Source organism: Triticum urartu, chromosome 5A (assembly GCF_056163025.1).
Source record: "Triticum urartu cultivar PI428250 chromosome 5A, HENAU_Tu73, whole genome shotgun sequence".
NCBI classification, from domain to species: Eukaryota; Viridiplantae; Streptophyta; class Magnoliopsida; order Poales; family Poaceae; genus Triticum; species Triticum urartu.
This window is the reverse complement of record NC_141877.1, coordinates 615,155,378-615,227,466: the sequence shown is the minus strand read 5'-3', so window position 1 is coordinate 615,227,466 and position 72,089 is coordinate 615,155,378. Positions and strand designations below refer to the sequence as shown.

The 72,089-nt window shown below is 44.3% G+C and overlaps 2 protein-coding genes and 4 pseudogenes across 2 annotated transcripts; 5 read left to right on the top strand and 1 right to left on the bottom strand.

Moving 5' to 3' along the window:
• Positions 1 to 31,363: 31,363 nt before the first annotated feature.
• Positions 31,364 to 32,053, bottom strand: LOC147973379 (uncharacterized; annotated as a pseudogene).
• Positions 32,054 to 37,641: 5,588 nt separating this feature from the next.
• On the top strand, positions 37,642 to 37,904 carry LOC125507503 (ankyrin repeat-containing protein At2g01680-like; annotated as a pseudogene).
• A 194-nt stretch (positions 37,905 to 38,098) lies between these two features.
• LOC125507501 (DNA sliding clamp PCNA-like) lies at positions 38,099 to 40,051 on the top strand (annotated as a pseudogene).
• Positions 40,052 to 43,292: 3,241 nt separating this feature from the next.
• LOC125511070 (chaperonin-like RbcX protein 2, chloroplastic) lies at positions 43,293 to 45,019 on the top strand. Its single transcript, XM_048676350.2, has 5 exons — positions 43,293 to 43,696; positions 43,985 to 44,076; positions 44,176 to 44,233; positions 44,342 to 44,407; positions 44,569 to 45,019. The coding sequence occupies exons 1-5, from the start codon at positions 43,412 to 43,414 to the stop codon at positions 44,689 to 44,691; spliced, it is 624 nt and encodes a 207-aa protein (XP_048532307.1). The 5' UTR covers positions 43,293 to 43,411; the 3' UTR covers positions 44,692 to 45,019.
• A 4,387-nt stretch (positions 45,020 to 49,406) lies between these two features.
• On the top strand, positions 49,407 to 50,883 carry LOC125506212 (polygalacturonase pseudogene; annotated as a pseudogene).
• A 6,844-nt stretch (positions 50,884 to 57,727) lies between these two features.
• Positions 57,728 to 59,186, top strand: LOC125506211 (polygalacturonase ADPG2-like). Its single transcript, XM_048671073.2, has one exon. It carries the CDS (start codon positions 57,852 to 57,854, stop codon positions 59,079 to 59,081), a length of 1,230 nt encoding a protein of 409 aa, XP_048527030.2. The 5' UTR covers positions 57,728 to 57,851; the 3' UTR covers positions 59,082 to 59,186.
• The last annotated feature ends 12,903 nt before the right edge of the window (positions 59,187 to 72,089 follow it).

Genomic DNA, 72,089 nt, shown 5'->3' with positions numbered 1-72,089 from the left:
ATTATATATATAATTGCAATCACGATGAACAAGATGCATAGGATAAAACTTCTGATGAAATTCCAATTTCAATCGTTTGTAATTCCAAGGCCCCATATCATCACATAGCCTATACCATGTCGATGCATCTCCCTTCAAAGATAAAGGGAAGACCTTCTTCTTAACAACATCTCCGGGTACACCTGCAAGCTTAAATAATCCACAAACTTCATCCACATATATCAGATGCTCATCAGGATGCTTTGTTCCGTCTCCTAAAAAAGGATTAGCTAGCAGTTTTTCTATCATACCCGAAAGAATTTCAAAGCATACATTTTCATTTTCAGTAGGTTTAGTAGGTTGAGGAGCAACTCTTTGCTCTATTGGTCGGGGTGAAGATACCCCAAACAAGCCCCTCAGAGGATTACTTTCCATAGTAACAAGTGACAGTAAATTTCAGCACACTATATAAATTTTTCCTTATCAAATTCCACCTACCAAAGGCGCTTCACTCCCCGCCAACGGCGCCAGAAAAGAGTCTTGATGACCCACAAGTATGGGGGATCTATCGTAGTCCTTTCGATAAGTAAGATGTCAAACCCAACGAGGAGCAGAAGGAAATGATAAGCGGTTTCCAGCAAGGTATTCTCTGCAAGTACTGAAATAAGTGGTAACAGATAGTTCTATGATAGGATAATTTGTAACGAGCAAGAAGTAACAAAAGTAAATAAAGTGCAGCAAGGTGGCCCAATCCTTTTTGTAGCAAAGGACAAGCCTAGACAAACTCTTATATAGAGAAAAGCGCTCCCGAGGACACATGAGAATATCATCAAGCTAGTTTTCATCACGCTCATATGATTCGCGTTCGGTACTTTGATAATTTGGTATGTGGGTGGACCGGTGCTTGGGTACTGTCCTTACTTGGACAAGCATCCCACTTATGATTAACCTATATTGCAAGCATCCACAACTACAACAAAAGTATTACGGTAAACCTAACCATAGCATGAAACATATGGATCCAAATCAGCCCCTTACGAAGCAATGCATAAACTAGGGTTTAAGCTTCTGTCACTCTAGCAACCCATCATCTACTTATTACTTCCCAATGCCTTCCTCTAGGCCCAAATAATGGTGAAGTGTCATGTAGTCGACGTTCACATAACACCACTAGAGGTGAGACAACATACATCTCATCAAAATATCGAACGACTACCAAATTCCATGACTACTAATAGCAAGACTTCTCCCATGTCCTCGGGAACAAACGTAACTACTCACAAAGCATAAACATGTTCATAATCAGAGGGGTATTAATATGCATATAGGATCTGAACATATGATCTTCCACCAAATAAACCAACTAGCATCAACTACAAGGAGTAATTAACACTACTAGCAACCTACTAGCACCAATCCCGGACTTGGAGACAAAAATTGGATACAAGAGATGAACTAGGGTTTGAGAGGAGATGGTGCTGATGAAGATGTTGATGGAGATTGCCCTCTCCCGATGAGAGGAGGGTTGGTGATGACGATGGCGATGATTTCCCCCTCCAGGAGGGAAGTTTCCCCGGCAGAACAGCTCTGCTAGAGCCCTAGATTGGTTCCGCCAAGGTTCTGCCTCATGGCGGCGGAGTTTCGTCCGAGAAGATGGCTTCCTATTTTTTTCATCGAAAGACTTCATATAGCAGAAGATGGCCACCAGAGGGCCACCAGGGGGGCCCACAAGGTAGGGGGGCGCACCCCCCACCCTCGTGGGCAGGGTGTGGCCCCCCTAGTGAATCTCTTTCGCTGAGTATTTTTTATATATTCTGATAATGTCTTCTGTGAAGTTTCAGGACTTTTGGAGCTGTGCAGAATAGGTCTCTAATATTTGCTCCTTTTCCAGCCCAGAATCCCAGCTGCCGGCATTCTCCCTCTTTATATAAATCTTGTAAAATAAGAGAGAATAGGCATAAGTATTGTGACCCAATGTGTAATAACAGCCCATAATGCAATAAATATCGATATAAAAGCATGATACAAAATGGACGTATCAGGGAGGCATACTAATGGCGCACTGTGTGACTTACTAATGGCGCACTGCCTGGTGCGCCACTATAGTCTGGTATACTAATGGGGTGCGCCATTAGTATATGTTACTAGTGGCGTGATGATAGTGGCGCACCTGTAGTGCGCCATTAATGGCCAAAACAGGTGCGCCACTAATAAGCCTTTTCCTAGTAGTGTAATGGCATTTCTGAGCAAACATCTAACTTAACGATGGCATTTTTTAGATATCTAATTGCATTTTTGAGCAGGCATCTCATGGATCGATGGCATTTTTCAAGTAGCTATAACTTCTAGTGGCAAAACTGAGTAGTGATACACAACTAGTGGCATAAATAATAAGAACCCAAGAATTAAATAGGTATGCTAATTTCTTTATTTCTTTATACCTTTGTGTGCGAAATAATATACACTGCCTCCCCCAGATTTTCTTTACAGAGGCAGCATAGAACTATATGAGTGCCCTGTTAAATTTTGGAATTATTCCAGGTTCGTTTGGCCTTTTTTATACATTAATTGAGTTTATGGTCATTTAATGTGCATAATTCAAATTTGAACTACAAGAACAGGCTCCCACGCACCAAAGTTGATTAAAAAATCACATGTGTGTCCTCGGGAGAATTTCTAGGTCCCATGCAAGAAACGGGAATGAAATTCAAACATCTGGGCATTGTGGTTCGGCCGAGAACATTGAGAAGCTTGGTTTTAAAATTCTTGTAAATCCAAAACACGCCTGAAAATCATGAAACTTGGCATGGTGTCATGTCAAGGTACTACCATGCTGTGGTAAAAAAATGCAGAATAGGAACAAGTTTTGGTATAAGTTTCTTGCAAACCAGAGCTTCTCTCAAGAAGGCTCGTGGTTCTGAGAGGGAACGTGTCACCTTTGTGTGCATAATTCAAATTTTAAATACAAGCACGTGCTCCAGTGCACCAAAGCTGGTTGAAAAATCACATGTGTGTCCTTAGGTAAATTTCGAGGTCCCATGCCAGAAATGGGAATGAAATTCAAACATCTGGGCGTCATGGCTCGGCTGGAAACATTGAGAAACTTGGTTTTTTTAATTCCTATAAATCCGAAGCATGCATGAAAATCATGAAACTTGGCTTGGTGTCATGACATGGCACCAACATGCTGTGGTAATTTTGCTGTCCGATTTGCGAAGGCGCACACATTAACAATCAACAAAGTCATTTTGGAACAAGTGGTGTCACGTTATAATCGGAAACACAAGTATTATTGAAACCATGGGCGTTCTATTTACCATTTACGTGCCGCCACGCATCCCTTTTTTTATTAGCTAGGAGGCGCCATGCAGGGTAGCTATTTGTGTACGGGAGGCATGCGAGCCCTTTGATCTCCATCTGCCGTCCACCTCTCTCCCAAGGTCTCCATTAATGGCGCCCGAGCCTCTGTTTAATGGCGTGGCAATGTCTCACTCGACTGAGATTTAAGAGATAAAAAAGAAAATCTGAAAAGAAAATTTTGCACGGATCTTGATGTAAGATCCGAAGGACCTATATAGCATCTACTGCGACTTATAGCAAGACTGATGAATATATATAAGGGCGACGAGAGTGGATAATAATTGTCTTACATAATTAGGAAGATAATTTAAAAAGCCACATGCGGCTACACCCGAAATACACAAGGGCAAAAGAAGAAGGAAGACGCATACAACAATCTGGCTCGCTGATCTCTACTTTCTTTATGCGCTGCAGGTCGCGAAGACTAGTTCTCGCGGTGGGCAATGATCTCTTTCATCAGTTTCATGTCCTTAATACGCTGCTTGGCAGCATCCATGGATTCCTCCACCAACCTGTTGCGCTCGATGCGGAGCATGGCATTCTCGTCCATAAGTTTGTTGATGATGCCGCCCGTCCTCTGCAATAAGGCAGCGGTCTCCTCCTCCTGCTTTGCCCTTCCGGCGATCTTCGCCCTCAGCAGGTCGCACTCGCCCCGGAGCTTCGCATTGCCCTCCCCTAGTTGCGGGATGATGCCGGTAGCCTCATCCTGCAACCTCGCCCAGCCGGAGATCTGATCCATCTGGCTATGGACCATCGCATGCATGTGCCTGTAATAGTCCTCGCCTGCCTGCGAGAAATTTTTCCAGGCCGCCACTGCGCGGCGGGACCTCCGTGCTGCTTCAAAGGCGCGGCGGGACATCTCTGCTGCTTCCGCGGCATGGCCGGGCCAGTCTGCAGCATCGACGGCATGGCGGGACCACCGTGCTGCTTCGGCAGTGCGGGGGGGCCCTGTGCTGCTACTGCTGCGCGGCTGGACATGTCGGCTGGTTTCGCGGCGAGGCGGGACATCTCTCGTGCTTCCTCTTCCATGCTCACCTCTCCCTGGTGGAAATCTCTCGACCTAGAACTCACGCTGGCTATGGCTTGATTGACTTGATTGTTTTTTATGCATGAGGAGTTGAGGAGGAATGTGCAGTCATCTTAGCATAGTAGTATTTATAACCAAGTACTACTAATACGCTCCTAAGTGGGAAACTGTTTAGGTTGTGATCAGTGTGAATAGGTTTGCAATTAAATATAGTGTGGTAGTAGTTCTCCCTCCGTCTAGGTGTGTAGTGCACAGCGACCAAGACGGAGAGGAAAACGAGAAAACTTAATGTCTTTTTGCTAATTAATAGCATTGCATGCAATGAGCTAACCACTGCATGTCATGTTTGGTAGTCTCAAGTCATTGAAAGCATGCCCGGTCCACATCTTTTATTGGTTGATATGTCACAAAACAAGAAACGAGGGAGTTAATGTACCGTGCCTAAGTGTTTTGGGAATATTTGGTTTTTGTAAAGTGACTTACACACCTAAACGGAGGGAGTAGTAATTTGGAATGTGACGAGACGCGCTCAAAATTTATTGACGGTTCTAGTTTCGAAGTCCAGAACTATTCCCGGATGGCGTAACGTCGGCATGTTTTCTCGGCCGTGGTGTAGCATATGCCATGGTACTAGTTCTTTTTCTACTATTGTGTACGTGCAAAAACTAGCACCGTCGGATACATATCTTACACTTGGCGTTCGACAGGAATAGCCTCGTGGCGAGCTATAGACTAGTCTTTTTCAGACACATTACACCTATCTCTCGGGAGTTCTCGCACGCACCATCACTGCTCCCTAAGTTGATGCCACCCACATACACTTGTACTCTGAGAAGAGGTGCACGCACGCACTCGTCCTCTCTCACACACGCATCTGTAGTTACGAATTGTAGTGTTCTCAAACATCCAATTGGCTCTATGATAGGTTTCACGTTGCTCCTTGGCCTTGAGATTGAGAAGTTTAAAACGCGGAGGCTAAGATGGAGGCGCGATGTTTTGGTTAATGTGCGGGCCGCACACGGCACCAACACGACATGAGCTTCGTCTTCCTGGTGCGCATGCAGTCGGGTGAGTTGTCCAAGTATAGACACAACAAGGCCCTCGTTGGTATCCGCACCTCGACTTTGGCTGGTCATAGTGGAGAGTAACATGGACTAGTTACTAGTCTATGTTACTAGTACCTTCATAGTGGGTAGTGTCATATAGTATATGCATAATTTGGCAACGATCGCTCTCTATATGTACCACCTTTTTCTTTAATTTCATCTTGTTAGTTTTTCTCCATGGCGCAATCCATCGATACTACTACTGTACAAATGTATACATTTTTAAAGGCTAGAGGGCGGGGCAGTCTAGCTTGGTCCTTTTCACGAGAGGCAAGGGCTTTTATGATTTGATGGCTCATTACTGCTGGAAGGCGGGGCCTTGTGATTTGAGTGCTTGTATAAATGTGTTGATGACCTGAGGAGGAACAAAGAACCGTGCGATATACTCAAGTTTTCCACTGGAGTAGTACTAGTACGATGGAGGAGCACAAAACACGGCAGCCCAGTGCCATATGGCGATAAAAATGATCTAATTTTCTAGTCATCTCATTGTTAGCATTGTTCTATTCATGCCTCGCAGAGAACATGACATGTGCGGTGAAACACCCGAAGCAAAAGAAGAAACACAGGAGCAAAAGAAGAAGGAAGATTATCACCCCAAATGTTCTAATTCGTCGCGGAGTCGTAACTGCTTCTTCATCGCCTCCACTACCTCCATCTCCTCGCGCCTCTCCTCCGCCATCTTCTTCATTCTGTCCATGACGCGGGATTTCTCGACGCGAGCCTTCATCATATGTTCCGCGGCCGCATTACGTACCTTGACAGCAGTCGGGTGCTTGATGCGAAGCTTCGCCCACTCCTCCTTCTGTTCCATGATGAGGGCCTGTAGCATCTTCATCGAGGAACTACTACTCTCATGCAGCTTCTTCCAGCCGGCGTTCTTCTCCTTCAGCAGGTCGAGCTCGAGGCAGAGCTTTGCCTTGTCCTCCTGAAGTTGCGGGATTTCACCGGTCGCCTTCTTCTCTAAGGCAATGCTCTTCTTCAGCAGCATCCAAGCCGGCGGTCAACTCCCCTGCTTATTGAGCTCAGCGGGCATGTCGTCGAGGCTCTCCTTCAGCAGCTCCACCAAGCCGTGGATGAACTCCTTTTTCTTATTGAGGTCCTTATTGAGCTGATCGGGCATGCTGTCGAGGGATAACGACAACAGCGCCGCCAGCTCGGCATGTTCGCCTCCGCGGCTAGGGCGCTCGTGGGAGCCATCGCCAGCCCGTGAGAGATCTTTCGAGGTCTCTGCGTGGCGGTGATCCCTCTCTTTTTTTCTGCGGCCTTGGTTTCCGCTACCTTGTTACGAGTAGTTCTCGACCTAGAGCTCTGCGCACCGGACATGGCAAGGACGGACGAAGAAGAAGCACTTATGAGGATGAAAGGTAGAGTAATTTTCGGTTAGGTAGTTCCCCTTTTTATAACCTAAGTACTAGCACTAGTACTAATACCTGCATAGTGGGAACACGTTCGGGTTTGGTACGTACTAGTAGGTGTGAGCAGGCTTGCACTTAATTTTAGCACTAGTACTTTCGAATGTGATGGAAACAAGGTAAAGATAAATTGGTGGGTTTTGGTCTCGAAGCCCGAAATGGCTCCCGATGAGTTTACTGGAACATAAATTTCAAGTAGACTACACTGCTCAGATGCGTAAATATTTTGTTATTGTCAAAATTTGGCACAAAATACAAAGGAGACCAATGGAATTACTACTAGCAACCCATGATTTAACTACTCGCAAGCGCGCAGTGGACTAGTAATGTCTTTCTTCCGCCCTCACGTCCACTAAATTTGCATGCGTTGTATTAATTGACCATCAATGAAGTGAAGGACTTTACACGCGTCAAATTATTACATGGGGTGGATCTTGGTACAAAATTGCGTCCGCCCATGTACCCGCATGTGCGTGCGAGGGAATGAGTGTGTGCGTGGCATGCATGCACATCTTCGCTTCGTGCATGTACCGCCAGTGTGGCTCAGGGAGGACGAGTACATTCTTCTGGAACCAGCAGCACGTCACTGTGATCAATCCACACAAGGATGTCGTGACAACGCCTCCACATGTGCCACGTGGCTTCATGAACTGTAAGAGAGACATTGTGTAGCGTGCCATTGTGTTTTGCACATACTCGAAGTACTAGTAAGGTACACGTGCATGCCACGCGTCAGATTTTGCAACCAAATTATGAATAAATACCACACTATATAGCATGTAAGCTCTGAGTCATATATGCCTGATGTAGACCTTCATTTAATTCTTATAGTTCATCTCATTCAAAATCAATTAGTTTTTATAAAAAAACCTAGGGCCTCTTTCATTCGTAGGATTTCCAAAACGCGGGAATAGGAAGAACATGGGATTAGAGTGGAATGTCGTCTTGAATCCTACAACATTGTACGAGTGTTTGATTATGCATAGAAAAAATGCAGAATTCTTTCAAAGAGGTTTGAGTTGATGGGATGTTTCCTATGAAATCTGGTGCAAATGAATCATATGGAAAAATTCCTATGGTTTACAATCCTACAAATCAAACAAACAAGATAGGAAAAAATCCTAAGGATTAGAATCCTCCAAAATTCCTTTGAGAATCCTTTGAATCAAAGAAGCCCTTAATCTATTTTATGATTCATCGAATTGTGCGTTGTAAAGCATAAAGTAAGAACAAATAATGGCAATTCAACTAGAAAAAATGTTTGGGCAGTTATGGTATGGAAGATTCTAGAATAAAGGACAACCACTATTGTTTTGAGATGTGTGCATTATGCTTAAGTTCAACCATGGAGTCTGCTAGATTGTACATGTGGAAAAATCCGGTGGGGGCTAGAAGATGGTGCGAGGGGCCGAGTGGAGGTAGACTATGAAGGAGTGCACAACTGCGAGATCGATATTTAGAGAGAGTGGGTGAGAACGTGCGCTGTTGCACAGTGGCGGAGCCATGAAAAATGTCCCATGAGCTAGGGGGCCAAACATTGCTAATCCTTTATGAGGAGGGCCAATTCATCAACTTAAACCATTTTTACCAGCAATTGTCTAATGATCACATTCATATTAGCCTCAATATATAGTGATGTTAGGGGGGGCTTGCTGCCCCCTGTCTTTGCCATTGTGCGTGTGTCTGAGAGATGAAGCGGAAGGCATGGATGATGAGAGGGGGACGTTGGATATATAATTGATGTGGGTGTATGAGCTATATATGTAATCCTATATATAGAGGTATAGATTGATCAATGTGGACGTGGGAAAGAGGGTGAGACCTCACTAGATATATAGATTGATCGGTTTATGTGGAAAACTATGAAAGACCTAGCTATATACACAAACACATAGAGGAACATTGATCGTTGCGCATGCATGTGAGAGGTAAAGAATGCCCGATATGATGGAGAGGGGGATGTGTGTGTGTGCCTTCATGGGAGACCGACCTGAATAAAAAGATTGCATGTGTGCGATGGATAATATCGACTGGTAGTGTGTGTGCATGCATGCACGAGAGAAAGTTAGTAGTACAATTATAAAGAGAAGACCAATGTGTGGGTGTAAAAGACTAGGTGAGGTCATAATCAATGTAAAGTTGAATTAAAATATTTGAATAAGAGATCATGATGTTTGAAACCCATGCACGCATGAATATAACAGAGATCTATGTAGTGTGGTTTGGAAACGAGCATGCTGTAATGTATACACATTGAACAAGGTCAGACGGGTTTGAATTTGAGATACCGATGGCAGACATTGTTTGGCCACATTGCATCCGTACATGGACACACTATTCTAATTGGAGATGATGGGTGGCTTTCACATCACATATCTATATATATACCCCTATATATATTATATTTTACATTTTTTATATAGTGTGCGGATAACTTTAACTTTGAAAGATGGTCGTTGGATGAGGCCAATCCGATGGTGCAGAGCTGGCAAATTTGAGCACTACTGGCCGTTGGATATCATCTAGATTCCACCAGATTTTGCCACATGTACAATCTAGAAGACTCTATGGTTGAACTTAAGCATAATGCACAAACCACACACAAGCACTTCTTCTTTGTTCTAGAATCTTCCGTATCAGAATTGCCCAAATGTTTTTCTACATGATTTGTTTTTACTTTATGCCTTACAACGCACAATTCCATGAATCTTAAAATAGATTAGCTTTCTCATAAAAACTAGATGATTTTGAATGAAATGAACTATAAGAATTAAAAGAACATCTACATCATGCATATATGACTCAAAGCTTACATGCTATAATGTGGTATTTATTCATAATTTTGTTGCCAAATCTCATGCGTGCAATGCACGTGTACCTTACTAGTATAAATGGTGTCTGTGTGTGTTGTGCGTATTAAACACATTGTACGTAGTATATCATACTAGTCTAAATTGTCTTTTTTGGTACACGTTAAGCTTGTTCTCCGAAATTTCAAGTCACGCCTTGTTATGCCGAAATTTCAAGCTAGCGTCTTTGTCTATCGTGCTGCGAAACTCCCGCCTCTTCAACCCGCGCCTTGTTACCCCGAAATATTTAAGATAAATCTTTGTCTCATTGTGCTCCGACAACTCCATGCATCTCAACCCGCGCCTTGCTATTCCAAAATTACAACGCGCGCGAAAACTCCCACCTCCTGTGAAATCCCGACACGTGAAATGCCCGTGATACCCCTGAACCGAAAGAACCGCCTCAAATCGGTGGGGGTACTTTTGTAACTTACCCCACATTTCGGACAAGCGCATCCCTAAGCCATGGTTCCCCACTCCCATCCCATCCGCCCACCCATTCATACACCGAGGCCGGGAAAACCCACGAAGCCCCACACCCTCCTCCGCCCGCCACCTAGTCGGAGCCTCTTCGCCGACGACATCATCCACAGCAACACCTCGACGTCCCTCATCCACCGTACCGGATGAGGATCCGTCATCGATATGGTCGTCCCGCCGGTTCAGCCACCCCGTCCTCCACCTCCATGGAGCTACCCTGATGTTCCCCTCGTCTTTCGCGCCACCTCCATTCCCACACTGCCGGCTTCACCTGCACCACCGGAAGAGCATCATCATCACCCTTTCCTCGGATGAAGCTGTGGCCTAATCGGCACCACCAAAGAGGTTGTACACTAATCGCCGCATTTTCTTCTTGATTCGATCTCACGGTGCTGCCAGCGCTTGGTCTCGAGCCGACACGGCGCGGCTCCATCCATGGCGGCGTCGCCGACCACTTCCTCCACGGGGTCGCTCCCTCGGCGGCAACGTCCACATCAGTAGGAACTGCTGCTTTAGCTCTCTCTTGCTCTGCTGCTCTGCTCTTGCTCTCGGCCTCCTGCCTTGTCTGCTCTTGCTCTTGCTCGCGCTGCTGCTCTCACTCTTGCTCTTACATGCGATGCTGCTTTGATTTAGCTGCACTTCAGTCGACTGAATCGACTTTGGGTCAGTCGATTTTCAGGGGGTGGGGGGCTCGCCGGAGTTAAGGAAGAACCATCCGCAGTAGGGAGGGGGCTCGCCGAAGAGGTACCCCACTATCTATCTTATGGTTCAGGGTGGGGGCGGTGGTCGCCGGTGGTGGTGGGGCGGTGGCGTGGGGATCGCCGAAGAAAAAGCTCGGAACGGGGGGGAGGGTAGAGGGATGACCGGGGCAGCGGTGGACCCACGGTGCGCCATTAGTAATTTGGCCCAAACATTCCCCCGAATGCACCCCCCCCCCCCCGTGTGGACCGCCTTTTCAGTTTCAAAAAAAATAAAAGAAAATGATAGAAATGTCAAAAAAATAAAAGAAAATAAGATTCCCATGTGATATGTGGTCTAGTTGTTAGCAAAATTTACAAACATGAATTTTCGACTTTTTTGCAAAATCTCTCGAGAATTTGTAAAAATGGGCATAACTTTTGCATATGAACTCGGATGAAAAAGTTTTTTATATGAAAAATCATCTACTCAAAAAGTTTACATCCGAATTTAATCGGGGGAACCCCGTTAAACATTTTCAAAATCCTCAAAAACCTAACAGAAAAAAAGATACGGGGCTTTTAAGATCTGGAGAGGCAAAAAAATCAAAAAATCAAAAAAGTTACTAATGGCGCACCTGCCCATGGTGCGCCATTAGTACCTTCCCGCCTTCAAAATTCAAAATAAATCAAAAAATAAAAAATAGTAATGGCACACCTTCCCATGGTGCGCCATTACTATGCCGTATATATGGCTGGGCGTGTCCTCTCCTCCTTACCTCTTCATTCTTCTCATCCACTCCACCTCTCCTCCACTCCATCTCCTCCTCTCCTCCACTCCATCTTCCCTTCTCTCCTCCACCATACTACCCTCCTCCTCTCCGGCGACCTCCTCCTCCTCCTCTCCGGTGACCTCCTCCTTCCTCCTCTCCGGCGACCTCCTCCTCCTCTCCGGCGACCTCCTCCTCCCTCCTCTCCTCTCCTCCCCTCCCCTCCCCTCACGGTTTCTCCTCCCTCCTCTCCGTTGAGCTCCTCCTCCCTCATCTCCGGTGAGCTCCTCCTCCCTCCTCTCAGGTGAGCTCCTCCTCCCTCCTCTCCTCCCATCCCCTCATGGTTTCTCCTTCCTCCTCTCCGATGCTCTGGTGAACTCCTCTCCGGCGACCTCCTCTTCCTCTCCGGCGACCTCCTCTTCCTCTCCGGCGATGTAGGCGAGCTCCTCTCCGGTCACCTCCTCCTCCTCCTCTCCGACGAACACCTCTCCGGCAAAAGAACACGACAAAAGAACGTACAAGATCCAAAAACGGGAACAAATTTTGAAATAATATCGTGCAAAAAAACGAGCAAAAAAGAGCAAAAAAATGGGCAAAAAAATCGCGATCCAGATCCAAATTCAAAATTCAAAAATAGCAATGGCGCACGGTGGGGGTTAGACGGTGCGCCACTACTATTTTCCCACCTTTAAAATTCAAAAATACTAATGGCGCACTGTGGTCTATACTAATGGCGCACCAGTGGCCTATACTAATGGCGCACCGTGGCCTATACTAATGGCGAACCAGTGGTGTGCCATTAGTATACCAGATACTAGTGGCGCACCACTGGTGCGCCATTAGTAAAAAATACTAGTGGCGTGGTACTAGTGGCACACCAGTAGTGTGCCATTAGTAGGCAAAACTGGTGCGCCACTAGTAGGTCTTTTCCTAGTAGTGGCCTCACCTCTAGTGCGTTCAGTTTCGACAGTAAAATTCAGTTTGGACAGCAAAATTCAGTTTCGACAGTCAAGTTCAGTTTCGATAGTTAAATTCAGTTTCGACAGTTAAGTTCAGAGATGAGCGGCTGATGTATTTTACATCTAGCACTTTGTGGTTATGTATTTTACGTCATCTATTGGAGATGCTATTAGAAATTCCACTTAGGTTAACGTTGTCTCTCTTATCTTGCTTCGGCCACGGCATCGTACAACTCACCGGAGCTGCTCCAACGACGATACCCTCCATCACAGCGGAGCAGTACCTCGGGCTCCATCTCCAGATGCCTAAGATCTTCTTCCCCTCCTCCGACAGCCAAGTCAGCCGGAGCATCCTCACCGGCCAACCCAATCACGCTGAGATCGGCATGGCTTCGCCAAGGTTGTACACTTGTTGCATATCTTTTTTACTCTACATGTTATATATATTGTCCACTGAGCACACGGAGTAACAGGAAATGCGATTATTTTATCCTACTATATGACAAGCAGTGAGGTACTAGGCAACTTAGCTATCAGTGATGGACTCTCTTGAACGCCATCATTATTTATCTCTGCGTGTTTGAGCTATGCATTTGTCTATGGCCTTGGGAGTTGAGCTAGTAGGGTAGTGGCCTGGGTCCAAAGTAATAGAAGTAGCACAAAAACATTTTTTAGTGTAGGCTTTTCCTTGCTCAAGCCTGCCTACTAGAATCGCCAATGCTTGAAAGGAAAAGTGAATGAAAAACATAGGAATTGGAAAGTTTCCTATGGTACTACTTTTCATGAATTTGGTGCAAAGGAATGGAGCAAAGGAAAACTGTAGGATTTGTTCCTTTAGTGTCTCCTTGAAAGAAAAACCATAGGAATTTTAATTTCCACTTGTCCTCCTTTTCAAATTCCTATTCATGAAGCACAAGTCTAAGAGATAGTAGCATAATAGCATTATAACCGTACATTTTCTTGTGGTTTGACTTAATCTCACCATGCTTCTTTTCATCCTGTGATCTTCCAATTCTTGTGAACCAAACATCCAGATTGGCAGTAATCTTGTGTTTTTAAATTCTCTGTTTTGCACGTGCATTCCTATCCTATTCCTGTCTATTTCCTATCCCTGCATTGTTAGAATCCTCAAATTCAAACAAGCCCTTACACAATTACTTCTATTATAGATATGTGTCAAAGAAAACCTTGTGTGGTTTGTCCTGCTCCTACGGTGTTGTGTTCCACCCCAGCTCAGCTGCTCCAACGACGGAAGGGTTCACCACGGCAGGGATCCGCTCTCTAGACTGTCTTTCGCTGCTCAGATATTCTTCCCCACCGCCGGCAGCCACGACAACTTCATTGCCATCATCAACTGAGCACATGACCTTGAGGACTACACGGGTCCGCAAGAAAGGTCACACTCTTCCGTGTCAGCTTACATTATGCATCGCTTAATATGATGACATGCTACTTTATCGTCATGTTCACCTATTAGACTCCGAGTCAGGTCCAAACTTATGCTGAAACTTGAGTTTTTAAATGGTTGTGGGTTACATATTGGGGCAGCAATCAGTACTATCTGTCTACTATCTGGTTAATCTCGGGTGTCTACTATGAGTTTCATGTTGGGTGCAAACAAACATTAAAGGAGCCATTATCTATATTTTTTAACTAAAGCTTTTATCTGCCTACTATCATTGGTTTTGGGTCTATCCACAGTTTGCTACCATCACTCTGGATTTGTGCATGCACTCCTTACAAAATCTCACTATGTTTTATTTCTATGCATGTCAGTTATTGTACACAATGGAACTGAACATTTAGATCAAAAGAGATGAGCCTTGCATGGCAATAAAATTTCATGCAGACGTCGCTCCATGCTGGGCGCAAAGGCAGCCCCCCCCTTCCACCCATTTCGGATCATAATCAAGAGAAAGATTACCGTTCTGAGGGGGATTCAGAAGCAGAAGACCACTCCTATTTACCCCATGAGGTCTTCGCTCTAACTTGGCATGCTGATGTTGGTAATATCATGCATATGGTGCCTTGCATTGCTTACTGTATACATCAAAGATGTCATCTCCTTAGTTTAGACATGCTTTGTGTCAATGCCATATGTTTAGTTTCTTTATCATATATGTGAATCATGCAATGCCATCTTGTTTAGCCAGGCATTATATATGTGAATTTTGCAATGCCACCATGGTTAGCCAGTCATCTTATATGTGAATTATATCATGACATCATTTTTATTACGTGTTAAATTTGTCAACAATTTTAGTACATTCAATTACTCTTCCTGTGCATCAGCCATTCGTGATGGTTATGGAAAAATCTAGAGTGGAAACAAGGTCTTCAGAGCAGACAATGCTATCTGACGAAGTGCATGCATTGCTGGTTACAGATAGCTCCTCAGAGGAGGATCCAGAGACAGATGACCAGTCCTATTCCCCCCCCCCCCGAGGTGCATGCTCTAGCTTGGCAGGGTTATGTTGCTCATATCGTGCATATAGTATCTTGCATTGCTATGTCATTTGCTTTGTTTAGACGTGCTTTCTGTGAATGCCACCTGTTTAGTGTCTAATTACCATATATGTGAATTATGCAATGCCATCTTGTTGCAAAACATTATATATGTGAATTATGCAATGCTATCTTGTTGCAAGGCATTATATATGTGAATTATGCAATGCCATGCTGTTTAGCCAAGCGTCATATATGTGAATTATATCATGCCGTCCTTTTTTGCATTTCTCATTGCTTTTGTCAACAATGTTTGTATATTCAACTACTCTTCCTGTGCATTAGCCATTTGAATTGGTGATGGAGAAATCTGGAGTGAAAACAAGGTCTTTAGAGCAGACAATGCTACCTACTGAAGCAGATATCTTGCTGGTTACAGATAGCTCTTCAGAGGAGGATTCAGAGGCAGATGACCAGTCCTATTATCCCCCTGAGGTGTATGCTCAAACTTGGCAGGGTTATATTACTCATATCATGCATATGTTGTATTGCAATGCTTAGTTTTTACATCATATACACGATATTGAATGCCATCTCCTTAGTTGACACATCATATATGCGATTGCCCTCTGCTCACCTCCTTAGTATATAAATCATATATTTGAATTATATCATGCCATTATGTTTACATAGATAGCATGTATCTGAATTATGGCATGCAAACCCTTTTTCTAAAGACATAATATAGTTATATCATCTCATCCTATTCACATAGTCATCATATTTTGAATTATGTCATTCTATCTGTGAATTATATCATGCCATCATGTTTCCATCGATGGCATGTTTGTAATTTATGGCATGCCAACCACTTTAATACACACATCGTATAGTTATATCATGTCATCTTGTTTATATAGTCATCATATTTTGAAGTATGTCATTCTATCCTGTTTAGTTAGCCATCATACATGTGAAATTGTGTCATGCTATCCTGTGTAATTAGCCATCATATATGTGAAATTATGTCCTGCTATTCTCCTTGGTTAGACAACATAAATGTGAATTATTTCATGACATGTTTTCTTCCCTACTATCCATTGCACCTGTCTATCTTACAATGTCTGTACATTCAATTACTTTTCTTGTTTATCAGCCATTTCAATTGGAGGGGGTGATGGCAGTATCTGTGAGAGTAAAAACACGGTCTTCAGAAAAGATCATGCTACCTGTCGATGGAGATAGAACCACGGTTGTACTTGCCCAAGAACCAGCCCCACCACACATAACCCAGACTCATGCAGATTGTACCCCAACCCAGTTGGACAGAGAACTAGCTACACCCCTTCTAACCCCAACCCCAGCAGATAGTAACCCAGTTCCCGTTGACACAGCACCGTCTCCACCACAGAGCACCCAAACACGAGCAGTTAGTAAGGCAACTACAGTGCCCAAAGCACGAGGACCACCCCTCCGAACCCCAAGTCAATGCTTAAAGTAGAAGAAGAATTTTTCTCAGGTCAGGTTCTGTAGCTATGGTTCATACTACTTTGCTCTTGCATCACTTTATTTACTCATACCAACTAATTTCAAATTTGAAGGATGCAATTGAAACTCCAATGGCGCAACAGGTATGTTTTAAACCTGTTTCTTTAATGTGTTTGTTGTTGTAACTTGCTCTGTGTTGATTTCAGTTTCAATTGAATAAACAGTTATGTTCTCATGCCATGCACATTACAAGTGTTGTTATTGTTGTGTAGTTTCCCACACTTATATTCTGTCTATGCTGCTTTGTCTTAAATAGGTATGATTCAAACTGTATCTATCTTGATTTGGCAACATAAACTAGAACGATATGGACCATACAGTGACCATACTATATAGATATATGTTTGTTTCATGCTGTTATCATGTCCATCTTACTACTGAACTGGTTTACCAAAATGAGTTTCATATACTACATTGTAAACCTATGATGTGTTTGTTTGCTTCTCTTTTAGAACGTGGATAAAATATTGGAGAAGAGTACCCCGTTATGCAGTGGTAAAGGAAGTAATGCAGATAAGGTTCAAGATAGTGAGACATCCCTGTTGGTCACCAAGAAAGCTGATAAAAACTATATGGGAGACACTAAGACAACCCCAAAGTCCTGTCTTGATGTAGTGTTGAAGTTACTGGCTACTACTGCTGGCACCAGCACTTCGAACTCGTTGCCTGAAATCAGTTCGGCTTCTTGAGTCTCAACTTCAAGTTGAAAGACATCGATCAGATGTTATGCGACAGGAAGCCGAAGGACTGAGGATGTCCCTGCAGAATTCAGATGCATACTTTCTGGTGCAACGGCAAGTGCTGGAGGATTTAAGCGCTAAACAAGAGAAAGTTAATAAGCTTGCTAAGCATCTTGCCAGCATTATGGGTGCCCAGGATATTGTTTCTTGAGCTCTTCTGAAGCAGTTTCAGTTCTGGACTTGTTTTCCTGCGGCGTTCATATGCTGCTTCGTTCCCTATATTTGCACTGGTGGCGAACTTTGATGCCCAATGGAAGTAATATGTGTAATAGCCGTGATAGTCTAGTGTAAGTTGCTTGCTTGTTTATTTCCTTATTGTCTTGTTTATTTGTTTTCTTGTAGTCAGCATAGTTCTTTTTCCGCAGTTTGGTACTGGCCGCAATAACCTATTTTTTAAAACTAGACCACATTAACCATGGGCTACATATTTACTGTAGTTAACATGGGCCTCCTACGGGCCGTAGAAACAATGGGCCTTCTAAGGGTCGTAGAAACAATGGGCCTTCTACGGGGCGTAGAAACAATGGGCCTAATACGGGCCGTACACACAATGGGCCTTCTAGGGTCGTATCATTAATGGGCCTTCTACGGGCCGTATGATCGGTTGGCCAAGCATGGGCCAATAACAGACCACATTATGGTCGTAAATGGGCTAGAGTTGAAATCGTCTGTTCATGGGCCGACCATAATGGGCCGTCGTTAATCGGCCGTATTTGATGACGCTATGAAAATGGCCCAACGTATTAATGGGCCACAAACGGGCCAACTGTAACCACAGGCTGAATTTGGCCCACAAGCAGAAAATGACAGTAACGGGGCGAAAGTAAATGAATGTTGGAAATGAGCCCAAGAATAAATTGGCCCTGAGAAGGCCGAAATATAACATGGGCTGGAAACGTCCCAACGGAATAATGGGCCGTTAATGGGTATAAAGTGATACACAGTTCATTACGGGCCAGTTTTACCACGGGCCGTTAATGGACCGGGGGTTACTAAGGGCCTCATATGGGTCGAAATACGTCATGGGCCATACATGGGCTGGAAGTTTAAACGGGTTGGAATTATATTGGATGGCCCAGATGACGCTACTGGGCCTAATTCGTAGAGACCGTAAACGGGCCCTGGGTTAGCGGGCTGTAAATGAGCTATATGCGAACAGGTCGTTAATAGGCTTGCCGTGGGCCAGCCCGCCACCTTTTGACCAAGTCAAATGGGCCGGCCTTTTCATAGGAATGGGCCTCTATTGGGCCATGCCACGTGTCGATGTATCAATGAGTGGATGACATCTGTCCCAACGGTGAGCCGACACGTGTTTCCTCCAGCCAATGATGATTTTACACGTGGAAAATCCCTATTGGTCGGGGCTGTTAACGGGTTATCGGATCCAAAACCGGACCCGATAGCTTAACGGCGTTCCGTTATGGTGGATGCCACATGTCGGTCACCCTTGATGAAAGCACTTCTGTGACGCGCGATTTATCGTCATGGAAGTGGACACTTCCATGATGATAATTTTGGTAATGGCATGGAACACTTCTACGACAGCACAGGTATGACCATCTTGATTGTGTCATAAAATTGTCATCGATGTGCATGCATGACAGAAAACATGACCTACTATGACAAACACGTATCATCACGGAAGTGTATTTTTTTGTAGTGACTGAAATAGGCAAAAAACAGCAATTTGCACTGGGCCTTGGGTTAGTAGGTTAGTCCCAAAAATAATATAAAAGTGTATAATAAAGCCCATTAAACATCCAAAACAGATAATATAATAGTATGGAACAATCAAAAATTATAGATACGTTGGAGACGTATCAGTTCTATTTCCTCAACTCTTCCATTTCCTCATTACTGTGTTGTGTGCTTGTTCATATCTGTTCGAAGACTTTGAGTGAAGACTTTCTCAATTTCCTCAGTTCAATTTCTTTAGTCTGTTTGTCTTCATCCTGTTTTATCCTGTGCTTGCGCTTTCTGTACTCTGTGTCTATTTTCATTTCATCATGATATCCATGTTTCTGTTATGTCATGTATGCATCTGAGTATTTATTCCGCTGCATGTAGTTCTTCGCTCAGGAATTTCCTCACCCTGAAATTCCTCAGTGAAGAATTTATAAAAATCGCCTATTCACCCCCCCCTCTAGTCGACTTAACGCACTTTCAAACACACTCAAATCCTATGAGTACCAGGTAACCTCTCCTGAATGTGTTATTATGATATTATTGAAACCATATTAGACACATGATGATGCGGAGCATCCTACGGACAACACCATGTCAAGAGTCCGTTTGGCAAGTGACATGTCTGAAATCTACTTCACACACATCAAGGTGAATCATCTCCTTTACATGTGCTCACTTGACCCCTTCAAGGATGGCATACTACTTGACACTTCACTCGTGTGCATGCTTTGGTATTGTTGGAGCTTCATGGGGGATGAGGAGGAGTGTGAGCAAAACGAAACGACTACACCATCCGTGAGGGAAGCATGGAAGCGAAGACAGAAGAAACGGAGCTGCTGCAAGCTACAGCCACCTAACGTCCGAACGCCATCGGACATCCGGTAGCTGACGCATCCCAGATGGCTAGAAGAACTACAGTTGACGAGCGCTACAGCGGTCAGACGACCGACGATCACCGGACGTCCGACAAGTCCCAGCCACCAGACATCCGGTGCCACCTATCTAGAGAAGAAACGTCGAAAGTCTGACGCCCTCCGGACGACCAGACCTCCGCGAGCGACCGGACATCCGGTAACCGCGGGACGTCCGACACTGCCTGTGCGCAGAAGGGCCATTGGCCTTGTATCCCTCTCCCACTTACCCCTTCGTGGCTTAGACTATAAATAGACCACCTGCCCCTCCTTTCTAGGGTTACCATAGGTTTAGCTCATTTTAGAGATAGATCTTTTCTCATCCTTGTGGTTCTCTTCCATTAAGAGATCGCGGCCTCTACAGAGAAGATCCACGCTTGGATTCAAGACCCCTCATGGGAAGATTCCTCGCAGATTCAAGGCCTCCTCACGGAGATGAACTAGTTACCGTTTGTATCGTCCTTTGTTGACTTTGGATTGTATATCTCTCTTTGTGTTCATGGATCTAGCACATGTGTGATCGTTTCTCGTTGATTTGAGTGATTCTTCTCTTGTTCCCTTGTGTTCTTCGTGTTCTTCGTGGGATCCCCTCCATTTCGTGAAACATCGGGCCCTAGGGTTCCACCCTACATCAGCTTGGTATCATGAGCCACGTTGATCATGAATTTGGAGTCTCCCCCACCGTTTTCTAGCCTTTTTTGCTTGATTTCGTCCTAAATTTCGAAAAAACCCACCAAAAATAGCCCCAAATTTTTTTGTGATTTGTTGGTTGATGATGTTTTGTTGAATTTGATCCATGGATTCGTTGTGTTTCGAGTGGATCTAGCATCTCCACACGTTTCCTCGTCTTTCATCCACAAAATCAAATCAATTTTGACCCCAAAATCGCGTCCCGAATCTCGGATCTTGAGTTGACCCCGACTCACTGGACGACCGACGTTTTCTCGGACGTCCGGAGCCCCAGGAACCACCAGACGATTGGTACTTACCGGAAGTCCGACCCCCCCTCCCCCCCCCCCCCCCCGATCCAGAGCTGAAATCTTGGACTTCCGACCACCGGACTTCCGACACTTCTCGGACGTCCGACACCTGTAGATATCAACTTCGGCTGATTTTTGTTTCAGCCATAACTAATTCATCCGGACTCGGATTTTGCTTCCTGTGATCTTCCAATTCTTGTGAACCAAACACCCAGATTGGCAGAAATCTTGTGTTTTTAAATTCTCTGTTTTGCACGTGCATTCCTATCCTATTACTTTCTATTTCCTATTCCTGCATTGTTAGAATCCTCAAATTCAAACAAGCCCTTACACAATTACTTCTGTTATAGATATGTGTCAAATAAAACCTTGTGTGGTTTGTCCCGCTCCTGCGGTGCTGTGTTCCACCCCAGCTCAGCTGCTCCAACGACAGAAAGGTTCACCACGGCAGGGATCCGCTCTCCAGACTTTCTTTCGCCACCTCAGATATTCTTCCCCGTCGCCGGCAGCCACGACAACTGCATTACCATCATCAACTGAGCAGATGACCTTGAGGACTACATGGGTCCGCAAGAGAGGTCACACTCTTCCGTGTCTGCTTACATTATGCATCGCTTAATATGATGAAATGCTACTTTATTGTCGTGTTCACCTATTAGACTCCGAGTCAGGTCCAAACTTATGCTGAAACTTGAGTTTTTAAATGGTTGTGGGGTACATATTGGGGCAGCAATCAGTACTATATGTCTACTATCTGGTAAATCTCGGGTGTCTACTATGAGTTTCATGTTGGGTGCAAACAAACATTAAAGGAGCCATTATCTGTATTTTTAACTAAAGCTTTTATCTGCCTGCTATCATTGGTTTTGGGTCTATCCACAGTTTGCTACCATCACTCTGGATTTGTGCATGCACTCCTTACAAAATCTCACTATGATTTTTTCTATGCATATCAGTTATTGTACACAATGGAACTGAACATGTAGAGCAAAAGAGATGAGCCTTGCATGGCAATAAAATTTCATGCAGACGTCGCTCCATGCTAGGCGCAAAGGCAGCCCTCCCTCCACACATTTCGGATCATAATCCAGAGAAATATAACTGTTCTGAGGGGGATTCAGAAGCAGAAGACCACTCCTATTTACCCCATGAGGTCTTCGCTCTAACTTGGCATGCTAATGTTGGTAATATCATGCATATGGTGCCTTGCATTGCTTACTGTATACATCAAAGATGTCATCTCCTTAGTTTAGACATGCTTTGTGTCAATGCCATCTGTTTGGTTTCTTTATCATATATGGGAATCATGCAATGCCATCTTGTTTAGCCAGGCATTATATATGTGAATTTTGCAATGCCACCCTGGTTAGCCAGTCATCTTATATGTGAATTATATCATGACATCATTTTTTATTACGTGTTAAATTTGTCAACAATTTTAGTACATTCAATTACTCTTCCTGTGCATCAGCCATTCGTGACGGTTATGGAAAAATCTGGAGTGGAAACAAGGTCTTCATAGCAGACAATGCTATCTGACGAAGCGCATGCATTGTTGGTTACAGATAGCTCCTCAGAGGAGGATCCAGAGACAGATGACCAGTCCTATTCCCCCCCCCCCGGGGTGCATGCTCTAGCTTGGCAGGGTTATGTTGCTCATATCGTGCGTATAGTATCTTGCATTGCCATGTCATTTGCTTAGTTTAGACATGCTTTGTGTGAATGCCACCTGTTTAGTGTCTAATTACCATATATGTGAATTATGCAATGCCATCTTGTTGCAAGACATTATATATGTGAATTATGCAATGCTATCTTGTTGCAAGGCTTTATATATGTGAATTATGCAATGCCATGCTGTTTAGCCAAGCGTCATATATGTGAATTATATCATGCCGTCCTTTTTTGCATTTCTCATTGCTTTTGTCGACAATGTTTGTATATTCAACTACTCTTCCTGTGCATTAGCCATTTGAATTGGTGATGGAGAAATCTGGAGTGAAAAAAAGGTCTTTAGAGCAGACAATGCTACCTACTGAAGCAGATATCTTGCTGGTTACAGATAGCTCTTCAGAGGAGGATTCAGAGGCAGATGACCAGTCCTATTATCCCCCTGAGGTGTATGCTCAAACTTGGCAGGGTTATATTACTCATATCATGCATATGTTGTATTGCAATGCTTAGTTTTTACATCATATACACGATATTGAATGCCATCTCCTTAGTTGACACATCATATATGTGATTGCCCTTTGCTCACTTCCTTAGTATATAAAACATATATTTGAATTATATCATGCCATGATGTTTACATAGACAGCATGTATCTGAATTATGGCATGCCAACCCATTTTCTAAAGACATAATATAGTTATATCATCTCATCCTGTTCACATAGTCATCATATTTCGAATTATGTCATTCTATCCGTGAATTATATCATGCCATCATGTTTCCATCGACGGCATGTTTGTGATTTATGGCATGCCAACCACTTTAATAGACACATCGTATAGTTATATCATGTCATCTTGTTTATATAGTCATCATATTTTGAAGTATGTCATTCTATCCTGTTTAGTTAGCCATCATACATGTGAAATTGTGTCATGTTATCCTGTGTAATTAGCCATCATATATGTGAAATTATGTCCTGCTATTCTCCTTGGTTAGACAACATAAATGTGAATTATTTCATGCCATGTTTTCTTCCCTACTATCCATTGCACATGTCTATCTTACAATGTCTGTACATTCAATTACTTTTCTTGTTTATCAGCCATTTCAATTGGAGGGGGTGATGGCAGTATCTGTGAGAGTAAAAACACGGTCTTCAGAAAAGATCATGCTACCTGTCGATGGAGATAGAACCATGGTTGTACTTGCCCAAGAACCAGCCCCACCACACATAACCCAGACTCACGCAGATTGTACCCCTACCCAGTTGGACAGAGAACCAGCTACACCCCTTCTAACCCCAACCCCAGCAGATAGTAACCCAGTTCCCGTTGACACAGCACCATCTCCACCACAGAGCACCCAAACATGAGCAGTTAGTAAGGCAACTATAGTGCCCAAAGCACGAGGACCACCGCTCCGAACCCCGAGTCAATGCTTAAAGCAGAAGAAGAATTGTTCCCAGGTCAGGTTCCGTAGCTATGGTTCATACTACTTTGCTCTTGCATCACTATATTTACTCATACTAACTAATTTCAAATTTGAAGGATGCAATTGAAACTCCAATGGCGCAACAGGTATGTTTTAAACCTGTTTCTTTAATGTGTTTGTTGTTGTAACTTGCTCTATGTTGATTTCGGTTTCAATTGAATAAATAGTTATGTTCTCATGCCATGCACATTACAAGTGTTGTTATTGTTGTGTAGTTTCCGACACTTATATTCTTTCTATGCTGCTTTGTCTTAAATAGGTATGATTCAAACTGTATCTATCTTGATTTGGCAACATAAACTAGAATGATATAGACCATACAGTGACCATACAACATAGATATATGTTTGTTTCATGCTGTTATCATGTCCACCTTACTACTGAACTGGTTTACCAAAATGAGTTTCATATACTACATTGTAAACCTGTGATGTGTTTGTTTGCTTCTCTTTTAGAACGCAGATAAAATATTGGAGAAGAGTACCCCGTTATGCAGTGGTAAAGGAAGTAATGCAAATAAGGTTCAAGATAGTGAGACATCCCTGTTGGTCTCAAAGAAAGCTGATAAAAACTATATTGAAGACACTGAGACAACCCCAAAGTCCTGTCTTGATGTAGTGTTCAAGTTACTGGCTTCTACTGCTGGCACCAGCTCTTCGAACTTGCTGCCTGAATCAGTTCGGTTTCTTGAGTCTCAACTTCAAGTTGAAAGACATCGATCAGATGTTATGCGACAGGAAGCCGAAGGACTGAGGAAGTCCCTACAGAATTCAGATGCATACTTTCTGGTGCAATAGCAAGTGCTGGAGGATTTAAGCGCCAAACAAGAGAAAGTTAATAAGCTTGCTAAGCATCTTGCCAACATTATGGGTGCCCAGGATATTGTTTCTTGAACTCTTCTGAAGTGGTTTCAGTTCTGGACTTGTTTTGTTGCGGCGTTTATATGCTGCTTTGTTCCCTATATTTGCACTGGTGGCAAACTTTGATGCCCAGTGGATGTAATATGTGTAATAGCCGTGATAGTCTAGTGTAAGTTGCTTGCTTGTTTATTTCCTTATTGTCTTGTTTATTTGTTTTCTTGTAGTCAGTGTAGTTCTTTTTCCGCGGTTCGGTAGTGGCCGCAATAACCTATTTTTAAAACTAGACCACATTAACCATGGGCTACATATTTACTGTAGTTAACATGGGCCTCCTATGGGCCGTGGAAACAGTGGGCCTTCTAAGGGTCACAGAAACAATGGGCCTTCTACGGGGCGTAGAAACAATGGGCCTTATACGGGCCGTAGACACAATGGGCCTTCTAGGGTCGTATCATTAATGGGCCTTCTACGGGCGTATGATCGGTTGGCCAAACATGGGCCAATAACAGACCACATTATGGTCGTAAATGGGCTAGAGTTGAAATCGTCTGTTCATGGGCCGACCATAATGGGTCGTCGTTAATCGTCCGTATTTGATGATGCTATGAAAATGGCCCAACGTATTAACGGGCCACAAACGGGCCGACTGTAACCATAGGCTGAATTTGGCCCACAAGCAGAAAATGACAGTAACGGGTCAAAAGTAAACGAATGCTGGAAATGAGCCCAAGAATAAATAGGCCCTGAGAAGGCCGAAAGATAACATGGGCTGGAAACGTCCCAACGGAATAATGGGCTGTTAATGGGTATAAAGTGATACACTGTTCATTACGGGCCAGTTTTACCACGGGTCGTTAATGGGCCGGGGGTTACTAAGGGCCTCATATGGGTCGAAATGCGTCATGGGCCATACATGGGCCGGAAGTTTAAACGGGTTGGAATTATATTGGATGGCCCAGATGATGCTACTGGGCCTAATTCGGAGAGACCGTAAACGGGCCCTGGGTTAGCGGGCTGTAAATGAGCTATATGCGAACAGGTTGTTAACAGGCTTGCCGTGGGCCGGCCCGCCACCTTTTGACCAAGTCAAATAGGCCGGCCTTTTCACAGGAATGGGCCTCTGTTGGGCCGTGCCATGTGTCGATGTATCATAGGCGCTTTGGGTCCAATGAGTGGATGACATCTGTCCCAACGGTGAGCCGACACGTGTTTCCTCCAGCCAATGATGATTTTACACGTGGAAAATCCCTATTGGTCGGGGCTGTTAACGGGATATCGAATCCAAAACCGGACCTGATAGCTTAACGGCATTCCGTTACGGTGGATGCCACGTGTTGGTCACCCTTGACGAAAGCACTTCTGTGACGCACGATTTATCGTCATGGAAGTGGACACTTCCGTGATGATAATTTTGGTAATGTCATGGAACACTTCTACGACAACACAGGTATGACTATCTTGATTCTGTCATAAAATTGTCATCGATGTGCATGCATGACAGAAAACATGACCTACTATGACAAACACGTATCATCACGGAAGTGTATTTTTTGTAGTGACTGAAATAGGCAAAAAAACAGCAATTTGCACTAGGCCTTGGGTTCGTAGGTTATTCCCAAAAATAATATAAAAGTGTATAATAAAGCCCATTAAACATCCAAAACAGATAATATAATAGCATGGAACAATCAAAAATTATAGATACGTTGGAGACGTATCAGTTCTATTTCCTCAACTCTTCCATTTCCTCATTACTGTGTTGTGTGCTTGTTCATATCTGTTTGAAGACTTTGACTAAAGACTTTCTCAATTTCCTCAGTTCAATTTCTTCAGTCTGTTTGCCTTCATCCTATTTTATCCTGTGCTTACGCTTTCTGTACTCTGTGTCTATTTTCATTTCATCATGATATCCATGTTTCTGTTATGTCATGTATGCATCTGAGTATTTATTCCGCTGCATGTAGTTCTTCGCTCAGGAATTTCCCCACCCTGAAATTCCTCAGTGAAGAATTTATAAAAATCGCCTATTCACCCCCCTCTAGTCGACTTAACGCACTTTCAAACACACTCAAATCCGATGAGTACCAGGTAACCTCTCTTGAATGTTTTATTATGATATTATTGAAACCATATTAGACACATGATGATGCGGAGCATCCTACGGACAACACCATGTCAAGACTCCGTTTGGCAAGTGACATGTGTGACATCTACTTCACACACATAAAGGTGAATCATCTCCTTTACATGTGCTCACTTGACCCCTTCAAGGATGGCATACTACTTGACACTTCACTCGTGTGCATGCTTTGGTATTGTTGGAGCTTCATGGGGGATGAGGAGGAGTGTTAGCACAATGAAACGACTAGACCATCCGTGAGGGAAGCATGGAAGCGAAGACGGAAGAAACGGAGCTGCTGCAAGCTACAGCCACCTAACGTCCGGACGCCATCGGACATCCGGTAGCTGACGCATCCCAGCTGGCTAGAAGAACTATAGTTGACGAGCGCTACAGCGGTCGGACGACCGACGATCACCGGACGTCCGACAAGTCCCAGCCACTGGACATCCGGTGCCACCTATCTAGAGAAAAAACGTCGGAAGTCTGACGCCCTCCGGATGACCAGACCTCCGCGAGCGACCGGACTCCCGTAACCACGGGACGTCCGACACTGCCTGTGCGCAGAAGGGCCATTGGCCTTGTATCCCTCTCCCACTTACCCCTTCATGGCTTAGACTATAAATAGACCACCTCCCCCTCCTTTCTAGGGTTACCATAGGTTTAGCTCATTTTAGAGATAGATCTTTGCTCATCCTTGTGGTTCTCTTCCATTAAGAGATCGCGGCCTCTACAGAGAAGATCCACGCTTGGATTCAAGACCCCTCATGGGAAGATTCCTCGCAGATTCAAGGCCTCCTCACGGAGATGAACTAGTTACCGTTTGTATCGTCCTTTGTTGACTTTGGATTGTATATCTCTCTTTGTGTTCATGGATCTAGCACATGTGTGATCGTTTCTCGTTGATTTGAGTGATTCCTCTCTTTTTCCCTTGTGTTCTTCGTGGGATCCCCTCCATTTCGTGAAACATCGGCCCCTAGGGTTCCAACCTACATCATCTTGGTATCATGAGCCACGTTGATCATGAATTTGGAGTCTCCCCCACCGTTTTCTAGCCTTTTTGCTTGATTTCGTCCTAAATTTCAAAAATCCCCACCAAAAATAGCCCCAATTTTTTTTGTGATTTGTTGGTTGATGATGTTTTGTTGAAATTGATTCATGGATTCGTTGTGTTTTGAGTGGATCTAGCATCTCCACACATTTCCTCGTCTTTCATCCACAAAATCTCATCAATTTTGACCCCAAAATCGTGTCCCGAATCTCGGATCTTGAGTTGACCCCGACTCACTGGACGACCGACGTTTTCTCGGACGTCCGGAGCCCCAGGAACCACCAGACCATCGGTACTTACCGGAAGTCCGACCCCCCCCCCCCCCGATCCAGAGCTGAAATCTTGGACTTCCGACCGCCGGACTTCCGACACTTCTCGGACGTCTGACACCTGTAGATATCAACTTCGGCTGATTTTTGTTTCGGCCATAACTAATTCATCCGGACTCGGATTTTGATGTTCTTTAGCTCGTTTTGAAGCTCTTGACATCCCCTTCCCACAAAAATAATTCCAGCATCATTTGACTCCATCAAATTTTTGAAACTTTTGCATCTTTGCCTAGGGCCTTCACCACACACTGGTATGCGTCGGTGCTATACACACGGTTTTTAACCCCTTTCCGCGACGGCATTTGGAACCATCGCCAAGTGAGTGTGGGCGATAGGGGGTTCCTTCCCACATGACCCAGAAACCGTCGTGGATAGGCCCTCCTGGCATATAGGCTGGGGCAAAATGAGCTCCTGTGTGATCGGACGAGGCATCGAAACCAAATCGTTTCCGTTCGTATGTACATCCCACATGGTGAATCTGAGAAAAACATTTTCGTTCATATGTATATCACACATAGTCAATCCAAGGAATATGTTTCCATTCGTATGTACATCCCACACATTCAATCCAGGGAAAACGTTTCCATTCGCATGTACATCCCACACAGGTTTATGTATAGGCTCGTGTGTGATAGCTGTAACTATCACACATGCTCTGTCTTGGTCAACTGTTTGCTTTTATCAACTACATCACGCGTGAATTGATGAAGAAAATTGTGTGGCATTGGGCTATCCATCACAATAGCTTTTACTTCTAGAACTGTTCGCAAAGTTCCATGACACATTAAGCAGGTTTATTAGTTTACAATTAATAATTCCAGTATTACGCAAATTCACATTTCATATCGAACAGTTGTTTGCCAATTTCATATCAGGCACATAAATATATTTTAACATCACAGTATGATAGCTACCTGAAAACAGCACAGTACAGCATATAGCTAGTTCAACTTCATTAGAACAATATTAGAACAATATATTCATTTCCCTAATCGAGATCATCCAGGCTCATCTTATTCACCTCTGCTTTCAGTTCAATAAGAACATGTTTTGCACTGGCCAACTGGGAAAGTGCCTCCTCCTTCGCCAACACCATCTTAGCAAAGTCTGATTAAAAAATCTGAGTTCATTCTCCACCTTCCTCTTTTTATCCCGCATCTTCAAATATTCTTCCGCATTGGAAACACTTTCTCTAAGCCTACCTCTGTTCTCTTCCTCATACATGCTCCACAGCTTTGCTAGGCACATCTTCGAAGACTGTGGCCACTCTTGATCAACCCACTCCAAGTAAGAACACTTGCGTTCATCCTATAATATTTAAAGCTAGATCAGTAACAATTGTAGGGAAATGGGTTTATAGAAACATAGAAAATCACCAATACTTATTTTGAAAAACTGAAGAAATAGGTTAATTATGACATATCTTCTCAAAAAGATCAATGTGCAAATGAATTAATTGCTACTGAGACAAGAACCATATTCTAAAACATCAGAAGCTATAATTAATTACAACAACGCTACAAGTTCTTACTCATGTACTACTATAAATAACAAATTGAACATTTTATGAGGGAGGTAAATATAACTGCAACAGCAAAGCGACAGTGTTTAGATGACAGCAAATTGATACTAACAGGTGTGTGCATGCACAAATTTAGTAACATAGAACCTATAGCACTAAGGCCATCCACTATGTATGCCAAAACTGATGTAAAGACAATTGTTGCTACATCTCGCACCGGTGCCTTGCACTAGCGAGCCGATGCAGCGGAAAAAAATCAGGGACCCGGACTCCGGAGCACCTAGTTGCTCTGATGCCCAGTTCCTTCGTGCCATAAAGATTTAATATTTTACTGCTTGACTGCTCGGATTTGTGGACCAAAGTTGGCTGCACAGACTGCTGAAGCGGTGCCAAATAATTTTCTAATGGCACCGCTAATGAGATGGTAACATTTTTAGATACTAGGTACAAACTGTAACACTGTCTTAGGATGCGTTAGGTTGAAGGTGTGGTATGAATGGGTTGGGACCATGACTATGTCTGAATCACATCTAACAAATGATTTGTAACAACGAAAGAGGGTCTAACCTTCTCTGCACATGCCATAAACTTCCTCCCACTATCCACAGAATCAAACGCAACTAGTTTCACGCATGGAGATTGATGGTGACAGCGAGCAGACAGATCTTCAGCCACCCCGCTCCATTCATTGCAACTGATGGTCCTAGGGAGCTACAAGAGGAAGAAATGACTCAAATCGATCATCTAGTTAAAATCCTTCATTCCAAGTCATAGCCCGAGAGAGAGAAGACAGGCCTACCCGTATGGTGAAGGAGTCGGAGGAGGAGGAGGAACCGCAGAGGTCATTGAAGAAGACCATGGCGTCCCCGACGGTAGGATGCGACATGGCGAGAGAGAGGAAGCAAGCGAGGAAGAGGTTATAGCTTAGGAAGGAAGGAAGGAAGGAGGAAATAGGGGAAATGTGACTTGTGGTCAGGGAGAAAAGGGGAGGGAGGAGGGGGAGGGGGCTGGGGTAGATATTTTGGCGGTAGGCCAAAAAATTCGAAATGTGGAGGGAAACTTTACGCGCGGTGCCGCCGTACACCATTTACTTTGAACAATTGTGTGCATCGCAAACGATTCTTCTGCTTTGCGTGCATGGGATGAGTTTGATAATTCAAATTTTGGTGGAAAATTCCCCGGGTACGTCATTGCATAATTTAACATCGCATGCTAATTTGGGCACACAAAACAGCGTACAACACATAGACCACACTTACTAAATCGAGCAATTTTAGTAATTAAACAGAGCTAGTTGACCTAAAAATTGCTCTAACAAAAGACCAGCATTAAAAACAAAGCCTATGTATGCATAATTTTAACAAATCCACTGCCCCGCCGTCCTATGCATCACCGGTGTGAGATGAGACGTCGATGACTTGTCCTGGCGAAATGCTGCCGTTGGTGGACTCCACGTCCCCCCTGCTGAAGTCGACTGCGTCCTCGTCCTCGTCCTCGGCGCCTCCCTCAAGGTTGTAGTACTTGTAGTAGTGGTTGCGCCAGAGCTCGTGTTGGTACTCCATCGCCGATTTCTCGACAGACAGACTCTTCTCTACCTCGACCTCAACCACGCGCAACTCCTCCTCCCGGCGCTCCTTGATCTCTGCTGCCTCCTGCATCTCCAGCTCCCGCTCAGCGATCTCATGAGGAAGTAGGTGCTCCATGGCCATCGCCACCTTTTCGGACGTGCGTTGCATGCTGGATTCCGAGGTGGCCTGGAATATCTTGGTGTATGCGTCCTCGATCTTGGCCTGGATGACCTCGACTCGGGCCAAGGCGACATCGGCGGCACGGATGGCAGCTCAAGCGCTCTCAGCGTTCGCAGCCACCGTCACAGCAACAGCCGCAGCCGTCTCGGCTGCTGCAGCTGCCCTGTCGGCTGCTCCAGACGCCCTCTCGGCGGATGCGGCCGTGCTCAATGCGGATGCGGTGGCACTCTCGGCGTAGGCGGCCATGCTCTCGGCACTGGCGGCGGCGCTCAGGGAGGACGCGGCCATCGTACGGGCCTTCACGAAGCGTTTCCAGGGCGTCATCTTTGCAAGAAGGGGTGCGAGAATGGGGATCGGGAATCATGGATTCGGGGGTTGCCGGCACTGGTGCAGACGAGCCGGCGAAGCTTAAGGAGGAAGACTTAAATAGACCCAAAAGTTTTCATCGCAAACGGTTCCTGCAAAAAAACAGTGTGTGATGTTCTGGATATTTTTTATTAGCTGTGAAAGACAGATTTGGAGTAAAGTGGCAACGAATGGTGTTTCAAATGTACGAGAAAATTTGTAGTACTAATACAACTATCATGTCAAATTTTGGAAAATTTCAGGGGTCGTTTGACCTATTAAGACATTTAAGTAATTTTCTAGCCATTTAATGACCGTAATTCAAATTTGAACTACATGTGCATGCAATAGCTAACCATAATGGTTTGGAAGTCATATTTTGTGTATTTGTGTGATATTTAATTCAATGTGCAATAAATTGGAAGGAATTTTCAAACATATTGGTCTAACGGCTATGACACAATTAAGCATGGACTGCCATGGCATTTAAAGTCCAAAAAATTAAAAAGAAAGATCAGAAACACATGAAACCTTGCTTGATGTAATGTTATGCCGCCAAGATGATGTGGTAAAAAAATAGGCATATTTGACGAAAGTTTGGACACACACCCCTCACAAACCGAAACAACTCAGTAGAAGGCTCGTGGTTCCGAGAGGGAACAATGCATGTTTGATGACGAACGGGAGATAGCTTCCCCTTATGACCTTCAAATTGTTTCTACATTTAACATGCACTAATACAACTGTCATGTGAAAATTTGGAATTTCAGGGGCCATTTGACCTTTTAAAGACATTTAAGTGATTTTCTAGCCATTTAATGACCGTAATTTTCAAATTTGAACTACACGGTTTGAAAAATCATATTTTTGTGTACTTGTGTGCGAATTAATTCCATGTGCAGTAAATTAGAAGGAATTTTCAAACATATTGGTCTCACGGCATAGACACATGCATGCAGTGCTATAGCATTTTAATTCCAAAAAAATAAAAAATAATTTAAAACACATGAAACCTTGCTTGATGTAATGGCATGCCACCAAGATGATGTGGTAAAAAACATTGGCATGTTTTTTTTAAGCAAACACAGTGGGGAAAACCCCCACTATAACTCTGATTTTCATTAATAAGGATAATGTTACATCAACTGTACAATGATCATGGAAATGTGAAGAAAATCTACAAGTAGTCTAGCCAGCTCTGCATTCCTTCCTTCAAGCCAGTTTTGCTTTGTTGATAATCATACCAAAGTGTTCTTTGAAAGTACTGATACAAGATGCCATATTCTTTTCCTTGTGATCAAATATGATACCATTTTGTGCTTCCATAAGTCATCATAGAACCAGCACAAGGACGTCGTCCTGGAACGCAACCTGCATGGCAACCTCGACCAGACACCACCAGCCCCTTGTCACACGCTAGGGTAGGGTCATCAGGAAACTCCTGACGGCACACACACATCAAACTGATATCCGGCGCGCAACCACAACACAACTCGCAAACACCAAAGTCATCGTCGCCTGCCCACCGCAGATGCCACTGCCACCCGTGCCTACAGCCACACCACTGCCCCTAGGCGAGCATGGTGCCTTTGCACATCTAGGCAGCCCCTGCGCCAGCCTCCGGGCCCGGGCAAAGGAGAGGAGATGCCCACTGCCGCTAATCACTACAAGAAATATGTCAACTAGTGACCTTCTGTCAGTGACCCTGGAAGAATTGGTCATAGATCTATGACCATTTCAGACCAATTGGTCGCTGTTCGGGGGGCTCCAAACCCTAAACTATAACAACCATTTTGGTCAGAAAGGTCGTAATTTCCTTACATGAAATGGTCATAAAGCAGATAACACTGGTCTTCTGCCTTATTTCTAGCTGATCATGACCAATATAGATGGTCATAACCTTGTAAATTGTGGTGGGTTGCTATGACTAGGCGCCACCTCATCAGTTTTGCCTATGTGTCATGTCCATGTGGCAGTTTTTGCCCTAGGTTGTGAAGCAACCTATTGTCATTCCCAAAATTCCCAAAAAAATCTCATAAATTCTTTGGGTCATATCTTCGTCAAATATGTAAAAAACCTTCCTTGCCTAGTTCAAAAATAATTCAAAAATATTCATTTTCCTATTCTGTTCAGAACAACAGTTTGTGAAGGAAGTACCACTTTGGCATGTCCAAATAGTATCCATTTTCTATAGTGCTTTCCTATGCCCAAATAACCATCCTCCACCAAACGCCAGCTCAATCCATTCATTATTTTGAGCTGAGCTTCAACATTCGTATTTATGTCCAGTATGGTAGTTTGCAATGCAAGTACCACCTAGTCTACTCCTTTTGAGCTGAAATTTTTTGAAGACGGTCTTCTTAGTAACTGATCATCCTCAGCCAAAACTCATGCCCATAAGCCATGTACATTTCCCGTACCGCTAATCAAACACTTGGCTGCTAATTCATGTTTGAGCATCAATCGGTCTCCTCGTGAGAATATTATGTTGTAATTTTCTTCCTAGCACCTACCTGGGGAGTGCCCAACCCACTAGACATGCCTAGGCTTCCCAGAACACATGGCAACACCACGGTCACGCGGTGACCACACGGCGGGCATGCGAGTTTACGCGCTCTAGAGTTGGGGGCCTCGGCCACCGCCCAAACCTCGATGTATTGCCACCAAACCATGTATTTATGATTAAATAGGTACTTATGTAACTATAAATGATTTTTGGAAAAAATAAATAGTAAACTATGAGGCAGCTGCAGTTCAAATTTGACCCGCTTCCTACTAAATCGGTGGGAATTTGTCTTTTTCACCAGAGTTGGATCAAAACTTTTGACGCCCAACCATTTTGTCAATTGTGCATTAAATATGGCCTAGTACTTTAGAAAATTGATTTGGTCCAATTTTCCAACAAATATATGGTAGGTCCTTCACAAAAAAACTCATTACGGGCACTCGGAAAATGGAAAATGTATTTTCCGTGCAAAGAAAATGAAAACTCCCTTAGGTAACATTGTTTAGAATTCCAAGATGCACCCTTGTGCACAATATGAGATCATTTGAACAAACTATGCCATGAATGTGGCCATAAGATTGATCATTTGGCTTGAAAGCCTTGAATCTTCATGCATGATAGCTCATTTCTGAGAACACTTTTTTAAAATAATTGTCGTATTACAAGTTTATTATTTTTCCTGGAAACTTGGTCACATATAATGACACAATGCGAAGTTTTCCCAATTTTTTGATTTTTTTTGAATTTTTTATGCCCGTTTTAAAATGCGGTCAAAACGGCGGGCTTGACCGTTCCTAGCTAGTGGTTGAATCTTGGAAAACTTTTGATGTTTCTCTGATTAAATAGATACTTATGTACCTGGAAATGATTTTTGGAAAAAAATAAAGAGCAAACTATGAGGCCGCCACAGTTCAAATTTGCCCGCTTCTAGCTGAATCGGCGGAAATTTGTCTTTTTCACGAGAGGTGGATAAAAACTTTTGAAACCCAAACATTTGGTCAATTATGCATTAAATATGGCCTAATATTTTAGAAAATTGATTTGGTCCAATTTTGCAATAAATATATTGTAGGTCCTTCACAAAATAAACTCATTTCGGGCACTCGAAAAATGGAAAACGAATTTTCCGTGCAAAGAAAATGAAAACTCCCTTAGGCAACATTGTTTGACATTCCAATATTCACCCTTGTGCATAATATGAGATCATTTGAACAAACTATGCCATGAATGTGGCCATAAGATTGATCATCTCGCTTGAAAGGCATTGATCTCCACACATGGTAGCTCGTTTCTGAGAACACTTTTTTAAAATAATTGTCGTATTTCAAGTTTATTAATTTTCCTGGAAACTTGGTCACATATAATGACACAATGCGAAGGTTTTCCAATTTTTTGATTTTTTTTGATTTTTTTATGCCCATTTCAAAATGCGGTCAAAACAGCGGGCTTGACAGTTCCAAGCAAGCTAGTGGTTGAATCTTGGAATTTTTTTGGTTTTTCTCTGATTAAATAGATACTTATGTACCTATAAATGATTTTTGGAAAAAATAAAGAGCAAACTATGAGGCAGCTGCAGTTCAAATTTGACCCGTTTCCTACGGAATCGGCAGGAATTTGTCTTTTTCACCAGAGGTGGATCAAAACTTTTGACACCCAACCATTTAGTCAATTGTGAATCAAATATGGCCTAGTATTTTAGAAAAATGATTTGGTCCAATTTTGCAACAAATATATGGTAGGTCCTTCACAAAAAGAACTCAATTCGGGCACTCGGAAAATGGAAAATGGTTTTTCCGTGCAATGTAAATGAAAACTCCCTTAGGCAATATTGTTTGGAATTACAAGATGCACCCTTGTGCACAATATGAGATCATTTGAACAAACTATGCCATGAATGTGGCCATAAGATTGATCATTTGGCTTGAAAGTCATTGATCTCCACACATGATAGCTCGTTTCTGAGAACACTTTTTTAAAATAATTGCCGTATTACAAGTTTATTATTTTTCCTGGTAACTTGGTCACATATAATGACACAACGCGAAGGTTTTCCAATTTTTTGATTTTTTTGAATTTTTTATGCCCGTTTCAAATGCGGTCAAAACGGCGGGAATGACCGTTCCTAGCTAGTGCTTGAATCTTGGAATTTTTTTGGTGTTTCTCTGGTTAAATAGATACTTTTGTACCTAGAAATGATTTTTAGAAAAAATAAATAACAAACAATGAGGACGCTACAGTTCAAATTTGACCCGTTTCCTACTAAATGAGCGGAAATTTGTCTTTTTCATGAGAGGTGGATCAAAAATTTTGACACCCAATCATTTGGTCAATTATGCATTAAATATGTCCTAGTATTTTAGAAAATTGATTTGGTACAATTTTGCAACAAATATATGGTAGGTCCTTCACAAAAAAAGTCATTTTGGGCACTCGGAAAATGATTAAAAATAGCTAGAAAGATCAGAAATGCATAGAAATTGGTCCTTATCCATAAAATGTGGTCTAACTCTAGTGAAAATTTGTGTGGTGCCATTTTGCTAAATATTTTTGATAGCTACTTCACAAAATCCCTCTATTTTTAGTACTTACACACTTTTTTAAATCACTGGTTTTTCGAACCAATCAGGACTCTTCCCATGGATCGATGACATGGCGCCCATCCATCCATCCATCTCTCCGTCCCACATCCATCCATCCATCTATCTACAAAAAAAAGAAAATAAAATGAAAAAGAGATACCCCCACCCGCAGCCCAAACCCTAGGTCAGATCCCATCGACTCCCACCCATCGCACCCCTCCTCTCCTCGCAGTCGCCGCCACCTCCTCCCTCGATCCAGTCCTGTCCCCGGCCTCCTTTCCCCGATCCAGTCCTCTCCCCGCCGCTCCCACCCACCGCCGACCTCGCAGCCCTCCTCACCACCGCCGCCGACCTCGTCCCTCCCTTCCCTCACCATCTCTCCCTACCCTATGCCCCAGATCGAGTCGAGCAGGTCGGCCGACGCGCTAGGGTTCTGTTTGGTCAGCTCCGCGACGGCTCTCCGGTTGGCCGCCCGCCCGATGATGGATCTCCAGCGGCTCTCCCACCAGGCGCTCTTCGCGGTCGTCCGATCCGCGGACGCCGAGGCCGTGCGCCGCCTCCTGGCCGGCGCCGAGGAGTCCGCGCTCTACGTCACGGCGGAGGCCGGCGCGCTCGTGGTCGTGCGCCTCCTCCTCCCGCTCTATGACCTCGAGGCCGCCAAGCTCCGCTCCCGCCTCGACCTCGACGCCTTCCACGTCGCGCCAAGCAAGGGCACACCGGTGAGCCCCTCTTCTCGCTCGATTAGTAGCTTCCGCTGGGTTTTTAGAACGAGCCAAGTCCAGTGTGTTTTTGGAACTATTTGATGTTTAGGACCAGTGTGTTGCTATATTTTAGCTCAGCCCAGGGCTGCTGCCTCGACCTCGGCCAGATTAGGCTGAATCCAGGATAGCTTTTTGAGATGTTTGGTGTTCTGGGCTTTGCAGTTCGATCGATTGCGCTATGGCACTGGATGTGTATGTGAATTATCTAGGGTTGTGGTTGTACCGGTGATAATAATGGTGGCTTTTGATGTTAGATATTAATATTATGCGTGGATGTGAGTAGCTTGCTGAATCAATAGGGGATGAGCTTCTCTGCAATTTATTGCGAATCCGCTGCCCGTCACTCGTTAGGTACTTGAGATGGTACTTGGTCCACTCCGTTGTGGCCATAGCTTTGTTAATTGATGTATTCTTATGAACTGGGTACTGCAATTGTTGCTGCTGTATTCATCTCCTTCATCACCAGCGAGTAGGTGCCCCCGCTCTGTTTCGCCTGCCTGAATCAAGTGTGTGTGGTCTGGTGCTGACCTGTCACCGTTTTGTTTCGTCTGTTTGCTGCAGGGTGAGCGACAAGTGCCAGAGGGAGAAGCGCAAGACCATCAACGGCGACGACCTGCTATCGGCGATGGCAACGCTGGGGTTTGAGTACATCGAACCCCTCAAGGTTTATCTGCAGAAGTACAGAGAGGTGTGTGCCTATTTAGTCATGTGGTAGTTTTTTTCTGAACTAATTCGGTATGTTGCTGTTGTGGCCTGAATCAGCTCTGTTTGGCACTTTGTTAGTCTTAGTTGGCAAGATTAAACACTCCTGTTCAGCTAGGTGACTGATGATACCCCACACTGTCTGGCACCAAGCAGCTTATTGTCCTTAGAACAAGTGTTGCTTTATCCTTCCAATTGATGTCATTCAGATTTTCAATTCTTTTCTGTACTGTTAATTCAGATAACTGAATGATTTGAAACACTAAGAAATATCTCCGGAATCCATTATTAAAATGAAGTCTTTTATTCAACTGGGACATGCATGTGTACACTACTTTCTCTTGTGCAGGGCCCAGCTATTTGACCCCGGTTAGCGGCAATCTAGTAGATGTAAAATTTATAAGAGAATAATCAGTGAATATTTCTCCTGCCTGTAGCTGCTACATGTTGTTTTCATCTTGATAGCTAGCAGCCTAGTACCATGAACTTTTATTGTGAAATCTCTATATGCTGTAAAATTAATTGGGTCAGTCACGAAATTGTTGTGAATTGTAAGATGCTTCGAGTAAATGTTTTTTTGCCTTCTCGCGTGTAGGCGGTCAGGCGAGACAACAAGTAGAGGTTCAGTCTGTTGGAGGAGAATGGCGAGCTGCTGATTCGAGTTAACCAGGGGCACACTGTGGCAGTATGTTTTCTGCCTGACCCTCCAGACCGTGGAGAAGCAGAGTCGGCCGTTGGCGGGGACCTCGGCAACATGGCCAAGATGCTCCGCTGCACCGGCAGCGACGGTATCATCACCATCAAGGCCGACGACGGCCCCGACACCGTCACCTTCATGTTCGAGTAGCCCATTAAGAAAACCACCCCCTCGATCTGATTCCCCCCCCTCTTTGCTCCTCGTTGTTCGCTCTTGGTTCCGTCGGTGACCCTGGTCTGGATGGATGGATGGACAGATCAGGATAAGATCATGGACTTTGAGATGAATCTCATGGACATCGACAGCGGGCACCTCGGGATCCCCGACTCCGAGTACCAGGCCATCGTCCGCATGCCGTCCTCCGAGTTCTCCAGGATCTGCAAGGATCTCAGCAGCATCGGTGACAGCATACCAGTTTCCTGTAAAAGAAATCTGCTGCACTTGTCGTCTCTATTTCCTGTAAAAGAAATATGCTAAATACCAGTTTCTACCAGTCTGACGGCGACTTGTGTGTGTTTCAGTTATTATCTCTGTCACCAAGGAGGGTGTCAAGTTCTCCACTTCAGGAGACATTGGAACTGCAAACATCGTTTGCAGGCAGAACAAGACTGTTGACAAGGTATCTTGTGTTGCTTCTCCCCTACTTAGTACTGTGAATATGTTTCCTCTAGGCATTTAGATAGTGTGACTTCTTAGATATACTGCATACTGAAAGTTAAGAACCCCAACTGAATTGTTCTCAATCTGATTGCTTGCTGGTTACTCAGTTTTTATATCTGGACATAGTGTTGTAATACACTATTGTGTCCCCATGATGTGAAAGTTATGGTCTGAATAGCTTTATATTAGGATCTGCTTGAGTCTCTATGATGTTAAAGCTGGCAATATTACTAATGTTGAAGCTGAAGCTTTAGCTTCAGATTCTCTTGTGCTTCCAACAATATTGCTGGCAACATTACTAATGTATTAAGTTGTCTAAACATGCTTGCTGCTAGCTTTGAAGTTGATCTAAAGAACCATTCATGCATTTACACATTCATGATTTCCTCTGCTGTTTGTAATTGTTCTGGTTAACTGTCCTAGTAGATATTGCCTGGAATTTGTAGCTGGTAGATATTGTGTCATGTCCTCTTTGACGAGTAGATATTGTTTCATGTCCTCTTAGACGAGTTCATTTATTGAAAAATGTTTCACATGTAGGGTAAATATGTCACAGTAAATCTGTAAAATATCTTCTTTATAGTTTTTCCTCGCATGTTCAGTATTGTGTCTGGCATGTTCATAGAGCCACTTGTGTAGTGAGATGAGAATAACAATTGTACTAGCTGAATTTGTGTTGTCATTCTAAATAACTGTCCTTTTCTGAAACCCTTCCTAATTTTTTTTTCTTGTTCTATTTGGAAATGGATGCAGCAGGTGCTCTTCTCTTGCACATGTCAGGCACCGTCTCCGGTGCGGTGGTGCTTTTTGAGGCGACCGGCGTGATGGCGGTTGTGTACGACGGCGACCACAAGCTCTCCGGTGAGTTGGCTCCATCTTCTAGCCCTAGCTCCCACTTTTCTGCTCCTATAGCATGCTCTGTTGGTTTAGAACACTAGCAGCAGTATTCTGGATAAGTAGAATGATCTGGTTAATAATAGCCATATTCTGGATAAGTAGAATGATCTGGTTAATAATAATAATAAGTAGAATGATAATATACTAGTGTATCTTTACTTTTTATTTTAAAAGTACTTTGTATTCTATTAGTGTCATACCTTTTGTTCTCTTTTGAATGCTCAGATGTTTTGCATCAGCCTGTCATTGCTAAGGGAGAAGAGGGACTTGGAGAAGAAAATTTTCCATTAAGAAGATTACATGTTTGGTTGCTACGAAGTACCAGATAGGCTAGTTCTATTTTTTTTCACGATCCTGGAGTATTTCAGCAGCGCCATGCAAATGCAGTAGCGTTAGGTTTCTGATTCACCTTTTGTAAAAACTTAGTTAGCCTGCAGCCAGCCCCAAATAGTATTGCTGGAATGAATGGTTGTAATATAATAACATTGCACGTTGCTTTTAAAATGTATCAGAACTCGGCTAGGCCCAAGATAGCTTGTGGTGTGATGTGTTGTAATGTCAATGGCATAATAATTTTTTTTGGATTGGATCAATTTTTAACTGGGCTAGGCCCAAGTTATATTGGACAATTATTTTTGAGGGAAAAACATGAGAGGCCCAGCAAAAAATGGCCCAGAAAAATACATGATCAAAAAGAAAATCTGCTGTTAAAAGGCCCATGCAAAGAAATCAAATGCTGAATTGTTGGGCCAGACCCATGTACCTAATAAAAGCACAGGAAAAAAATACATTAAAAAGGCCGAATTGTTGGGCTAGGCCCATGTAGAAAAACGAATTGGACCAGGCTGATTCTTGTGCCACATCAGATTACCACGTCGGATGCCTACGTGGCCTGGGGAGGCTGCTAGTGACCAAAACAAAACAATAGGCATATTTTGGTTGTAAACGTCTACGACCTTTTCACAGAGAAGGTCGTTAATTTCAGTTTATGACCGCCAGCTTTTGACTTTCTGTTTTTGGTCACAAAAAGGTCGCAAATGAAAAACAATGACCTTTCAGTGACCAGTAGTCAAAGTCATAAGTTGACATATTTCTTGTAGTGAATGCAGCCAGAGCTTCGCCCGGCGGTGCATGTCGGCGGTGGCGGGGGAGGGGGACGGGAAGAGAGGGTTGTCAGTGGGATCGATACTCTTACGTCGAACACTTGCAAGCCATCAGCCATCCTCGAAGACACGACCCACACATCCATGGATCCTCCGAGCTCCACCACAACTTTGTACCGTCAGCACCGATCGAAGCTCCAAACCCACCATTGCTGCCCATGTCCATGGCCGCTCAAATATGGTGACTTGGTGAGGCAACACCCAAACACATTGCTTTTTTCTGAGACAAACCCAAACACATTGCTGGTAGCCAGGAACCGTGTCCATGCGGTTGGACGTTGAGGCCGGACTCCACCTAGCCCAAGTAGAAGCCACTAGAAAGAGGCCCAGCCTAACCACCGCAAGGGGCTTTGCCCAGGCATCCTGGGCCTTCACCTAAAAAAAAAGGCATCTTGGGCCTGCGGCGGTGAGGTGGAGAGTAGGCAGACGACCGGCTAGAACGGCGCAGCAATTGTGCTGTCCGAGCCACCCGCAAGGACCACGTGGGACCGAAAGAAGTGACTGAAAGTCCAAAAGGTGATTTGGTGTATCACTAAACCCCAAGGTGACATGACATATAGTAGTATTTATCATGATATTTTCAAATTAAATACTTTCAGCTCGGGTATTCATAGGAAATCCGAGCATCTGCTGGTCCTCTTTACCTTGTACTCCTTGGAACACCGAGATTACGTGCTCTGGCCAGCTGCCGACGAGTTGTGGTGCGTCGTCGCTGCAAGGAACCTCGCAGGTCGAGGTGGTCGGCCGGAGGGCGCACACCAAGGTGTACCGTGCCGTGTGCAGCACTCTGTAGACCAGTAAACGAAAGGAGCTGAGAGACATCAAACATGGTACTCTGCTGTACCTGGCTGGGAGGAAAAATCAGACACGTTGTATGTACCCGGACGGGAACCGAGACCAGCATGCAGCAACCTCTCGGCCGCGCCGTGGCCTGCTCTGGGTCTCCCGTTCAGAATTCAGATTCCTACCAAGTTTTGGTTTCAGATTCACAGAATCCACGCGAGAGGAGGCGCCTCGTCTGCCCGGTCCACACACGTACGCGCCTTGTCAAATGACACGCGGGGTCACACGAGAATTTCATTTTCTGAATCTTGCTGCCAAATTTACCCGGAATTCTTGAATCTTCAGTGGGTTTTCCCCTGGTGGTGCTAAGCTGAAAATCGCGCGCGTCCTGGGCCTCAGAAAATTTGGTTGGTGAGCGTCGCAGCCAAGCCAGCGCCAGCCACGGCGACCCAGCAGCAGTTCAACACCACCTCTTCTTCCTCCGCCGGCCACTTACTTGGACACCTCCCCCAGCTCCTCCCTCGATTTTTATATACCACATACTGACACCAACCAAGGAAATCACTAGCTGCTCACGGTGACGGTGAGGATGACCGGAGTTCAGGTGATGCCGGGGGTGGGCGCGGTGACCACGGTCGACGTGAGGACGGAGGGCGGCAAGGCGGTGGCGGGGCTCGCGAGGAGGCGTGTGGCGGTGGGGAGCAGCTCGAGCACGAGCCTGTTTGCTGGTGACTGGAGGAGGAGGCCTCGCCGGGCGACCTGCTCCGTCAGGCTCAGGCAGTGTGGCCGGGGCAGGGGCGGCAGGAGCGGCGGCCTCGCCATCGTCAGCAACCTCGGGGGCAGTTACGATGTTGGCTTTGGCGACGTCGACCTGGTAATTCATCAGCCTCTCCTCCGCCATCTACTTGCTGGAATTCTTCTACTTCTTGTTCTCAATCATCCATATATGTCATGTTACGACCTTGGGGAATTTCTTGGAACATCTCTTACAACAGTTCCTCGGCTGAAAGATTCAGATGATTTTGTTTAGGGATGGTCAAGAATAGGTTTTTTTTAATTGTTGTTGCAGCTTTGTTGCTTTAGGGTAATGAATATGTGAATAGTATTTCAAGTTTCTTGAAGAAAAGAAAATGAAAAATGTTTCCTGTTCATGATGATGCAGCAACTGATGAACTACTTTACCTACAAAGCCGTGAGGACCGTGCTGACCCAGCTCTACGAGATGAACCCACCCAGCTACCGCTGGCTCTACAAGTAACAACATATTTGATCTCTCTCCAGTATGAAAATTCTAGCAATTAATTAGTACTAGTAATTTTGTTATTAAATCTTGGATTCTTGTTCCCCTGACAGCTTTGTTGCTGTAAACAAGCCCACCGATGGCAAGCTGTTCCTCCGCGCTCTTGGAAAGGTATGAACAGATCCACACACATATTTTTGTTCTTCTTGCACTGCTACAAATTAGCATGCAAAATTCCTCGCATGAATATATGTTTTCTTTTGCTCTTGTAACTTGCAGGAGAGGCAGGAGCTTGCAGAGCGGGTTATGATAACCCGGCTTAGCTTGTACGGGAAATGGATCAAGGTAATAATATTTTCCAAAACCAATCAACATGCCACTAATTTTCACCGCAAAAGGAAAAACATCCACTAATTTTACGCACGACATGCCGTATATTTTTTAGCTGCTTAAAAAATTTAAATTATTATTAACATCTGATTTGCTCATGTTTACTTAACCTGCAGAAATGTGACCACGCAAAAATGTACGAGAAGATCTCCAACGAGAACCTGGAGCTGATGCGGGAGAGGCTCATGGAGACGGTCATCTGGCCAACCGACGACACCAACACGGAGAAGATCGGCTGATATGCATGCGGTTTCAGTAATTTCAGCCGCTGAACTTCATTAATTAATTAGCTCATCGGTTAATTAGGTAGAGCGAGGACTATGCATGCACACACGATTGAGTCAAACATGTGTATATATGTATGTGATCTAGCACAGAGTCTATATGGTTGGGTCTTTTGGTGGAGATACTGCAAGCTGTTTGTGTTGGTGTCGGTGTGTAATGTGCCGCCTGTGTTGATAGGCACATTGACTAGCTGGGTTAAATGTATGGATTTAGTCATCACCCATCAGTGCAAGGGTGTGTTTGAGCCCGGAGTTATATACAAATGCTCACGTGTTATGTGCCTCTCCATCTCAGTTTTATGCATCTCTCAATACTGTCATTACAACACTACAGAACAAGTTTGTCTCCACCACCCCTTATGTAAAAGCCATGAGTTGTGGCCGATCTAAAACGTCCAAACCGCTCGGCTCTACCATTGCATTTGACGGTCCTAGATTGATTCTATGTTTAACACAACACAATACACCTTATACCTTTGAACGTACAGCAAAGTACTCGTTAGTCATGACTGTCGTTACTCGTATGGCATTCCGCACAATTCGCTATAAGAAATTTGTTGATATATGACAGGTTTTTGGTGATGTTCTTTGGAAACATCATATAATGGCCTAAATCCGGTTTCAACTTTCCTTCAGTGATCAAAAGCGGGCTAACCAGTCCCAATTGGGTGACACTTCTTTATGTTGAAATGATGATTGCTGTCATAGATGTACAAGTAACATAGTTACTTAAATTAAAAATAAAGATGTTCATGCTTTAGATGCTACCCCCACTCAATGTTCAAACTTTTTTTTCCAAAATACACAAAGAGTTTGTCATGAATTTAATAAATTCAAATCACACACTTGTAGTTGAAACTTAATTTTGAATAAAAAAAGGTTTATATTTAAAAAGTTCAAGTTTGGAACTAGTAAGATTTAATTAAATTTTAACATGTGCTTGCAGCAATCCAGGGCTGGCTCCTAATATTTTCAAAAAGTTTGAAAAATATTTCAACCTCAAACATTTTAATTTTTTTTCAACCTTAAACATTTTAATAACTATCTATTTTTTCTTAGGCCTTCTATTTCTTAAGCGGATCTCTATTTTGAGTTGAAATGGCGAAAAGAAGGAAAACAAATGGACCAAAGCCCATTTCTTGATCCTGCCCTTCTATTTCTATTTCCTTTTCACCCACCAGTAAATGGGCCGAAGCCCATCTTTGCTTTCTTCTTTTTCCTTTTTTTTGTTTACACACCGGGCCATGGACCATAAGCTAACCGAGGTCAGCCCAAACTACCAATCTAACACTCTCCTTTCTTCCGTTTCTTCTGTTTATCCTTTTAACAAAAAATATAACTTTAAGACCAACTTATTCTTGGAAACAACAAAACTATTCATATTAACCAGAAAAAAATTTAATATTATGTGGAAATCTTCTTAATATTTCCACATTTGCATTTATGTCTCCAAAAATAATTAAGTATATCTATTTTGAAATGTAATAATGAATAAATAATAAAATAAATTGGGCAACGCCCATTTTTCTCCCTGTACCTTTATTTTCTTTCCATGACTACAACTAACAAATGGTCCAAAGCCCATCTTTACTTTCTTTTTTCCTTTTATTTTTACCCACCGGGCTATGGTCAAGAAGCTAACCGAAGCCAGCCCAAACTGTCCAGCGCTCTCTATCGTTTTTCTCTCTCTTTCTTCTATTTCACACTTTTAGAAAAACTAAAATTAAAATAAACTTACTCTTGTAAAGAGAATAACTACTTCATGTGAACCCACAAGAGAATGAATAATATGTGGAAATCCCCCATCAATATATTTATGTCATTTGCAGGCATGCCAATAGTAGGATTCAATATGTTTTTGGGAAAAAAAGGTGTAATGTAAGATTGCAAAAATAATTCTAATAAGCTTGACATTATTTTTTTAGAAGATTTGAGTAAATTACGACAATAGCTTGCTTTCTTGTGGGACACATAGTTTGCCTTGAATATGATGATGCTTCCTGAGAGATGCTCGTGTTAAAACACAATGTGCAGTCCAGGTTTTCTGAAAATCCCCTAAAAATTTAAACAGGATCTTATCAAGTCACATAGGGTCCCATGTAAAAAAACACATGATATTTAGACTGAATAAATAAAAATAAAAATAAAACTGAAAACCAATAATATGCATTTAAAGGTTCAAAGTTTCAAAAAATAATACATTAGATTTATTTATGTATTTTTGACAGGAACTAAATCTTTACAAAATTACTTAATATGCTTTTTTAGTTTAGAGACTTATTTGAGGTATATGCAGTTCAATAAGGAATCAAATCTTGTAGATAGATAGAAAATAATTTAATACATAAATAATAGTACTCCTTCCGTGCCGAATGTTTTATATTCCCGAGTGTGAAAAGCCAATGCTGGATAGACGGTTTAGATACGTCACTGAGTGCCCCATGGGTCATCTTGTTTCCTATTCAATGGAAGCTACGTAAAGCATCCCTATATTAAGATGAAGTAAGAATGCATCAGTCATCTTATTTTCTCTCTTCGATGAAAGAATGTAGCTCCTCTTTCAACCCGGGCCTCCCCTCTAGGGAACTGTTTGAGTTTTAGCATCGCCCCCTTTTCCTTTTGATCATATTACACTTGACTCGTTGCACAACATTCCGCTTTCTGCGCCACGCTCGTATGTGTTTTTACACTCCTTGAGACCAAAATTGGGTAAAGAGATACAAAAGGAGAGGAACACCCTCTCGATGAAAGAACATGAAACACTTCGGTTTCTATAGAGGTACAGGAAACGGTTGGGGGCAATATGATAGGTGAAGTGGTTGGATTTTGCGAGCTTTTCCAACCACTGTTGGATGTGATTCCAAGAGACAAACGAGAATGAATACCACACAGAAGAGTTAAGACCGGGATAGTATGATGCATCCTTGAATATTCAGCAATTACAAAAAACATTGAAAATTTCAACTTATATGAAATTGTTGAAATTTTAAACATAGTATTATGAGGACATAGCATGATCGCATGTGCATACTAATTTAAAATGAATCATCAAAATATTAGAAGAAATTTATCAAGAAGATGTTTCATGGAGTACAAACTTCATAGTTTGCCTTGAATGGTGTGATGTATCCTCAAATATACATCCATTAAAGAGAAATGCATTGTCCAAGTCTGGTAAAATTGCCTAATACTTTGTAATGGTCGTATGACAAATTTCATATTTTTAGACCAAAAGTAGTTTTTTTAAATAAAACCAGTAGTATGCATGTTTGACTTTTCTGAGGCCAACCCTAGAATTATTTATATATTTTACAGGTAGGAGCTATAAAATTATGGAATTACTTAAATGTGAATTTTATTTGAATTTTAAGGTTTGTTTGAGTCACGTGTAGTTTAATTTAAATTATAGCCAAAAATTCATTTAATATGTCATCAATAACATACTAATTCAAAACAATTCCTAACTATGACAGGAACAATATAAGTTAGTATGTTCCATGTTGGAATAACTGGCACAATCTAGATAGATGCATTTGGAAGGTACTACACAAGGTACTTCAGTTAGTATTTCAAAAAGATAGAAAATACAAAAATTTACATGAACATTAAGATGTAATTGTAAATGGGTGTGGGTAGAACTCAATCGACTGAGACTGTCTCAGTCAAGTGACATCAGCATAGTTGTGGTTTTACAAGCGGCACAACTAGATGTTGCAATCGGCGATGAAAAATGTTGCAAGCAACGGACACTACAACTGTTTTGACTAAATGCTTCAACCATCAATTGCGGCCGTTGTGACCGGTGAGACGACATGCTACAATCAACAAGGGGCAGATGTTGTGTCCGATGAGAGCACGTTGAACTCCCGATTTTCTCTGAGGCGATTACACAATTTCAAGGGTTGATCATCAGGCCAGCTCACAGCTAATTAACGGAATAATGTAGAAGGACTGGTACCAGTCGTCCAAGTAAAGGTACATGCATGCACGGATCGAACGGCTTCGATGAGTTATTAGGTAAGCGCCGCTGGCCTAGTTCAGGTCCAGATCGAGAAAAGCTTGTCCGTCGCTTAATCATGGCTCCATTGTATCAGTAAGTATACGTACGTCCGTGCGTGCAAGCGACGTGTCAGTCTCCTGCTGATGGCAACCGCTTTGCGCCAGCAGGAACGGCGCTACTTTTCCATTATTATTAAGCGGCTGCCTTTTCGTGTTCTCGAAGGAGTCATGTTTAATTTAGTGCCGATCATCAATCAAAACTAAAGAAGGCCAATGATGATTGCGGTGCCATCTGAAGAACCAAGGCCCGTGCACTACTACACACTAAGTACGTACTACTATAGAAGAGACGAAGAAACACGCCTGCATGGGCATGGAGTTGGATTTTTGTGGTGCGAAACATGCATGCATGAATGCAACAATGCCTACTCTCGCACCCTTTGCTCATGCTCCTGCACGTATGCATGGTGATGTATGCAATGCAATGCGTTCGGTTCACGAGCTAGCTAGCTAGCTATGTCGCTGCATGCCGCACCCAACCAAACCACGCACCGAACTGCACGCCCAACTCCAGAGCCTAGCCCTGTCTCTCTCCATTGATCACAACCAGCGCCACACCTATAAATACGCCTCGCCAACGCCCCTTCGTCTTCATCCATCCGTTACTCACACAACTCTTCTTCTCCCATCAAACACATAGCTAGAAACTAGAAAGTCGTCACTACGCCTTCATCTGTCCATCCAAAACTCATACTTCGATTCCTTTTGAGATCTCTCCCAAAATGGCGTCGACCACCACCAGGCTCGTGTGTGCACCCCTGTTCCTGCTCTTGCTCTCCATGTCCAATGCCAACTCAGTCCAAGAGACCGGCAGCTCCCTCAAAAGCTCCACTCAGAAGAATGTGTTCGTCCTCGACAACTACGGCGCCCGTGGCGACGGGAAGCACGACGACACGCAGGCCCTGGCCAAGGCGTGGAACGCGGCGTGTTCCTCGTCCCGGCCGGCCGTGCTGCTCGTACCCAAGGGCAAAACCTATCTGCTCAAGGCCATCACCCTCTCTGGCCCGTGCAGATCCAGCATCGTCTTCAAGGTGAAGGGCGCACTCATCGCTCCTCCGAGCATGTCGGCGTGGACCGAGAACAACAGGAGGCGCTGGATCTTCCTCCAGCGCATCACCGGCCTCACCGTCAATGGTGGCGGCACCATCAACGGCAACGGTGAGATCTGGTGGCAGAACTCGTGCAAGACCAACAAGGCTCTGCCGTGCAAGGGGGCTCCCACGGCCCTGACGTTTCACCTCTGCACTAATCTAAAGGTGGACAACCTGAAACTTGTAAACAGCCAACAAATCCATGTGTCGGTTCAGGACTGCAGCAACGTGCACTTGGCCCGGCTGACCATCACCGCGCCTGGCACCAGCCCAAACACCGACGGCATCCACGTCACCCACAGCAAATATGTGCAGGTCAGAGATTGTCTCATCAAGACCGGCGATGACTGCATATCCATCGAGAACGGAACTCACGATCTTCATGTCACAAAAGTTGTTTGTGGCCCGGGACATGGCATCAGCATTGGAAGCTTAGGAGACGGCAACTCCAGAGCCGAGGTATCCCGTATTTACATCGACACCGTGCGATTGTATGGCACGACCAATGGAGCCCGGATCAAGACATGGCAGGGAGGGAGTGGATACGCCGAGGATATCGTATTCCAGAATATGATCATGGATGCCGTGCAAAATCCAATTATCATTGACCAAAACTACTGTGACTCCGCCAAGCCATGCAAGAGCCAGAATTCGGCGGTAGAGGTACGGGATGTGGCGTTCAAGAATATTCGAGGGACTACCATTTCCAAGGATGCCATCAAGCTGAGTTGTAGCAAGGATCTCCCGTGTTCTGGCATTGCCTTAGAGAACATCGACCTTAAATTGGAGGGTGGGAAGGGTGACACCGAGAGTACCTGCCAGAACGCAAAATGGAGGAAGTCAGGAAATGTTGTTCCACTACCATGTAAAGGAAAAAATTAAGCTGTAATGGAAATGAGCTAGTTTAGACATGTATAATGTACAATATAAAGCTTCTATGGAAATTCATTAATAAATCCTACTTTTGCATACATCGTTGTAGTTCCTTTTGGGGGTTTCTACCAATAATATGAAATGTGTTACCGGTAGGTGTTTTCTTGTTGAAATGAACAATAATGTTTAACACTCTTAGCTTCCAATGCTCATTGACAATTTAATTTCAATCACGTAGTAAAGTCAATTCTTCCTATAATTCGTGGTTCTATATTTACATCTAGGAAGAGTAAAGGTTTTCCAAAGCTATGCTGATGTTTCAAATGAGGCATTGTCCTATATTAATAGAACACCATCACTACAAGAAAACCCTAGAAAATAAATGGAAATTACTTACTAGTCCTTGGGGATTCCGCTATCTTGTTCATCCTGCACATGTCAATGGCCCGCCGATGTTGCCACCACTGGAATTGGAAGCGGGAAAGTGGAAATTTAACGATCTCCACTCTACTAGCAAGAATCAAATCTACTAAACCCAGACCAACATGTGCAAGTTAGAGATTTTCTCAAACTTAGAGATTGTCTCAAACACTGACGGCATCCACATCACCCACAACAAATATGTGCAAGTTAGAGATTGTCTCATCAATACGAGGGATGACTGCATGTCCATCAAGAACGGAACTCACAATTTTCATGACACCAAAGTTGTTTGTGGTCCGGGACATGGCATCAACATTGGAAGCTTAATTAGGGGATGATAACTCCAGATTTGACATTTTCTATATCTACATTGACACTGTAGGATTATATGGCATGACCAACGGAGCCCGGATCAAGAAATGTCAGGGACGGAGTGGATATGCTAAGGATATTGTATTCCATAATATCATGGATAACCTGAAAAATAAATTGATCAAAACTAATGACTCCGCGAAGCCATGCAAGAGCCAGGAATCAGCCATACAGGTGTTGAATGTGGTGTTCAAGAATATTAGAGGGACTACCATTTTCGAGGATGACATGGGATCAAGCTGAGTTCTAGCAAGGAACTCTTTAGAGAATATCGACCTTAAATTGGAGGGTGGTAAGGGTGGCATGGGGAGTACATTCTAGAATGCAAAATGGTGACGAGGCTCTTCCTAGCACCCTTGTTCGTGCTCCTCTTGTTCTCGGTGTCCGATGCCAACTCCTTTACTTCAAACGGCGTGTTCCTCTGAAGTCAGTTGTCTTCAAAGGCCGTTGTCTCCAATACAAACTCCCAGGTTTTGGAACGGTCCCAGAGTGCCACCACAATAGCGAAGCCAAAGGACAAAATTCCGCACCAAAAGGCTACCACCACGAAAACCTTCACTTGAAGTCGAAGGAGAGCACACTTATTCACCACTACCTTTGTTGTTGCCAAAGCCACATGGCAAGTTGCCAGAACCCTAGCTGGTAGAACATAAAATCATTTATCAAATGTTGTCCCAATGCAAGGTCTGGCAACCCTTCCTACTCACTAGCAACCGTGAGGTTGTAAAGTGCAGAGAAGTCGAGAGACCGGTGCCAGAAGCGAGAGCGTCTAGGGTAAAGGCCGGGTTGCTTCCCTCTCTCTCACACACATAGGGAGGGAGAGAGAGAGAGCATTTTGTTTGTTTTGAAAGCTTTATGGCCTTGATTTAACATTTAGTCCACTAATCTTCTAAGAGCAACATGTGATTTGAGTTAATTGAGGGCCATATGACAACAATGATGCGTAGAGGGTAGAAACTCATACTGAAGGGTGGGGGTTTGGCAACCCCTCCTACTCACCAGCCGCCGCGAGGCCGTGAAGTGGAGAGAAGAGAGAAGTCAAGAGAGACAGGTGCTAGAAGCGAGAGCATCCTCTCTCTCTCTCTCTCTCTCACACACACACACACACGCACGCGCGCGCGCAAGAGAAGTGCATTGAACTCTTAGTGCGAATGTAGTGTGTTTTGAAGCTTTTGCAGCATTGATTTAACATTTAGTCTACTAATTTTGTAGGAGCAACATGTGATTTGAGTTAATTGAAGGCTTGCAGCCATATGACGGTAATGATGTGTGGAGGGTAGACAACTCATAAAGTGTGCAATGAGAAAAGGAATCTACAAACGAGAGTAGCTATTCTGAGCCCGAGCTCATCTACACCTGTGTGTGGATAGTAAATTCCTAAAAGAAAGAGCACCAAATAAATTTTAAAAACTCGGAACATTTTTTGGAATCCAAGATGCTCGAATACGCAATGTCTTGTAAAAATTATGGTGTTTGAACATTCAAGGAGCTCATGGGGGAAAAAATGGCTCTCAAAGAAACTTTGAAGAACTGCACTATTTAAGCTCAATTTTGTTTTTCTTGGCATGAGCTTTCTCGAATGTTACTTGGGCACGAAAATCTGCACGCTCCTAGAAAACACAAGCATCTTGGATACCAACAAGATTTAAGAGTGTTTTGCTGGGGTTTTTTTTCTCCCTATTTTTCTTGAACTTACTGTTCGTCGAAAGCATCTAAGTATGGGCTCAGACGTGGATTACCGTCTACGTAAGAGAGAAGAGTAGCATTTCGGTTTCTCTTGCCCAAACTTGTCAATTTCTACACCGAGAATACATTAGTCGCAATGTACAGTGGTTCCTCGTACGTGGATTAGTTGTGGCCTCGTTAGGACGGGAGAAAGAATGCACCATGCACGTACGCTGCCCCACTTCTTGTTTCATGCCATGCACGAATCTGGATGCGGGTGGCCGGGCTTAATTTGGCCTTTGGGGGAGTGTTGAGCGTAACCAAGGCGTGGCGTGCCATTCGTGGCGAAACGTACGTACGTGAAGCCTGCGGTGTTAGATTTGTGTGGGCACACACGATCCCACGTGTGGATAATGCGTGTAAGAGTGGCATAGGCGTGTAGGAACGTCCACGTACGTAGCGTGCAGCTAGCACGTTTCAGTAGTTTGAACTTCGCGGACTCGACAACGTACGTCACTGGGTTACACGATAGCTAATGGGCTACACGATAACATGCTGGTCCACGATGAATAGTCTTTCCGCTGTTAATTAGCATGGGCTACACGATAGCTAATGGATTGCCTCGGCTAATTGTACAAGTCACCCGTCAGAACTACAACTAAACAGATGATCTACACTAGTTCACTTTTCTCAACATGCAAACACGTTATCTCAACCTGCTATCTCAATATACAATCATGCATGAATAGAAGTCCACCTTGGGGGCAACATACAATTTGAAAAGTGTTAGACTCTTCTCCGGCGTGTCCACGATTTCGCCTCGGCTTGCTTGTTGTTGTGGAGTCGAAGCTGCAGCGGCAGGGCCCTGTGGTGTACGATGACTAGCTGTAGGTGGCCTGTTCGGTGATCTTCCGTGGCGCCAGCCGTGCCTGGTTTTGTTCTTCTGAGCTCTCCGTTTGAGTCGGAGCTGCGTTGTCCGGTCGTAGGTCGACTTGTCGTCGATTAGGGTGGGCTTTGCCCTGTGTATTTCAGTCTATGAGAGTGGGCTTGGCCCTTGTTGTTCCGGTTTTTGCCCGGTTTTCCGTAATTAACTGGGCAATTCTCTTCTGCTTATTTAATAGATGAGGCAATATTTGCCTCCGTTTCGAAAAAAAGTGTTAGACTCAAAGGACTCCCCCCTCCCCCTCCCCCCACCCGTGTCGCTCCCCCGAGCGACCGGGGCAAAACCCTAGCCGCCGGCGTCGGTCCTCCTTCCTCCCCTCCTTCCCTCCTCGCTGCCGCCGGGGCACACTAATGGGCAAAGCCCGTCGGCGTCTTTGGTGGCGGGGCACTTCATCCTTTCGCCTGACGGCGGGGGAGGGGGGGACGGGGGTCATGTTGGCGACGGGCGTGCGCTGGCAGCGGGGTCGCGTGTGCATGCCGTAGCGTGGTGGGCTCCGCGGGCATGTGCGCATCCAGGGTAGATCGTCTCGCCGGCAGGGTGCAGGTGCGTCTGCCGGTGGCCGGTGTGCAAGGCCCAACGTGGCACCTCCTGTGGTCGTCGCCGAGACGAATTTAGACTGTCTGGGCGCCCTCGTCGTCTGGCGGGTGTCCAGCGTGCTCCTTGTCGATCTGACCTGGAGGCCGTGGTGGGGCGTTGCAAGGGGCAACGTGAGGAGGCTGGCAGGAGGGATGGGTGGTCTGCCTAGCCGTCACCAGCGCGGGGATGTGCCGGTCGAGGTCTCGCACCGTTCTGCCCCCTCCTCTTTCCCCTGGTCTGGTTGCCTCCGGCTCCATCTGTCGAGGCATGTCGGCGTTGGCGGCACCAACTATGGTAGCGGTCTGCTGGTCGTGGAGATTCGCTCCTTTGGGAGGCTGATGGCGGTGTCGGATGGCAGGGCGGCGACTCTGTGGTGGAAATTACCGTGTTCGCGGGTGGAGCTCCTAGCTCGGGTGCGGACTAGTGACCTTGGTCGCGTGGCGGCGGGGTGCCTCAGGCTCGGTGATATGTGGTGGTGGTGCGGCAGGTCTCTTCGACTGGGCGCACCCTGGTCGGAGGTGGAGTGGTACGCCGGGGTGAAATCCTTGTCTGACTGTGGTCAGACCGACGGTGGCAGCGCCCGCAGGCGTCGTCCCCTTCTTGTAGGCTCGGTCGCAGTCTCTTCTGATTCTCCATGTTGCTCCAGATAAAAATATTGATCCTTTGGATCGGGTGGTGGTGGCGCTCTAGTGTCGCGTCCTTCCTGAAGGAACTACCTTGGGGTTCACGGTTCATCGGCGGTCAGCCGTGTTCTTCATGATAGCTTGCTCTCGGTGGAGGGCTCCGCCATCTTCGTAGTGATGCTTGTTGTACATTTTTTGTTCACTTCGAGTTGGCTTAGCTGATCTCCGGCACATTTGTATTTTACTTTGGGTGTCTGTGTTTGGGTGCCGTGTTGTATGGTTCGGATGTATGAGGGTCATTAAAGCAACGGGGCGAAAGCCTTTTTCGGTAAAGTCCACCTTAATATAAAATCATGAATGCTTTTTTTTATAATTATGCAATTTTTGATCTACTCATCTTCAATTATGGCAATACAATGAACACCGAAAATAATAAAAATTACATTCAGATCCGTAGACCACCTAACGACGCTACAAGCATTGAAGCAAGCTGAAGGCGCGCCGTCCTCATCGCCCCTCCATCATCACATAATTTTTTTAATAATTATGCTATTTATATTAAATCAATATCTCACAACTATTCAATACAAAATACAATAAATCATATATATGTTTGGTTTCAGTTTATATTTTAATTTGAATATGTTCCAGACAATCCAATCTCAGTGATTCAGTGAATATACTGTAACCAATTTCCGTAGCAACCTACGGGGTATAATCCAATTAGTCATACAGTTATTACGCACCAAGTATCCTTCAACTCTTTCAATGTGAAGTCATTCTTTCCTCAGGCTGTTGCGTATGAGCTTTTCTTTGTAGTGCATTCAATGTTCTTTTTTCTTAGCATAATTCCATGATCTTATTACACAAGAAATAAAAAAAAAACCATGTCCCTAGTTGCACACCTCTTTGCTGGGACTTATAAAATAAGGACAGGCTAAACTAGCGAACGTCAGCCGGGAAGCATAGCAATTGCGGACGATTTGCATGGCAATTTATACTGGCTGATGAAAGCAAGTTTAGTTGGCAAGTATGACAACTCTACATCAGTTTAGTTTTTTACCAAGTAAATTTGCCATCCTCGCGATAATATATATTGCTGCAAAAAAACGTCTGATTTGCCATTCCCTCCCGGCGAACGTCAGCTTAATAGCATTACCATAAAATGTAAACTACTCCATGTCATAAAAATTATACCATTGAAAACCTCTTGCTCCAAAAAAGAGATTAGGATTTCTCTGCCTCCCGCCGGCACCATAGCTGGTCTATCTCATCTCCGGTGGCCTTAGGGCCATGGGGGCAGGGTGGATCCTGGACCTTACCGGCGGGAGGGCTCTGTTTTTATATGTTTCTTCAATTTTTGTTAGGGTTTATTTCCTCCCCAGGAAGACGAGACGGCGGCGGCTCCCTGAAGATGAAATAAGGTTCTTTCCGCCTAGCCCCAATCCTGGTGGCGCATCTAGCATCATCAGTGGGCGTGTGGAAGTGTGTTTTTGGTGAATTTGCTCGAATTTGGTCGTCGTTCGTCTATGTTCGTTTGGCTTCAGGTTGGATCCTTCCGATCTACGCTCTTCATTAGCGGCGGTTGTTGTTCTGATGCGCTGGTTCTATGGGGCTTTAGGACGACGACTTTCTGACTGTCTACTACAACAATTTTTCCCTGGCTCCAGCGAGGGAGTGGTGATGACAGGCGTTCGGCTCGCTTTAGTTCTTGCAGTCGTCCCTAGGTGATCTTTGGATCTAGACGTAATTTTTATTATTTCTGATGTTCGTTATACTGGCATGAATAGATTAGTTAGTTTTCTTAAAGAAAAAATCTTTAGAATAAATCAAACGTTATACTTTTTGTGGCACATAGTTTATATTTTGTTAGTCAAATATATAGATGGTCAATGTTTGATTTATTATACGATGGGGTCTAATAAATCCGGACGAAGCGAGTACTATTGTATGTAACAGCACTACACCTGGTACGGTGATACCTTTGGGACAACGCAAGGGGGCCTTCCGAACCATGGATATATCTAAGTTCGCGTGGGCACTACGTACAGGGGAGCTGGGTATATACGTGAAGATTCAGATTTTTGTCGTGCAAAGCCTGCGAGTCGGACAAATCTGGCATGTTTATCTCCTTTGTTGCCAAGTGGCCATGCACAACACCTGGCTGAACCGTTCGTGCACGCAGTCAGCACGGGTGATGGATGGACGTGCGTTTGCAGCTCTGCGTACTCCACAACACATGCATCCACGCCTAACTCTTGCCAAGCTAACTAAACTAGCTTCTCCATCACAAGCAACGCCGAACGACATCCACATGCATGCCGCCTATAAATACTCCTCGCCGGCGGCACTTCGTCTTCATCGGCTTGATCACTTGTACGCTTCTCTTAGCGAGTCCTACGACCAAACACCACGCTACAAACCAGGCCACGTACGTACAGTGCAATCTCATCTTCACTCTTGCGTTTGCTTTGTCTCTAGCTGCTGCACATGGCGTCGTTCATGGCGGCCGCTCTAGTCCTGATGCTCTTGGCATCCAGTGCAGGGGCGAGCGAGGCCAGCCCGGCGCCCGCCGAGACTCAGCAGAATGTCTTCATCGTCGACAACTACGGTGCCCATGGCGACGGGAAGCACGACGACACGCAGCCACTGGCCAAGGCGTGGAACGCGGCGTGTTCCTCCTCCCGGCCGGCCATGCTGCTCATTCCCGAGGGCAAGACCTACCTGCTTAACTCCGTCACCCTGTCTGGCCCATGCAAGTCCAGCGTCGTCTTCATGGTCAAAGGCACGCTGGTGGCTCCACGGAGCAGGTCGGCGTGGCGCGACAACGACACAAGTCGCTGGATCATGATCCAAGGCGTCACCGGACTCACCGTCTCCGGCGGCGGCACGATCAATGGCAACGGCGACGTCTGGTGGACGAACTCATGCAAGACCAACAAGGCTCTGCCGTGCACCAAGGCGCCCACGGCTCTGACGTTTCACCTGTGCACCAATCTGCAGGTGGAGAATCTGAAGCTTGTAAACAGCCAGCAGATCCATCTCTCCGTGGAGGACTGCAACGCAGTGCAGCTGGTCCGCCTCTCCATCACGGCGCCCGGCACGAGCCCCAACACCGACGGTATCCACATCACCCGCAGCAAAGATGTGCAAGTCAAAGATTGTGTCATCAAGACCGGGGACGACTGCATCTCCATCGAGAATGGGACCCGCAATCTTTTTGTCAGCAAAGTTGTTTGTGGTCCGGGGCATGGAATTAGTGTCGGGAGCTTAGGAGACGACAATTCTAGAGCCGAGGTCTCCGGCATCACAATCGACTCGGTGCAATTATACGGCACCACCAATGGTGCCCGGATCAAGACATGGCAGGGAGGAAGCGGGTATGCCAAGGGCATCACGTTCCAGAACATGATCATGGACAATGTGCAAAACCCCATAATCATTGACCAGAACTACTGCGACTCCGCCAAGCCATGTAAGAGTCGGGGGTCTGCGGTAGAGGTCAGCAATGTCGTCTTCAAGAACATTAGAGGGACAACCGTCTCCAAGGATGCCATCAAGCTTAGCTGCAGCAATAGCATCTCATGCTCCGACATTGTCTTGGAGAATATCGACCTCAAAATGGAGGGCGGCAAGGGTGACACAGAAAGCACTTGCCAGAATGCAAAATGGCAAGAATCAGGAACCGTTATTCCACAACCCTGCCAATTCCAAAACTAGCTAGAAGGTGGTGTAAATTGGACAGGTTCTTGTTGTACCCTGTAGAAATACAGCTGTATCAAAACTAGAATGTACAAAAAAAAAAACAAGTCATATACTTGTGCATACATAGTGCAAACTACTCTCTCCTATGTTTTACTATAACATTATTGTAAATTCTCCCATATAAAGGAAGTTGGTATGCAAATATATATAGCAAAATATGCCATCAAAAATTTACACGCCTCTCTGAAATTAGCAGAAAGAAATACAAATGACCAATTAAAAGTCTGAAAACAGGTGATAAACTTGCATAGACAGTTGCGGTTCTAACGTCAAGCTAGATTCTGATCTCCCTAAACTTACTTAGCCCATACTCAGTACAAGTCTTAGCACCACATGGCATCAATCTCGATAAGAGATGGACCAAGTTGGCCTTGAGGAAGAGTAATTCCTACAATTGTGACAAGCTCGATCACTTCATCACAAATTGCCCCATCAAGAAAGAAGGCAATTCAGACAAGTTAGAGACAAAGGACAAGAAAGTGACAAGCCATGGAAACTTGAGGCCACGGCTCGCCGCTGGCTAGGTTGGGCTTGTCGAGGTACGAGTAGATTACATTGGCATAAATCAAAAAATCTTATCACGTGCTCCAAGAATTGTTGCAGTAATAAATCACGAGATTATCACTAGAAGCACATGCCCATAACAGAAGTAACGTCGATGTAGCGCATTGGTGCACGTGTAGTCGTACTATCTTCTCCTCCGCATTATTCTCTCGAGCGACCATTCGAGTACCATAGCTAGAACACCTCCAAGGTATCCACATGTTCGAGAAGCAACACCATGTTGGAAATATGACCTAAAGGCAATAATATTGTATTATTATATTTCTATGTTTATAACTAAGAGTTTATATTCTATGCTATAACTGCTATGATTCTGGAATATGTGATTCAGTGGAAAACTCATATGTACGTGTGGAATGATAAATTGTCGGGGATATACCCCGCGGTATGACCCAGCCGGAAGTATGACCCTGCCGGACTTGGCGACTCACTGGTGACCCGCCCGAAGACTGGTGACTCATTGGTTAACCGGCAGGAGGGTCAGAGGAATAACAAGGCCCAAGGCCTAGAAGGCGGCTTATGAGAAGACCGACTCAAGGTGTGTGTCCGGTGGGCCGGCTTAGGAGGAAAGTATAAGGAATATTCCTATTAGGACTAGTCATGTAATCCGCCCCTTCAACTTATATAAGGAGTGGCAGGGCACTTCGAGAGGGACAAGTTTGACAAGTTTAGATAGACAAGTCAATAGCTCTCGAGATAGAGGTAGCCAAAGAGCACCCTTGTAATCGTGAGCACCATGGTCAATATCAATGAAGCAGGATGTAGGCTTTTACCTCCACCGTGAAGGGCCGAACCTGGGTAAAAAAACCTCGCGTCCCTCGTCCCACTCAACCCCTCTCAAGCTACCACATAGATGCATTGGCCTCACGACTAAGTCCTCACACTAAGGACATATTGAAGTAAATATGCCCTAGAGGCCATAATAAAGTTATTATTTATTTCCTTATATTATGATAAATGTTTATTATTCATGCTAGAATTGTACTAACAGGAAACATAATACATGTGTGAATACATAGACAAACAGAATGTCACTAGTATGCCTCTACTTGACTAGCTCGTTGATCAAAGATGGTTATGTTTCCTAACCATAGACATGAGTTGTCATTTGATTAACGGGATCACATCATTAGGAGAATGATGTGATTGACTTGACCCATTCCGTTAGCTTAGCACTTGATCGTTTAGTTTGTTGCTATTGCTTTCTTCATGACTTATACATGTTCCTATGACTATGAGATTATGCAACTCTCGTTTACAGGAGGAACACTTTGTGTGCTACCAAACGTCACAACGTAACTGGGTGATTATAAAGGTGCTCTATAGGTGTCTCCGAAGGTACTTGTTGGGTTGGCGTATTTCGAGATTAGGATTTGTCACTCCGATTGTCGGAGAGGTATCTCTGGGCCCTCTCGGTAATGCACATCACTTAAGCCTTGCGAGCATTGCAACTAATGAGTTAGTTGCGGGATGATGTATTACGAAACGAGTAAAGAGACTTGCCGGTAACGAGATTGAATTAGGTATTGAGATACCGACAGTCGAATCTCGAGCAAGTAACATACCGATGACAAAGGGAACAACGTATGTTGTTATGCGGTTTGACCGATAAAGATCTTCGTAGAATATGTAGGAGCCAATATGAGCATCCAGGTTCCGCTATTGGTTATTGACCGGAGACGTGTCTCGGTCATGTCTACATAGTTCTCGAACCCGTAGGGTCCGCACGCTTAACGCTACGATGACAGTTATATTATGAGTTTATATGTTTTGATGTACCGAAGGAGTTTGGAGTCCTGGATGAGATCGGAGACATGACGAGGAGTCTCGAAATGGTCGAGACGTAAAGATCGATATATTGGACGACATTATTCGGACTTCGGAATGGTTCCGAGTGATTCGGGTATTTTTCGGAGTACCGGAGAGTTACGGGAATTCGCCGGGGAGTATATGGGCCTTATTGGGCCATACGGGAATAGAGGAAAGAGACCAAAAGGAAGGAGGCCTGCGCCCCCCTCTGGTCCGAATTGGACAAAGGGTGCAGCCCCCTTTTCCTTCTCCCTCTCCTCCTCTTTCCTTCTCTCCTACTCCAACAAGGAAAGGAGGAGTCCTACTCCCGGTGGGAGTAGGACTCCCCCCTTGGCGCGCCCTCCTCCTAGGCTGGCCGCCTCCCCCTTTCTCCTTTATATATAGGGGCAGGGGGGCACCTCTAGACACACAAGTTGATCAAGTTGATCGTCTCTTAGCCGTGTGCGGTGCCCCCCTCCATCATAGTCCACCTCGATAATACTGTAGCGGTGCTTAGGCGAAGCCCTGCGTCGGTAGAACATCAACATCGTCACCACGCCGTCGTGCTGACGAAACTCTCCCTCAACACTCGGCTGGATCGGAGTTCGAGGGACGTCATCGGGTTGAACGTGTGCTGAACTCGGAGGTGCCATACGTTCGGTACTTGATCAGTCGGATCGTGAAGACGTACGACTACATCAACCGCGTTGTGCTAACGCTTTCTCTTACGGTCTACGAGGGTACGTGGACACACTCTCCCCTCTCATTGCTGTGCATCACCATGATCTTGTGTGTGCGTGGGAATTGTTTTTGAAATTACTACGTTCCCCAACAGTGGCATCCGAGCCAGGTTTTATGCGTAGATGTCATATGCACGAGTAGAACACAGGTGAGTTGTGGGTGATATAAGTCATACTGCTTACCAACATGTCACACTTTGGTTCGGCGGTATTGTTGGATGAAGCGGCCTGGACCGACATCACGCATACGCTTACGCGAGACTGGTTTTACCGCTGTGCTATGCACACAGGTGACTAGCGGGTGTCAGTTTCTCCAACTTTAGTTGAACCGAGTGTGGCTATGCCCGGTCCTTGAGAAGGTTAAAACAGCACTAACTTGACAAACTATCGTTGTGGTTTTCGATGCGTAGGTAAGAACGGTTCTTGCTAAGCCCGTAGCAGCCACGTAAAACTTGCAACAACAAAGTAGAGAACGTCTAACTTGTTTTTGCAGGGCATGTTGTGATGTGATATGGTCAAGACGTGATGAGATATAAGTTGTTGTATAAGATGATCATGTTTTGTTGAAGTTATCGGCAACTGGCAGAAGCCTTATGGTTGTCTCTTTATTGCATAAGATGCAAGCGCCAAATAATTGCTTTACTTTATCTCTATGCGATAGCAATAGTTGCAAGAGCAATAGTTGGCGAGACGACCTTATGATGACACATTGATATAGATCAAGATGATGGAGATCATGGTGTCATGCCGGTGACGATGGAGATCATGACGATGCTTTGGAGATGGAGATCAAAGGCACAAGATGATGATGGCCATATCATGTCACATATTTTGATTGCATGTGATGTTTATCTTTTATACATCTTATTTTGCTTAGTTCGGCGGTAACTTTATAAGATGATCTCTCACTAAATTTCAAGATAAAAGTGTTCTCCCTGAGTATGCACCGTTGCCAAAGTTCGTCGTGCCCAGACACCACGTGATGATCGGCTGTGATAAGCTCTACGTCTATCTACAACGGGTGCAAGCCAGTTTTGCACACGCAGAATACTCAGGTTAAACTTGACGAGCCTAGCATATGCAGATATGGCCTCGGAACACTGAGACCGAAAGGTCGAGTGTGAATCATATAGTAGATATGATCAACATAGTGATGTTCACCATTGAAAACTACTCCATTTCACGTGATGATCGGTTATGGTTTAGTTGATTTGGATCACGTGATCACTTAGAACATTAGAGGGATGTCTTTCTAAGTGGGAGTTCTTAAGTAATATAATTAATTGAACTTAAATTTATCATGAACTTAGTCCTGGTAGTATTTTGCAAATTATGTTGTAGATCAATAGCTCGCGTTGTTGCTTCCCTGTGTTTATTTTGATATGTTCCTAGAGAAAATTGTGTTGAAAGATGTTAGTAGCAATGATGCGGATTGGATCCGTGATCTGAGGTTTATCCTCATTGCCGCACAGAAGAATTATGTCCTTAATGCACCGCTAGGTGACAGTCCTATTGCAGGAGCAGATGCAGACATCATGAACGTTTGGCTAGCTCAATATGATGACTACTTGATAGTTTAGTGCACCATGCTTAACAGCTTAGAATTGGGACTTCAAAGATGTTTTGAACGTCATGGATCATATGGATGTTCCAGGAGTTGAAGTTAATATTTCAAGCAAATACCCGAGTTGAGGATCTGAAATCTCCAACAAGTTCTATAGCTAAAAGATGGAGGAGAATAGCTCAAGCAGTGAGCATGTGTTCAGATTGTCTGGGTACTACAATCGCTTGAATCAAGTGGGAGTTAATCTTCCAGATAAAATAGTGATTGACAGAATTCTCTAGTCAGCATCACCAAGTTAGTAGAACTTCGTGATGAACTATAGTATGCAAGGGATGATGAAAACGATTCCCGAGCTTTTCATGATGATGAAATCGATGAAGGTAGAAATCAAGAAAGAGCATCAAGTGTTGATGATTAACAAGACCACTAGTTTCAAGAAAGGGGCAAAGGGAAAGAAAGGGAACTTCAAGAAGAACGGCAAGCAAGTTGCTGTTCAAGTGAAGAAGCCCAAGTCTGGTCCTAAGCCTAAGACTAAGTGCTTCTACTGCAAAGGGACTGGTCACTGGAAGCGGAACTGCCCCAAGTATTTGGCGGATAAGAAGGATGGCAAAGTGAACAAAGGTATATTTGATATACAAATTATTGATGTGTATTTTACTAGTGTTCGTAGCAACCCCTCGGTATTTGATACTGGTTCAGTTGCTAAGAGTAGTAACTCGAAACGGGAGTTGCAGAATAAACAGAGACTAGTTAAGGGTGAAGTGATGATGTGTGTTGGAAGTGGTTCCAAGATTGATATGATCATCATCGCACACTCCCTATACTTTTGGGATTAGTGTTGAACCTAAATAAGTGTTATTTGGTGTTTGCGTTGAGCATGAATATGATTTGATCATGTTTATTGCAATATGGTTATTCATTTAAGTAAGAGAATAAATTGTTGTTCTGTTTACATGAATAAAACCTTCTATGGTCATACACCCAATGAAAATGGTTTGTTGGATCTCGATCGTGGTGATACACATTCTCATAATATTGAAGCCAAAAGATGCAAAGTTAATAATGATAGTGCAACTTATTTGTGGCACTGCCATTTAGGTCATATTGGTGTAAAGCGCATGAAGAAACTCCATACTGATGGACTTTTGGAATCACTTGATGCTTGCGAACCATGCCTCATGGGCAAGATGACTAAGACTCCGTTCTTCGGAACAATGGAGCGAGCAACAGATTTGTTGGAAATCATACATACTGATGTATGTGGTCCGATGAATATTGAGGCTCGCGGCATGTATCATTATTTTCTGATCTTCACAGATGATTTGAGCAGATATGAGTATATCTACTTGATGAAACACAAGTCTGAAACATTTGAAAAGTTCAAAGAATTTCAGAGTGAAGTGGAGAATCATCGTAACAAAAATAAAAGTTTCTACGATATGATCGCAGAAGTAAAATATTTGAGTTACGAGTTTGGCCTTTAGTTAAAAACAATGTGAAATAGTTTCACTACTCACGCCACCTAGGAACACCACAGTGTAATGGTGTGTCCGAATGTCATAACCGTACTTTATTAGATATGGTGCGATCTATGATGTCTCTTACCGATCTACCACTACCGTTTTGGGGTTATGCATTAGAGACAACTGCATTCACGTTAAATAGGGAACCATCTAAATCTGTTGAGACAACACCGTATGAACTATGGTTTGGCAAGAAACCTAAGCTGTCGTTTCTTAAAGTTTGAGGTTGCAATGCTTATGTGAAAAAGTTTCAACCTGATAAGCTCAAATCCAAGTCAAAGAAGTGCGTCTTCGTAGGATACCCAAAAGTAACTGTTGGGTACACCTTCTATCACAGATCCGAAGGCAAGACATTTGTTGCTGAGAATGGATCCTTTCTAGAGAAGGAGTTTCTCTCGAAAGAAGTGAGTAGGAGAAAAGTAGAACTCGATGAGGTAACTGTACCTGCTCCCTTATTGGAAAGTAGCACATCACAGAAACCTACACCAATTAGTGAGGAAGCTAATGATAATGATCATGAAACTTCAGATCAAGTTACTACCGAACCTCGTAGATCAACCAGAGTAAGATCCGCACCAGAGTGGTACGGCAATCCTGTTCTGGAAGTCATGCTACTAGATCATGATGAACCTACAAACTATGAATAAGCGATGGTGAGCCCAGATTCCGCAAAATGGCTAGAAGCCATGAAATCTGAGATGGGATCCATGTATGAGAACAAAGTGTAGACTTTGGTTGACTTGCCCAATGATCGGCAAGCCATAGAAAATAAATGGATCTTCAAGAGGAAGACGGACACTGATAGTAGTGTTACTATCTACAAAGCTAGACTTGTCGAAAAAAGGTTTTTGACAAAGTTCAAGGTGTTGACTACGATGAATTATTCTCACTCGCAGCGATGCTTAAGTCTGTCTGAATCATGTTAGCAATTGCCACGTTTTATGAAATCTGGCAAATGGATAAACAAAACTGCATTCCTTAATGGATTTATTAAAGAAGAGTTGTATATGATGCAACCAGAAGGTTTTGTCGATCCTAAAGGTGTTAACAAAATGTGCAAGCTCCAGTGATCCATCTATGGACTGGTGCAAGCATCTCGGAGTTGGAATATACGCTTTGATAAGTTGATCAAAGCATATAGTTTTATACAGACTTGCGGTGAAGCCTGTATTTACAAGAAAGTGAGTGGGAGCACTACAACATTTCTGATAAGTATATGTGTATTACATATTGTTGATCGGAGATAATGTAGAATTATTCTGCAAAGCATAAAGGAATGTTTGAAAGGAGTTTTTCAAAGAAAGACCTCAGTGAAGCTGCTTACATATTGAGCATCAAGATCTATAGAGATAGATCAAGACGCTTGATAAGTTTTTTCAATGAGTACATACCTTGACAAGATTTTGAAGTAGTTCAAAATGGAACAGTCAAAGAAGGAGTTCTTACCTGTGTTACAAGGTGTGAAATTGAGTAAGACTCAAAACCCGACCACGGCAGAAGATAGAGAGAGAATGAAAGTCATTCCCTATCTCAGCCATAGGTTCTATAAAGTATGACATGCTGTGTACCAGACCTATTGTATACCCTGCCCTGATTTTGGCAAAGGAGTACAATAGTGATCTAGGGGTAGATCACTTGACATTGGTCAAAATTATCCTTAGTGGAATAAGGATATGTTTCTCGATTATGGAAGTGAAAGGTTCATCATAAAGGGTTACGTCGATGCAAGTTTTGACCCTGATCCAGATGACTCTAAGTCTCAATCTGGATACATATTGAAAGTGGGAGCAATTAGCTAGAGTAGCTCTGTGCTGAGCATTGTTGACATAGAAATTTGCAAAATACGTATGGATCTGAATGTGGCAGACCCGTTGACTAAACTTCTCTCACAAGCAAAAGATGATCACACCTTAGTACTCTTTGGGTGTTAATCACATAGCGATGTGAACTAGATTATTGACTCTAGTAAACCCTTTGGTATTGATCACATGTCGATGTGAACTATGGGTGTTAATCACATGATGATGTGAACTATTGGTATTAAATCACATGGCGATGTGAACTAGATTATTGACTCTAGTGCAAGTGGGAGACTGAAGGAAATATGCCCTAGAGGCAATAATAAAGTTATTATCTATTTCCTTATATCATGATAAATGTTTATTATTCATGCTAGAATTGTATTAACCAGAAACATAATACATGTGTGAATACATAGACAAACAGAATGTCACTAGTATGCCTCTACTTGACTAGCTCGTTGATCAAAGATGGTTATGTTTCCTAACCATAGACATGAGTTGTCATTTGATTAACGGGATCACATCATTAGGAGAATGATGTGATTGACTTGACCCATTCCGTTAGCTTAGCACTTGATCGTTTAGTTTGTTGCTATTGCTTTCTTCATGACTTATACATGTTCCTATGACTATGAGATTATGCAACTCCCGTTTATAGGAGGAACACTTTGTGTGCTACCAAATGTCACAACGTAACTGGGTGATTATAAAGGTGCTCTACAGGTGTCTCTGAAGGTACTTGTTGGGTTGGCATATTTCGAGATTAGGATTTGTCACTCCGATTGTCGGAGAGGTATCTGTGGGCCCTCTCGGTAATGCACATCACTTAAGCCTTGCAAGCATTGCAACTAATGAGTTAGTTGCGGGATGATGTATTACGGAACGAGTAAAGAGACTTGCCGGTAACGAGATTGAACTAGGTATTGAGATACTGACGATCGAATGTCGGGCAAGTAACATACCGATGACAAAGGGAACAACGTATGTTGTTATGCGGTTTGACCGATAAATATCTTCGTGAAGGAAATATGCCCTAGAGGCAATAATAAAGTTATTATTTATTTCCTTATATATCATGATAAAAGTTTATTATTCATGCTAGAATTGTATTAACCGTAAACATAATACATGTGTGAATACATAGACAAACAGAGTGTCACTAGTATGCCTCTACTAGACTAGCTTGTTAATCAAAGATGGTTGTGTTTCCTAACCATGGACAAAGAGTTGTTATTTGATTAACAGGATCAAATCATTAGATGAATGATCTGATTGACATGACCCATTCCATTAGCTTAGCACCCGATCGTTTAGTATGTTGCTATTGCTTTCTTCATGACTTATACATGTTCCTATGACTATGAGATTATGCAACTCCCGTTTACCGGAGGAACACTTTGTGTGCTACCAAACGTCACAACGTAACTGGGTGATTATAAAGGAGCTCTATAGGTGTCTCCAAAGGTACATGTTGGGTTGGCGTATTTCGAGATTAGGATTTGTCACTCCGATTGTCGGAGAGGTATCTTTGGGCCCTCTCGGTAATGCACACCACATAAGCCTTGCAAGCATTGCAACTAATGAGTTAGTTGTGAGATGATGTATTACGGAACGAGTAAAGAGACTTGCCGGTAATGAGATTGAACTAGGTATTGGATACCGACGATCGAATCTCGGGCAAGTAACATACCGATGACAAAGGGAACAACGTATGTTGTTACGCGGTCTGACCGATAAAAGATCTTCGTAGAATATGTAGGAGCCAATATGAGCATCCAGGTTCCGCTATTGGTTATTGACCGGAGACATGTCTCGGTCATGTCTACATTGTTCTCGAACCCGTAGGGTCCGCACGCTTAAGGTTACGATGACAATTATATTATGAGTTTATGCATTTTGATGTACCGAAGGTTGTTCGGAGTCCCGGATGTGATCACGGACATGACGAGGAGTCTCGAAATGGTCGAGACATAAAGATTGATATATTGGAAGCCTATGTTTGGATATCGGAAGTGTTCCGGGTGAAATCGGGATTTTACCGGAGTACCGGGAGGTTACCGGAACCCCCCGGGAAGTATATGGGCCTTAGTGGAAGAGAGGAGAGGTGGCCAGAGATGGGCCACGCGCCCCTCCCCCCTTGGTCCGAATAGGACAAGGAGAGGGGGCCGACCCCCCTTCCTCCTCTCTCTCCTCTTTTCCCCCCTCCGCGAATCCTATTCCAACTAGGAAAGGGGGGGGAGTCCTACTCCCGGAAGGAGTAGGAATCCTCCTGGCACACCACCTCTTGGCCGGCCAGCCCCCCTTTGAGCCTTTATATACGGAGGCACGGGACACCCCTAGAGACACAAGTTGATCCACGTGATCATATTCTTAGCCGTGTGCGGTGCCCCCTTCCACCATAGTCCTCGATAATATTGTAGCGGTGCTTAGGCGAAGCCCTGCGACGGTAGTACATCAAGATCGTCACCACGCCGTCGTGCTGACGGAACTCTTCCCCGACACTTTGCTGGATCAGAGTCCGGGGATCGTCATCGAGCTGAACGTGTGCTAGAACTCGGAGGTGCCGTAGTTTCGGTGCTTGATCGGTCGGGCCGTGAAGACGTACGACTACATCAACCAAGTTAACGCTTCCGTTGTCGATCTACAAGGGTACGTAGATCATACTCTCCTCTCTCGTTGCTATGCATCACCATGATCTTGCATGTGCGTAGGAATTTTTTTGAAATTACTACGTTCCCTAACACTTCGTAGAATATGTAGGAGCCAATATGAGCATCCAGGTTCTGCTATTGGTTATTGACCGGAGACGTGTCTCGGTCATGTCTACATAGTTCTCGAACCCGTAGGGTCCGCACGCTTAACGCTACGATGACAGTTATATTATGAGTTTATATGTTTTGATGTACCGAAGGAGTTCGGAGTCCCGGATGAGATCGGGGACATGACGAGGAGTCTCGAAATGGTCGAGACGTAAAGATCGATATATTGGACGACTATATTCGGACTTCGGAAAGGTTCCGATTGATTCGGGTATTTTTCGGAGTACCGGAGAGTTACGGGAATTCGCCGGGGAGTATATGGGCCTTATTGGGCCATACGGGAATAGAGAAAAGAGACCAAAAGGAAGGAGGCCTGCACCCCCCCTCTGGTCCGAATTGGACAAGGGGTGCAGCCCCCTTTTCCTTCTCCCTCTCCTCCTCTTTCCTCCTCTCCTACTCCAACAAGGAAAGGAGGAGTCCTATTCCCGGTGGGAGTAGGACTTCCCCCTTGGCGCGCCCTCCTCCTAGGCCGGCCGCCTCCCCCTTTCTCCTTTATATACAGGGGCAGGGGGGCACCTCTAGACACACAAGTTGATCAAGTTGATCGTCTCTTAGCCGTGTGCGGTGCCCCCCTCCACCATAGTCCACCTCGATAATACTGTAGCGGTGCTTAGGCGAAGCCCTGCGTCGGTAGAACATCAACATCGTCACCACACCGTCGTGCTGACGAAACTCTCCCTCAACACTCGGCTGGATCAGAGTTTGAGGGACGTCATCGGGCTGAACGTGTGCTGAACTCGGAGGTGCCGTACGTTCGGTACTTGATCGGTCAGATCGTGAAGACGTACGACTACATCAACCACGTTGTGCTAACGCTTCCGCTTACGGTCTACGAGGGTACGTGGACACGCTCTCCCCTCTCGTTGTTGTGCATCACCATGATCTTGCATGTGCGTAGGATTTTTTTTGAAATTACTACATTCCCCAACACATATGTCGTGTTAAGTCCACGACATAAACGGTAAATTCTGATTCCTAGTTTTGCCTCTAAGACTAGCTCAAGTGTTGTTTTCTGATCATGTTTTCCGGATCTTGAGATATCATTACGTGTAATGATAGTCTTAAAGCAAAACTGAGAATATGATGTTCGAAGAACGATCACATTGAATTGACGCAAACTTTATTGTTATACTTTGAGATGCTGTCATCACAAGTCAATCGTTATAACACGAAGAGTTAAAGTATGCTTTAGTTCCTTAGACCATGAAGTGTCGTAGTCACTTCTTAACGTATGATGGACTTCGGGGTTGCTCAAACGTCATCTATAACACGGTGATCATAACGACAACTTACAGATTCACCGAAAAGTTTGACATTAAAATGTATTATGAAGTTTCCTTTATTGTTTGCCCTTGCAGAGCACTGGAACAACATTTCCTGTTTTTCTCCATTTTGCATTCTCGCAAGTGCTCTGTGTTTCACCCTCGCCACCTTCAAAATTCAGATGGATGTTCCCCAAAGCAATTTGGGAGCATAGGACATTCGTGCTACAGCTCACCTTGATGGCCTCCTTGAAAATCGTTGTACCTCTAATGTTCTTGAAGGTGACGTTGTTGACCTCAACTGATGACTCTTGCATGGTTTCACGAGTCGCAGTAGTTCTGGTCAATGATAATCGGGTTTTGCACGTTGTCCATGATCATGTTCTGGAACGTGATATTCTTCACGAACCCACTTCGTCCCTGCCATGTCTTGATCCGGGCACCATGGTCGTGCCATATAATTGCACCGAGTCAATTGTAATACATGATACCTCGACTCTGGAGTTGTCATCTCCCAAGCTTCCGATGTTGATGCCATGTCCCTGACCACACACAACTTTGGTGACAAGAAGATTGTGCATTCCATCCTCAATCGACATGCAGTCGTCCCCGGTCTTGATGACACAATATCTAACTTGCTCACTTTCAGGGGGTGTACTGGGAGCCGACAGACATGGTTTGGAATAAGGGGTCTATAGCCCCTATGCGACATCTTTGAGATGAATTGGATGAGGGGCGATGTAGTTGACGAAAATATCTCTGATGCGACCTATTTGTAGTCAACAATAGCTCCAATGCGACATGGCCCTGTTTAACCATGAAATGCAAAACATAAGGGGTTAGTGGTTTGAGTTATGACACGCGGGACCCATCAGTTATCCACATGAATCACTACAAGAAA

Coding starts and splice junctions, on each gene's coding strand:
- LOC125511070 (XM_048676350.2), top strand. CDS start 43,412: ATGACCGGAGTTCAGGTGATGCCGGGGGTGGGCGCGGTGACCACGGTC. Junction 43,697..43,984: donor GCTTTGGCGACGTCGACCTG/GTAATTCATCAG, acceptor ATGATGATGCAG/CAACTGATGAACTACTTTAC. Junction 44,234..44,341: donor TCCTCCGCGCTCTTGGAAAG/GTATGAACAGAT, acceptor TGTAACTTGCAG/GAGAGGCAGGAGCTTGCAGA.
- LOC125506211 (XM_048671073.2), top strand. CDS start 57,852: ATGGCGTCGTTCATGGCGGCCGCTCTAGTCCTGATGCTCTTGGCATCC.